This window comes from Durio zibethinus, chromosome 28 (assembly GCF_047325235.1).
Source record: "Durio zibethinus cultivar Kanyao isolate XHJ-2024 chromosome 28, ASM4732523v1, whole genome shotgun sequence".
Lineage (NCBI taxonomy): Eukaryota > Viridiplantae > Streptophyta > Magnoliopsida > Malvales > Malvaceae > Durio > Durio zibethinus.
In genome coordinates, this window is record NC_143189.1 from 15,596,910 (window position 1) to 15,668,998 (window position 72,089).

Below are 72,089 nucleotides of genomic sequence, written 5' to 3' on the forward strand. Positions count from 1 at the left end.
TGGTTAAAGAAAAAGAGGAAAAAAGTAAAGAGTAAAAAAAAAAAAAAAAAAGGAAAATTAGGAAAAAAAAACAAGAAAAAGGAAAAGGAAAGAAAAAACGTAAAATCTGAAAATCATGAGAATCAAATATGTAAATTAATCACAGCATTTCATAATTTGCATGAAAAGGAAAAGTTATAGGAATCAAATCATAAAAGATCAATCACAGAAGAAAAATTGTGATTCGATTGAATTATTCTTTTCAAATTAAAATGATTCAATCCCTATAAACAGATTAACAGAAACCACACATGGGGGGAAAGAAGAATAGACAAGAGCAATAACAAATTCTAGCAATTAATTTTTTGGGTTTAGTTTTTATTTATGGGAATTTTTATTTTGATTCGAAATTTTGGGTTCTTGTGAATGATTTTGGGATTCTGAAAATTGGTTTAATTCTTGGTTGTTTCAAAAATAATTTTAGGTTTTTTTTTTTGTTTTGTTTTATTTTGTTTTGCGGAATCTTAAATCTTTGGATTAGAATCTGTTTTAGTAGATTTGTAGGATTTTTCTAGAATTGTTGAATTTTTTTGGGTTTGATAGTTTTTTTCTAAAAAATTTTTGGGTGTCTTGGGTTTATTGTTTGAATTTTCAAGTGAGGTTTGGTTTTTTTGGCAACTTTCATTGTGGCTGGAGGATTTGATGGCAGTCGAAATCTGAGTCGATAGGTTGCTTTAGGTTTGGCATGAATTTCTCCGCACCATTTGAATTTTCAGGCACTGGCATTTAAGAATTTGGCTTGTTTTTTAAAATGGTTGAAGTTTTTCGGTTGGGGCATTTTAAAGAGAGGTCAGAGCGTTTTGGGTTTAGAGAGAGAAGCAAAAAGGGAGTTTTTAGGAAAATAAGTGAATTTTTAACTTTTATACCCAAGGTGATATGGTGCCATTTTGCAAAGCCTGACTTGCATCCCAGCTTACGTGGATCCACACGTGAACCTGGTAAATACCCAACCCAACCCAACCATAGTTTCTTTTTCTTTTTATTTTATTTTATTTATTTTTATTTTCTAATTTATTTATTTTTTGTTTTATTTTTTTATTTTTTGCTTATTATATATTTATTGTAGTTGAGTTTATTAAAATGAGGAAAAAGAAAAAACTTTGATATTAACTATAATATATATATATATATATTTGCATGATTTTATATTATTTGCATAATATGGTTTTATATTTATTACATGATATGATTATAATTAATTTGACTACATGATCATTAATATATTTAATTACATGATTATTATATTTTTTTTGTGATTATATTTGATTGCAGGGTTATATATTATTTTATTTGTGTGATTTATATTTGCATAATTAATTAATACTTGCATGATATTTTTTATTTTGCTTGATATTTTATTGCATGATGTGCTGCATGATATATTATATTATTGCATGATATTTATATTAATGTGTGATATTATTTGCATTATAATTTTTGTCTATTTTAATTAATTTTTTTTCAAATTTTTAAAAAAAGGTTTTCGAAAAAATAAAAATTGAACAATTGGAGGATTTAAATCTTAAATTAAATCTTATCAAACTATTGGAGGACTTAATGAGTTTTCTCAAGAAAAATATTTTTTAAAAATCCTACAGACATATTAGAAGATAATTCTTGATAGAAAATTTTACCAATATGTTAGAAGATATTTATAAAAATAAATTCTCTTTATAAAAATTAAATTTTGATTGGTTATCACAAATAAAAGTTTTTTTTTTTCATAAAAATTAAATGATTCCAACAACAGAGTTTTTTTAAAATGGGACAATAGTTTTCATGAATACTCTTGAGGTGAAAAAATTATCTTAAATTGATACCAAACTATTGGAGTAATTTTAAGATTAATTTTTAATAATTAAATTTTTTGAAAAATTATAAAGATGTTCTAAAGCTTAGATAACTTGAAATTAAACTAGTATCATTTTTCGAATGGGCATTGTGAGGGTGTTATAACATTCTTCATGCATAATTGTACTATCGAACCTAAAATATGATTTTATGGACTAGAATATACTATTTAAAAATATTTAAGTCAATTTTGGAACTTCCTTTTAAATGAAATAGATTCAGTTATGTTGTCAATCACACCTAGATAAAAATATTGGTGACGACTCCTTAAGTCTATGTCTAACGATAGATCTCCGGAGTTATGATAGTTTGGTGACTCTATTGGAGAATCGAGAGTCAAGCTAGTAAATGATTTTTTGTTATCCAAGCCTAACTTAATAAATTTAAGAATTTCTCTCCTTGTTTATACTTTATTTATTTATTCTTTATACCTGCCATCCATTTGCACATGCATAATATGAGTTCTACACCCAAGTTTCATATTTCATGAGATTTCATGACTCCACATGGGCTAACGAAATATTCCTACTCAAATTGAACTATTTTCGTTCGAAACCTATAATGAGTGAGGATTAAAGTGCCTTACTAAGTTATAATAGACAATGATGTAATGAACAGTTTGGGAATCCTTAGACTGTCAAACTAGCATGTAAATAAACCCTAAGGGTTCGAACCTAAGTCAGAGTCATACCTTCCCTTGTATTAAAAAATCCTAAATAAAATATATGATGAGATATATATTCAACTTTTAAATTTATATATTATTTTTTATATATATTATTTGCATACTAACTTTTTATGTTGTTCTTTGTATTTATATATTGTTCTTTTGTTGTTTTTTGTATTTATATATTATTTTTTATATATATTATATGTATACTAATCTTTTTCTTTTACTATGCATGCATTCACATCATTAAATTTATCATAAAGAGTAATTATCACAAAACAATTCTAACAAGAAGAATCTTAGTTACATCTATGAAAAGCCTAGTAAAGTTCTCTATTGGCTTGAAAAAAGAGTCTGAAAAGTTGAAACTTACAAACAAAAAGGATAAAAAGGAAAATTCAAGCACTCAAACAAGAGAATGATGAATGAAAGAGTCTGTTTACTGACCTAAACATAACACAGTCATCCATCACTAGAAAACTAGCCTAACTTTTGAAAGAAAATGAACAGTTGCAAGCAAAGTTTCAAGAAAATGACGAGGCAAACTTTGAGGCACAAAGGCACGTTCAAATGCTAAATGGAGTTATGATTGAGACTGAAACACAAATAGAGGCTGTGAATGAAGAATGTGAGTAAGTAAAAGAGGTATATGTGAGAAAAAATGACCAGTTGGAGTCCCTGCTTGACTAAATCACTATAGTTGCTTACAAAGCCAATGACATGGTAGAAAATGTTGAATAATAAAAGACAAATGTGTCACCAGTAGGAGCATATGGTCAAGAACTGCTAGATTTTCTTAATGAAGTGTAAAGCCAATATCGACTAATTAGGGATTTCTTTCTTTAATAAACTCTAAACTTTTCATGGATATAATATTAGATTTGATTAGAAATAATTTTTAATTCAATAAAGATTTTCTTTGTTAATAATTGGTATATGGTAAATTCTCCTTATTACATTCATGCATTTCTACATTCATTCTTATGTATAATTGAATGGTTTTATAAATATCATTCTAAATATGCACCATAATTATGGTAAATTAAGGTTCAAAAATAACTTGACTAACTCACCACCAGTATAACACTCTAGCCCAAGCTAAAAAAATGGAGTAAAATATTGCAAGCCACGTTGAAAAGTTGAAGAGAGCCTAAGAAGAGCTCAAAGGGGGGTTGAGCAAAATTTTAAAAACATTGAGCAAGTTAAACAAAGGGAAGACTGTACAAAAAAAGGCTAGACTTAAAAACTACCATTGTAAGATATTGTTGACCATCTGTATCCTTCTAGCTACATGCCATATCAAGCCCATTCTACTCAATGTGCATCATCACAATAGTTCACATTTTCTATAGGGTATACTTATATAAGAATGCCATCTGTATTAACTTAAGGACAATTTTAAAGTTTTGCTAATCTTATATTCACTAAAAAGTAATAAAGACAGTCTTGATCCCTAACTTAGATGACCTCATAAAGAATGATAAGCTAAAATTAAAAACGGTTAAAAGTTTAGAGGATTCAATGTCTAAACATAAGATAAACTTGTTAGAGAAGAGACTATGAGTTGTTAAAGGTATAAATTTTTATGGCTCTATGGATGTAAATAGCCTTTGTTTGGTTTCAGATGTTGTAATCTCGTCAAAGTTTAAGATCTCTGAGTTTGAGAAGTAAAATGATATTAAGTGTCTAATCACACATGTCATTATGTACTATAAAAAAATGACTGCCTATAACGATGATAAAAATCTATTGATGCATGTGTTCCAAAATTACCTTACAGCTTAGCTACAAGGTAATATATTCAAATAGATCAACCTCGCATCCGTTCTTAAAAAGAGCTCACTTGGACATTTATTAATCAGTACCGTTACATCATTAACTTGGCCCCTAATCATTTTTTTTTTACAAAACATGAAGAATAAGGCAATAGAGTCCTTTAAAGAATATGCTTTATGATGAAGAGATGCTTAAGTTTAACCTCATCTGACTGGGAAAGAGATAATAATACTATTTGTTAGCATCTTGAAAGCATTCTATTATGAGAAGATAACAGGGAATATAATAAAAAACTTTGCTGATATGGTGATCTCAGGGAAAATTATTAAAAATGCCATCAAGAGTGACAAGTTTAAAGAATGAAAGACAAGTAATACCAAGAAAGGTGGGATGCCCAAAAAGAAAAAGTTGAAGCCTAAGTTATGAGTTTTAAGGGGTAACAGTTCAAAAGTTATGCTTCATATCCATCACTTATTCATTCAGCTTACTATCATGTAATTAATAATATTGCACAAATCATTTACTAGCCTCATTACCTAATCATGAATAATATTTTTCTAAGTCCTTATTAACCAACCTTTCAAACATCTGCATATGGGTCTAGTCTTATTACTACACCAATTTCAAGGCTTAACAATTAAGCGAATAGTTTAAGAATATCCAGAGGTAACCAATAGAGAGCTTGTATTAATCCTATACCCATAACCTATGCTGAGTTATTCTCAGAATTGATAAAAAATGATAAGGTATTTCCAATTCTTTTGAAATCGTTAAAGCTACCCTATCTCAAATGGTACAATATTAAATGCCACATATGATTACCAAAATGAAAATATGGGTCACTTTGTAAAAACTTGCCTTGCTTTCAAGCATAAGGTGCAAAGTTTGATTTGAGCAGGCTCGACAAACTTTAACGAATCAAGAGAGCTGAATGTTTATAAAAAGCCCTTTATCTGATTACTCAGGGGCATAATTTTGGGAAGGATATGAAAAGGCTGATTAGAACTACTATCATTTTAAGAATAATGATTTTTTTATTGTACTAAGATTTCATTTTATTTTTCATCATTTTAATAGAAGTGACAAATATGATGCATTTTCAAGACATTTTCTCTTTCATGTGAATCATCATTTTATGCTTTTATCCTTTTATATCTTTTCATATATCCATTCTCATATTCCAAATAATGAATGTTCAGACAGTCCTTCAGAATTTGATTTTGAAATATTATTCATGTTGGTATGATTGATAAGCTGAGATTGTTAAATAAAATAAGACAAATATGGTAAAAAATTTTGCTAATTGAAAGAGGAAAGTGATTATGTGATCTTTATAATAGTTTGCTCTTAGTCAATAAATGTTATTCACTAAAAGTATTCATGTTTGGTATAAAAAATGGTCATATTTTGTCTACCTTTCACATAAAGAGTAAAATTATCCTTTGTTACCCCGTTTGAGTTTGTTAAATTTTTTTTTAAGAAACCCTAACCAAAGATCATCCCCACACTTGAGGCAAAGTTTGATAAGCTTGTTTACAAAAAAAAAAAAAAGTGAAGATCCTTAGTGATTTTAGAGGCAAAGTCTTTTTGTGCTAAAATCTTTTTTGAAAAACGATGAAAAGTGCAAAAAAAAAAAAGAAAAAAAAAGAAGAAGAAATTGATAGGGTAAAATGTCAAGGTGCTCTACATTAAAAATAATGATCCTTGGTTTAATTATCCTTCAAATACAGTTTGGATCTATTTTATCTATTTCTTTTATAACCCATCACCCTAGCCTATGTGACATCCTTTAAAAGTTCATTTTTATCGAATGTGAATACTAAAATTAGAGAATCATGAGTTGAACTAAGGTAGGTTTGCAATTGGATTGTTTATAATTTTAATGTCATTGATGGATCAAGTGGAAAGGAAATAAAAAGAAAAAAAATGACGAGGACATGTGCAAAAAAAAAGAAAAAAAATGAAGACTTAAATTAAAAACCTAAGAGGGCAGTTTAAGTAAAAATGGAAACCTGAGAAATAACTTCATTTGAGGATCCTAGAAATTTGAAAGATAATTGGTTCACAAATTGAGAATATCGATGGAATATGTTTTTGAGAAAAAAATTTTGACTTAGTGTTTCTAATTGTAATATCTCATTTAAATAGACATGGTATTTTTGCTTTTTGATTTGTTCTTGACCAAACTTCCTTTTGATATGAATACCCAATTTTCTTGTGCTTTACCAAATGTGCATACCTTGAATGAATTGAGAAAATGTATCATATTTGTCATGAATTAAAATAATGATAAAGTGAATAACAATGTTTGTAAAAGATTTTTTTTCATTCATTTAAAGGAGGTTTAGATGATTGAAGTGAAAGAAGTTTGAGAAAATAATTTGAAAATGACAAATAAGGTGACCTAATTATGAACACAATGATGAATTGGTCGATATAACCTGTGAGTTGGGATCAGATGAGAAAAATAACATAAATCAATTGATAGAGTTTGTTTTAAGATTGTTAGTATTGATAAGTAAGAAGGAATAGTGGAGTCTTGAGAACCTTACTACCATAATTGGAATTTCATGGCATTGATTTAGTGGCATCTACATTACATACATTGTATTTACATTGTATATATATATATATATATATATAATTTGATGAACATTTTAAATCTTTGATAATTGCATTTGCATCATGATTGGTGCATGCATTTGCATTATGTAGAGAACATTTGAATCATAGAATAACATTTGAATTTGAATCATTTAGTAAGAATCTGGATTATTGTTTTTACATCATTTAAAAGGTATTTGCATTATTATCATGACATTTGTTGCATACAAGAATTTGACTTTGATTGAAGAAAAATTTTTGCTTTTGAATCCTTGAATGAAAAAGATCTTTCATGATGAGATTTCTTTTTACAAGGAAAACTTTCTAAATTTTTAAAGTTATAAAGCCTTTGTTTAAAAGAGCCTTTTTTTAAAAAAATATTTATGATTTATTAGACTTCTAGACATTTGTTGCATACAAGAATTTGACTTTAATTGAAGAAAAATTTTTGCTTTTGAATCCTTGAATGTAAAAGATCTTTCATGATGAGATTTCTTTTTACAAGGAAAACTTTCTAAATTTTTAAAATTATAAAGCCTTTGTTTAAAAGAGCCTTTTTTAAAAAAATATTCATGATTTATTAGACTTCTAGGCATAATCACTAAAGTTTTTCAAATGAGAATCTTTAAAATTTAGAATCTTTAAAATTTTGAGTGTGAAACCCTAAAATTTTTCCAATATGAATCATTGAAATCCTTAAATTTTTTGAATGAAAATTTTTAACTTTAGGGTGTAAATCTCTAAATTTTCAAAAGAGAATATTTGAATTTTAGAGGTGACCCTTGAAATCTTTTATATGAATCCATAAATTTTCAAATATGAAATTTCAAATTTTGATGCGAATCACTAATGAAAATCTTTTGAATATAATCTTTGAATCTTATATGTGAATTATAATTTGAAAATTCTTGCAAATCTAAGTCTTTGCGAATTGAAAATTATTGTGAACTAAATTTTTGTGAATTTGAAAATTCTTACGAAACTTTAAAATATTGCAAATTTGAAACTTTTTGCGAATTTGAATTCTTGCAGACCTAAAATTCTTGTGAATCTGAATTATTATGAAATTTTCATTCTTATGAATCTGTAAATTCTTGCAAACCTGAAATTCTTACAAATTTGAAAATCTTGCGAATCTGAAAATTTTTATGAATCTAAAACCTTTGCAAATTTGGAACCTTTGCAAAACTTGAAACCTTTGCAAAATTTGAAATCTTTTACGAATTTAGAATCTTTACGAAACTTGAAATCTTTGTGAATTTAAAACCTCTAAGAATCTTGTAATTTTTACGAATCTTGAAATCTTTCAATTTTTTTATGGAACCTTGAATTTTCAAATTGTGAATATTTGGTTTCAAGCTAAAATTTTGAATTTTTTTGGACCTAAGCAAAACAGATGTGTTTTGACATTTCCCAATTAAAGTTTTTAAAGTTGTTTCACCTCTATATAGAGGAGCACAATTTTTAATTTAAAAGTTATTAAGTCTTTGTTTAGAGAAGTTCTTTAATAGGTTTTGAAAGTTGCATACCTCTATTTAGAGGATTCTTTAAAAAAAAAAAAAAAGATTGATATAAGATAAACGTAATGAGTATCTACATCTTTGCGCAATTATTATTCCATAAAAAATATGCAAAGATAAGCAATTGTAGATAACCTATTTTGTTCGAGAATTTTTTTTAAATAAAAAATGAGCGTTTGATTGTAAATTGGACCTTGAGTGGAAAACTTCAGGCCCAATAAGATAAAAGCTCAAATTTTTAATTTGATTTTAATTTAGATTTAGATTTTTTTAATTTAGTTTTGATTTTAATTTTGTAATTTATTTTGGTTAAAAAAAGAGAAGAAAAAAGTTAAAATTCAAAAGTAAAAAAAAGTCAAAAGTCAAGTAAAAAAAAGTGAAAATCATACAAAAATGAAATAAGAAAAAAGAAAAGGAAAAAAAAAACATGAAATCTGAAAATCGTGGGAATCAATTCTGCAAATTATCATAGGACTTTCTAATTTGCACGAAAAAGAAAAATTATAAGAATCAAATCACAAGAGATCAATCACAGAAGAAAATTAGTGATTCAATTGAATTATTCTTTCCAAATTAAAGGGATTCAATCCTTATAAACAGAGGAACAGAAACCACATAGGAGCAAGGAATAGAGACAAGAGGCATAACAAATTCCAGCAATTAGTTTTTTGGGTTTAGGTTTTAGTTTTAAGAATTTTTATTTTGATTCTGGATTTTGGGTTCTTGTGAATGATTCTAGGATTTTGAAGATTGGTTCAATTCTTGGTTGTTTCAAAAACAATTTAGCCTTTTGTTTTGTTTTGTGGAATCTTAAATCTTTGGATTAGAATCTGTTTAGTTGATTTGTAGGATTTTTTGGGAATTGTTGAACATTTCTAGGTTTGGTGTTTTTTTCTATAATTTTTCTAGGTTTTTTGGGTTTATTGTTTGAATTTTCAAGTGAAGTTTGGTTTTTCTGACGGCTTTCATGGTGACCAAAAGATTTGACGATGGTCAGGATCTGGGTTTATAAGTTGTTTTAGGTTTGGCTTGAATTTTCCCACGTCATTTGAATTTTCTAACATTGACATCTGGAAATGTGATCAATTTTTGAAAAAGGTTGAAGTTTTCGATCAGGGCATTTTAGAGAGAGGTCAGAGCGTTTTGGGCTTAGATAAAGAAGTAGAAAGGGAGTTTTGCAAAAATTAAGTGAATATTTTACTTTTATACCCAAAGTGATACGGTGCTATTTAGCAAAGCCTGACCCGAGTTCTAACTTGTGTGCATGGTGAGTAAACTCGGTGGACCTAACTAGGTCGCAAGGTTTGACTTTTTTTTTATTTTCTAATTTTTTGTTTTTGCTTTTCTGTTTTATTTTTTTATTTTTTGTTTATTATATATTTATCATAATTGAGTTAATTAAGATGAAGGAAAAAGAAAAAACTTTAATATTAACTATGATATATATATATATATATTGCATGTTTTTATATTATTTGCATGATATGATTTTATATTTATTACATGATTCGATTATATTTAATTTGATTACATGATCATTAATATATTTAATTGCATGATTATTATATTTATTTGTGTAATTATATTTGATTGCATGGTTATATATTATTTTGTTTGTGTGATTTATATTTGCATGATTGATTAATATCTGCATGATATTTTATATTTATTTGTGTAATTATATTTGATTGCATGGTTATATATTATTTTGTTTGTGTGATTTATATTTGCATGATTGATTAATATCTGCATGATATTTTATATTTTGCTTGATATTTTATTACATAATTTGCTGCATGATATATTATATTACTACATGATTATTGTAAGATATATTATATTATTGCATGATATTATTTGCATGATAATTTTTAATTATTTTAATTGATTTTTTTCTTTCAAATTTTTAAAAAAGGTTTTGAAAAAAATAAAAAATTCTAATCCTATCAAACTATTGGAAGATTTAATTATTAAATTAAGTCTTACCAAACTATTAGAAACCTAATGGATTTTATTGAAAATATATATTTTTTAAAATCCTACCAACATATTGAAGGATAGTTCTTGACAAAAAAAATTATCAAAATATTAGAATATATTTATGAAAATAAATTATTTTTTTATAAAAATTAAAATTTGATTGGTTAACATAAATAAAAGTTTTTTTTCACAAAAATTAAATGAATTCGACGATAAAGCTTCTTCTTAATGAGATATTAATTTTCATGAATACTAATGAAATAAAAAAATTATCTTAAATTGCTACCAAACTATTAGAGTAATTTTAAGATTAATTTTAAATAATTAAATTATTTTATAAATTATAAAAATATTTTAAGACTTGAATAATTTGAAATCAAATTAGTATTGTCTTTTGGATAGGCGTTATGAGAGTATTATAATCTTTCTCACGTGTAATTGTATTCCTGAACCTAAAATCTAGTTTTGTAGATTAAAATTTACTATTTAAAGATATCTAAGTCAATCTTGATATTTCTCTTTAAATAAAACAGATTAAGTTAGATGACTAATTATATCTAAATAAAAAAAATTAATAACGACTTTTAAGTCTATTTCTAACAATAGGTCTTCGAATCAATTCGTTACCACACTTAAATTTTTTTTAACTTTTTGAATTGAAATGATTAAAATTAAAATTGATATTTTTATTCAAATTAGTATGGATTTAACTTTGATCTAAAAGTAAAATATATATATTATAAAATTTTATATAATTTTAAAAATAATACTCCATTCATTATTCTGCACTGCTTTTGGTTGATCATGTACAGTGATAATAGAGCTCATCTTTATGCTGCTGTTATGCATATTTCAAAATATATAACCAAAAACACAACTAACACTTATTCCAAGATAAAAAGAAATTCACAACACAATTAATTCGGATATGTGGCTGATGTCTTACTCCTGTCCTTTTGGTATTAAACAGTAGTAGTAATGGTTGAACTTCTTCACTATTTGGAACAAACCATTGCACTCGCATTGCTAATGTTAAACATAAATGCAGAGATGCAACACTTTTTTTTTTTTTTGGTATAAAAAGATCTAAAGAAGAGATTGTAGGCATTAGAATTTGAGCTCCAGATGTAATAGATGTTATCTCTTAAAAATAATTATATAAATCAACTAAATTAAACTTTAAGTTCAAAATGCTACACCTTTATTCACAGCTAAATCACATATACAAGTGGCCATGCTACAAGAATGAAGCACCAACATTGTTAATTTTTTTACATAAAAGGCTACGGTCCATGGGTAAAGAAAAGAGTTGTAGGTGTTGGTATTTAAATTCCAATCCGTTGGTTGCTACCTTTTAAGAATTATTGTATAAATTAATTAAATTAAGCTCCGAGATGATCAACATTGTTATTTTACGATAGCCATAGGTTACTAATGAGTTTCGCCGATCAAATACAGCTTTTGTCCATCATTAATCATGTCTACATCAAGAATTTTACCTGCATCTTGTGACAATATACAAGAACCACCTGGAAAGTCTAGCTGCTCAGCAGCAGTTCTAACAAGCTCTTCAATCGTGGGAGGGATCCATAACACAATTCCATGTCTTCTCGGATCTTTAACATCCCATGGGTGGAAAGGAAAAACAGTGCATTTCTTTCGGTGCATTTTATCTGGAATTAGCAACAGAAATTCTTTCATTATCATACAGACATGGGATTACTTGAGCAGCAGCCATTAGACTGCAAATTAACTTCCTGAAAGGTAAAGAAAAGAAAAGGAATAGAAAAGGCAGTCACATTTTAAGTTTTTTATTGTATAATTAGATTTCTTTTCAGCAGGTAAATGGGGGTAATCAAGAGAAATCTTTTATAATCTGGAATAGAAACTGATAACCAGGTTTATTAGTGCAACTTTGATGTTCTAATGTTTAGTAACCACTGGTAGATCCAATTTCTGACTATAAAGTGAAATTCGAAATTTAATTCAGTTGATTTATGTAACTATGTGATATGTAGAGGTCTAAGTTTCAAATCTCAACATCTAGAACCCTTATTCTGTCCCATGTTGCCATTTCCTAGGTAAAATAAAAAAAACTTTCGACTACAAAGTGGAAACAAATCAAACTTTACCAATGAAGAAAAATTAAAGGTAAAATTACATGCACACAATGGAAGTAAAGGTAGAAATCATATATATGTAAAGAAAAGAGAAGGGGGAGGGGGTAGAAGTAGAATAATCACATCCCTGATTTTTTTTCCCTCAGAGGTTGAAAAGTATTTCCATTTTATACATTCAACTAACACTCCCTAATGGACGTAAACCAGGCTACTCTGTTGCAGTAAGAATATTACCTAAACCAGGCACCTACTAAAACTCGGTTGGAACTTCAATAAGAATATTTCCATACCGTCTTTAAATTCAGTTCCACTTCTATTAAAAATGTTAAACCAACTGGGACAATTGTTAATGACTTGTTTCATTTACAACAGCCCAGAAAGGACAACTGAATTAATTTCAAATAGGTTTAAACCTTGAGTTACTTACATCCTAAACTTCGAAAAAATATACAAATTGATATTTGAAAAAATAAAATATATAATTTGCACCATGAACCTTCAAATAATGTATAATTTTAATTCAAATTCTAATATTGTTAATTTAATTCATCTATATGGTATCTAACCAATATAATTTTATTATATGCATATTATTTGTTGAATAAAAATATTAAATATTTTTCAAAACATTCGTTTGGATGTCACGTGATAAAAAATGATTGATAGGTTTTAAACATTTTTATGTTTTAAGTAAATTAAAAAATATATATTTTTAATTTATATTGAAAAAAGATGTTGATAGTAAATGTAGTGAACACATAACTTGATAATATTTGCCAAACGCTATATATATAAGTTGATATGATTAACGGGATTAGAATTTGAGTTAATATGGTACATAATTTGAAAGTTTTTCAAGTGCAAATTATATATTTTATTTCTTTAGGTATGAATTTATATATTTTTTTCAAAGTTCAAGTACTAAAAGTGTAATTTATATGTGACTTTCTTCCAAAAACACAATATTTCATTGGTGTGACAAGCTATGATAAGTAAATGACATTGGTCAAGTGAAAAGCATTCTTCCATTCCAAATCAAAACTATTCTTCTGAATTTTCTTCGTTAATTTATTTTTTCTTTAACAATTGGTTTGAGCATAATAAATTTGTTCAGCAGCATGTTTTCAAATAATTCCAAGTTTCACTTAGCAAATTAGAATCTGGTCACACAAGTTGAGAAATACCTGTAATTTCTTTCGAACAATAATAAGGGAATTCTGATAGCTGAGTAGATTTTGCATCTTCAAGTAGCTTGATCAAATTCTTGTTGCCACACATCCGGGCTTCATCAAGTGGAGTGTTTCCCCATCTACAAAGAAAAAGCATAAATGCTGAAAAAAACTCAAAAGTAATGTGCATGTATATGATGTATGTCTTTACCCTCTAAAGATCTTGAAGGAAAATAAGAATCAGATGTAAAAACGGAATTAGATAGAAAATAACAGTGAAAATACCATTTTCAGTTAACCCTTGAAAGAAAATACAGCAGAAATGCTGGGAAACAGACAATTACACTAAAGTTTTCAGCTGATAAAGTAGTTGCACACTGCATAGTCAAACCATCCGGTGATTAGTATTGTAGAAAATTACACATAACACTTGAATTTCATATCCTAGTTCTAAGGAGGTATGCTATATGCAAACTAGTCCCATACACATCCACTATTTGGTTGAAGTAATAAATAATTTTAAAATTAAAAAAAAGATTAAAAGAAAAACACATAAAAAAATTACAGTTATCTAAAAGCTTGAATGACAAAAAATGGAAAGTTCTTTTCTTTTTTTTTTTTTGGTTTCCAATGTTGCCGTACAGTTATTTATAAAGGAGAAAAAACAGACAGAATTTTGAACTATGTGAATCCAAATCCTATTTAAAAGGAAAAGTAAAAATATTAACATATCCTTATTAATATGTATTTTTTATTTAAACTTTTTTATTTTTTTGGAATTATTCCTAATTGAGCATGTGTTACTACACTAAATTCAATAAGGGATTTTATAGAAAATATAGATATAATAATCAGCAAAAAATGTTTGGAAAAACTAAAAAGAAAAAAAAGATAATGATTAAATTATAACCAAATATAAACAATCAAACAAAAAGTGCAATAAAAACCCTGAAAACGGGAAAAGATTGCCAGTATGTCATTTGGAGCATCAAGAAAATAGATAGTTTACAATTATCTATGAAGCTATGACCAGGTGTTCTTCTTTCAAACAGCATGTACACACTGCAAAGAGGCTGATATGGTGATATATTTACCTGTTAATCCAAATCCAGTTTCGCAACAAACAGCATAACTAGAAGTAAATAACCTTAAATGGATAAGCTAAACATGATCACATTCATAAAAAGTAAGTGAAATGAATGTTTTAAATGTACCTGTCTTTGGTAAAAACACTAGCTCCAGCTTCTATCAAAAGCTTTGCCATCAAATATAAGCCCTCAGAGGAAGCTACGTGAAGTGGGGTTCGAAGGTCATAATCTTTGGAGTTAGGATCAATTCCATTAGACAAAACTCTTTTCAAAAAGTCTGAGTCCCCCTTTGCAACAGCCATGCATAGAAAACTACCAGCATCATCTATGTTTAGCGAAGCTCCTTCCTTAACTAGCAAAGCTGCAAGATGGTCATGTCCATTTTTTAACGCTTCTAGTAAAGGTGTATTCCCGAACTTATCTGTAGAAAAAATTTAATTTATTAGCACAAGGGAAGATCAAATGGTACAAGACTAGAGTTTAATTAACCAAAACAACATTTAAAAATATTTATAACAGATAATTACCTTTAAGATTGATGTCTACCCCATGTTGAAGAAGGAAACTTGTAATATCATCATGTCCTTTTGATGCAGCAAGATGCTATTCAAGACAAAGATTTGGTTTTAGATGCTCTTCCATTGTATGGTGTTGCTAAAGAGATATATAAATTACTAAAGGCTAAAAAGCTTTTACCATACTCATTATTTATAGAATGCTTTTGTGTAAACAATTGAAACAGGCAGCAAATGTATGCAAGATGAAACAGAAAGCTAGAATGGTCCATTGGCATATGGGACAATTGTTCAAAGTATACAAAAGGAAAACCACATAATTCACCATAATATTGGATGGATTGGTAGGATTTTTCCGGTTAGTCACATAAAGATGCCTAGATTTTAGGTTTGGTTATACTACTATGTAGATTCACTAGAGAGTTTCTGGCTTGCCTGTATTAAAATTCATAGGCTCCCTAATCCGGATGAGGTTCTTCATGATCACTTTGTATTCCATGGCTAAAGAGCTATACATATGAGTTTTACAAGTGTCAAACAACTTGATTTAAAGTTAAATTTTTACAGCATGCTTTGGTCTAAAAGGAAGACAGAGAAAAAACATATATAGATGTGTGGAAAAAGAGAAAAGCTATAAGACTCCATTTGCTTATATGACAAATAGTAGGCAAACTATATAGTTTTCCATGATATTTCAAGTAAGTTGTATTAATGTTCCTCTGGTTTATACTACTAACTATATTCACTTTCCCTTAGTTACTTGGATGTTGATCTCATGGATCACAGTTTCCCACACCCTTATAAGGTCCCTCAGAATTCCTAAATAAATTATGGCTAAAAAGCTATTTCAATCAACAAGTGTGAAACAACTTAATCTAAAACTTATGTTATACAGCATGCTTTTGTCACTGTGGATACTGATACAGTAATGGAAATGAGCTAAAAGAGAATATCTGTGAGACATGACATCTGCACGAGCAACTTCTAAAAGTATGTAATAAGCAATCCATTCAATTAAACTTAACATTGAGATTAATTGCCATGATATTTCTATGAAAGTTCATGCTCTTTAGCTAATTCAGTATCTGATCATGCATGTCCTAGAAATGAGGTTCTTATATCTCTTTCTTACCATATGTTTACCATATTTATGCAGATTTCAAAGATTTCATATGTCTGATAATGAATAGGAACACAGCCTTAACTGGGGACCAACAGCCATTGAATTTAAAACCAACGTGGCAAGTCTTTATGCATAATAGAACAGCTAGTGTTTGATTGATGACTTTGACCAACCAAAATTTAAGGAGTTAAACCCCAAATAAGCAGACATGTAATCCAAAGTTCTCAGGTTTTTGGTGGCAAGTACAAAAGACAAACCATATTATATAGGGTGTGGATAAAATTCAGTGGTGTGAATGTTTCAAACCAAGGGAACTTATTTTAGCTATTTTAAAAGAAGTAACATGTAATGTACTGAAATTTAAGCAATAAATTGGGAATTTAAATTGCAAAGCAAATACTTCTCTGATTCTTTTACAGTTTTGCATTGTTTTCCATTTGTTTTAATCTTCATTACAAGAATAACTGCAGGATTTTCTTTAGAAAATGGAGAATGGGATGAAAGAAAACTGAGTATTAAATAAAGTGCAAAAACTTATAGGTATAGAAACGGCACAAGTAATAGACTGTTGAATGTATTTAATACAATCATTATTTAGGCCATAGAAGAAAACAATCATAGCAAAACTGTCTAATCTCATAGCTTAATGCCAAAAAAGTGAGTGCAATTATAACTATTTGATTTAAAAATCTATTTTAGCATGAAATAACAGCAACAAACATGTCAGCCATAGACAGGTGTGTCTATACATGAACTGGACATCCCATCAAGAATAGAACCTACTTGAAGAACAACCTAAAAGATTCCATTGACATAATACTTACCAAGGGCGATCTTCCATCATAATCCGTTTTGTTAGGATCAGCTCCAGCCCGGATCAAACTTTTGAGCTGATATAAATCTCCATGATATGCAGCACAATTCACTCTCAAAGCTAGTTCAGCTTCTTGCTTTCCAATGTGAAATGAGATGTCTGATTCTAGTTGCTTAACTCGAAGATTGGATTCTTTTCCCTGCGAATTTAGGTAAAATGCCAGTCCAAAAATGTGTTAGTCAACTTTGGCCTAATTTATTTTGAAATGACTTTCTCATCAAACAATGATACCCAGCCTGCATACACTTTTCTCCAATAAGAGGAGCAAAAACATTTTAGAAGCAACAGAGATATGACACAACAAGATTACCTCCAAAAGATTGTTCAAAATTTTCCTTCCATCATAGAAATATATCTCAAGGATATCTGAAAATGATTGCTTATCCAGTCGCAGAAGCCTACATAATTCACAAACCCGAACAGTATAAGGCTGAGGGATGTTGCAGAGAATAGAAATTTCCCCAAACGAGCTGTTGGGTTGCAGAAGCGAAACAGTCTCTTCTGTTCCATCTTCCCCTATAGCAACCTCCTCCTATACAAAGTTAAGCACCAATTAATCAATTATGAGAACATTGAGATCAGAATGCAATAAAATTCTACGGCTGCTATATAATAACAAGGTATTGAGGAATGACAGTTACGACAACAGGGATACGATGGAGCACATTTATAACATTCTGTGGCATGGAAAATATTTGGAAGCCAATTCCAGCAAGTAAACACCAAGTGGACAAAGAGTAGCATCTTCAGGTTAACAAATACATGATCCGCAACATGCAAATATGTTTTCATGCATAGGAGAAAATGGCCTAGGAGATGTCTAGGAAAAGGTACAAGTAGGGAAAGAAGAAACAAAAGCATGTAATTAACGAAATGGATTTGATTAACCACATAATAAAGGCGTAAGGAATCATACCAGCACACCATGACAGACAAAATAAAGTTGATCTACCACATTTCCCTGTTCCATTATTACTTCACCTGGGAGAAAAAATTCTTCATGGAGTCTAATAACCTGCAAATCAAAAGACCCAAGTATTAACTTTATAACTGACAGTTATTTCCTTCTTTTTTATGTAATTGTGAAAGCAGAATGTGGATACAGCCACAGAGGGAACAACCTAATTATATTTCTCTCATATTATAAGATTATTGACTGCAAGAGACCAATTTACCTAGAAAAAAAAAATTATAGTAGTGCTGTTTCAAATAAGCTTTTGGAACAGCGCTCCTAATGTTGGACATTAATACTATATTCTTGAAGCAGTGAAAACTGAAATGTGATTATCTGAGGACAGATATGCATGCATACAGGCTTAGCCCATATGAGAACGCATTTTTCAGGGCCCGGCGTTTCATGTCATATTATTGTACAGATATGTTGAATCATGTCAACTAGGCATCTTATTTTGATGAAACATAATGCAGACTAAGTTGAACACAACCAAGCAAAAATGACCTTTGTGCTGCATAAACAAACATGTACTACCAAATCTCGAAGCAACAATATGAATTTCTCATTTTAAGCAGCTTGACACCCATTATTTGAGAACAGAAACTGACTTACAATCTGATTGATGAATTCTGTTGAGCATCCCTTGAAAAGAGAAACATTCTCAATGTATGGCATATATAAAGATTGAGAAATCTGCAAAACCAGAAACAGAACAGAAAGCATTGAAGGAAAAGAATCAACAAGAAACATATTGATCACAAGGGAAAAAACCAATGAAGAAAACATCCAGAATGATAGATATGATTGTAACAATATATTTTCATAAGTAGAAAAGACATTATTCAAGTCATTATGATTGAAATAGTACAACTACATAACAATACATTTCACTCACAAGTAAAAACAAAGGTTTTGTTAGTTTAATTTGTAATAAAAACATCAGATCTATGGATTCATCTAATACTTCAAAGACCGATATCAATATAGAAGAGTAAGCTAATTAATTTAGCATTGAAACAAGTTAATAGCCTAATTTATTATTAGCAAAAAAAGTCGTTTACCAAGAACAAATTGAGGTAGGTGCTTCCTTTGAGATCTAACATATGAAGGACACCACTTTCTAAATATCTTAATCTGATAAAGAAGAGATGGTTTTCTGCCAGTTTATATATTCTTACAAATTATTTAGGTGAGATGTTAGAGAGAAATGCTAGAATATTTTTTATGATTCCTTAATTGATGTAAGGGGCTTATATCTCTGACTCAGGAATATGACCATGGTTCAGTGCCTGTAGCTCCTTTCAGCCTTTAGGAGCTCAACACCCCACATCAAAGTAGTGACGGTAAATTTTTGAGCAGCTTAAGCTCTTTCAAACATGCTCACCATATTAGGACATGGGTCACTTCCTCCCTAATCTCAGTTCACAAGTAGGCAGGAATGGAAAGCAATGGATAATGGATTTTCTTCTAAAAGTGTCGTGGGAATTTCGCTGCAAATGAGAGGACATTTTATCTTTTCCAATAGAAGGCTGGTCAAGATTGGAACATTGGAATTTTCTTCATTTAGATTGATTTTGTTGTTCCTTATTTTGTTTCCAATTTAACAGAATTAATAAAAAAACAGTTGACTGGATACTATCCGTACATTACCTTAGCTCGGATAGAGATGGGAATATCCTGAAGAACAGCTGTTTCAGTGTAGCGACTTTCATACTGTAAGCGAAAGTGGCCCTTGATCTGATTACGGATATCCCTCTCAAGTCTATTTCCGTTCATATACTTAATAACCTCTGCCATTTTATCCCTGAACTTCTCAGTCTTGGATCCTTTTACGATTAAGGCTGTCATGTTACCAATCAAATAAGCGCCAAGAATCATGTCAAAGGAGACATATATCATTATGAATATCATTTCCCTCATATTGACAGCATGTATATCTCCATAACCTGTCACAAAGAGAAGTAAGGATGGACTTAAAACCAAAAAGAAAAAATATATGCTGCAGCCATCGAAGTGTGGAACATTAGCAATTTTCGGTGAAGATAAATAAACAGAGCATATGGAAAATTATGAATGATTAGAAATCACACATATAATTTCTGTATAAGAATATCTGGAGAACAATGCATATTACCTTAAATATGATGAAGCAAAGGATGATAAGCATAATACATAAGTAGTTATATCATTCCTCCATCAATCTCAATTAAATCAATATAAAAGTAATCTCATGTATGTGCAAGATAATCTAAGCTAATACTAATCAAGCGTAAAAAAAAAATCCTAAAATTCGACAAATTCCTTTTGTAGTTTTTTCTTTTACTTTGAACCCTCTTCCCATGGAATTAAAGTGCCAACAGAAAATGAAAGAAAGAAAACTGCTCCTTATAGACCTAGAGCAAATCTGTAGTCTATACCATTCATCAACCACCAGATAATTCCAATAATATGATTCCAAAAAGGGAAACATTTGTCTTTCATACCTTGAATAACACTATAACAACACCTGACTTTAACCTTTTTTGTCTAGATACCATGCAGAAGAATTTACCTTTTTCTTCATATGAAATTAAAGAATTTGAAACACAAAACTTGGCAACCATATAAGTCAAACACAGAAGTGTATACTACCTTTCAAGTGCCTCTATAACAAAGGTCTTTATTCAGTTTTTGGCTCTACTTGAACAATGTTCTCAGATGTTAAGCTGTTATAGAAATTTTACCAGCTTTCAGAAAAAAAAAAAGGAACACATTAAAAATAGTAGTAGTCGAAAACTGTGAAGCCTGCAGTTTATGAAGCTGAAATGTCACATTACTCGGTACTAGTTGTGCAGTTTATGAAGAGACTGAAATGTCACATTACTCAGCCACCACAGAATAATTAATTCTGAATTAATTTCAACTAGGGGGATCCTTGTCTAAGATCTTGCATAACAGATAGCCAAATTTTAAATTTTTAATTAAGATCTATAAATAAGAGAAACCTTCACATCACACCATTTTCCTAAAAGGCTAAAAACTGTTACACACTCTTTTTCACCATAGCTTTATAAGTAAATGCATGAAAGAAATTAGCCATGTGCTATGTGTAAATGGAAAAAACAAGGATGATATTGAGGTGAGACTCATTTGGAGATTATAATCATTTATTGTGTCAAATGCTCAACTATTGATGAATTTCATGATATTCACTAGCAACAATCAGCATGACCATTTACTTTATGTTTCCTGCAAAGATCCATGTCCCACCATCCCATAATATAGATACTTGAAGCAAAACATGATAATACTATTTATAATCAGATCAGTGCAATAAGATGCATGCCTTCCACTAGAGTATAAAGGGAATACTAGTTCCTTATTGAAAAGCTAGCTACTAGAGCATACCAAGTTCTGTTAAACTGTCATGGTTAGATTCATTCAATTTCTACCAACAAAAAAATTAAAAAAAGGAGACTATATATTGTTAGAACTAATTAGATGATATACATTACATACAGACTCCTCATAATTAATTCTCTCCAGTACCATCAAAGACCCAAATGCTATAATTAAGTCACTACTCTATTGGACCTTCAGCCACTTATGGCAAGTCACTACCTTCAACATTTAGAACATAAATTTAAATCTTATTTACGAGACTCCTATCTTCCTTTCCTTGTGATCATCACATAATTAAATTGAACATGCATGCACATTTCATACTATTTGATAAAGGATTTTGCCAACAAGTGCCCTAAGTGCACTATTTAAAGTTACTATATAAAGTAATATCTTCACCCTATGCATTGAAAATCATTAATAAAGTTGTCAACTATTGCATTTAATACAAAATTACTACTATAAATAGTATATTAACTAACCTTAAAAGGTTCTCCAAAGGCACTCACTAGCAAACCCTTTGATTAATTGAGTAGAGGCAGGAGAAGATATAGCATGATATCACTTCTACCATAAGAGCTTGCACTAACATTAATTCTTTATGTAATTTATAACTGTAGCAAATCAACACCCTGTTCAAGATATATAAAATTTATAAAATCCCTCATGAACACCAAACAAGACATATGCTTTACCCATAGATTAAACAAAGCTATTTTCATTTCGACCAACATACCCACATTTTTCTTGAAGTTATAATTGTATACTTGGTTGATCCCAGCCAGAGAAACATAAAATTACTAAGGCTAGGAAATTTAAAAAAAAAAAACCTTCAGTAATATACAGGATAAAGAAATTTAAATGGGTTACTTACCAACAGTAGCCATTGTGACAATAGCAAAATACATGGAAGTTGTGTACCGCTTCCACAGATCAATTTCTCTGAAGTGTGCATAACTGTAATCTCCCAACTTTAAGCTTCCAATCCATGTGTACCCCTCTTTTTCAGGAGGCAGTGTGGTAGCCAAATAGTAAAAGATACAAGCTGCTGTATGTGTGCAATAGAGTTCAACAAAAATAAGTTTTATAATCCTCGTGAAAAGGTAATTAATTCGTATATCCTTCTCCATCTTCTGGAAGAAATCAGTGACTTTGTGAACCCGATATAACCTAATCCATAAGAGATACCTCACTACTTCTTTTCTTCCACAAGCCTGCGTGAAAGAAATTTCTCAAAATGGTTATTACAAAGCTTCAACCATAAATTTACAGCTCAGAGTAATCATTTAATACATGCAGATTTAGTCATATCCGTGTTTTCCTTTTCTGAAAAGATTTCATGCATGGTATATTTTAAGCTGTCTAAGAGGGACTGTCTTTAGGAAACAATGCATTATCTAGTTCAAAACTTTTGATGTACATATATTTTAACAAACATTATCACCAATGTAAGGTTAAGTTATGTGTCTAACTAACATGCACAAGGATAAAACAATCTAATTTTAGAAAATACACAAGGGAAAACCATAAGGGTGAGAAAGAGTAGGGGGTTGTGGGTGTTTGAGGGGCCAAATATCAGGATCAGAACCTCTTTATATGGGTCAAATATAATTTCAGAGTTATTACAACAGCTTTCCTAATTTGATCATTGTAATAATAGAAAATATTCACAATGAAAATGTAATCATAATAAAAATTTAATTGATCCATGCAAAAAAAAAAAAAAAAGATTATATTTTGTAAAATATAGGTTGGGATACACATAGTGACAAAAATGACAAAATTGTTGATAGCATTATAAACAGTCAAAATTTTGGAAAGAACATGCATAGGCAAAGAAAGGTAAGATCCTTACAAGTTCTTCTTTACTCAACGAGATGTTATTATCAAATTAAAAATAAATAAATAAAAACTAAAGAGGAGGGGGCGTGGGCGGAGGAAGAAAATAATACCTTGTAGATAATATCCCAAGGCATACAACCAAGTAAATCAATGATAAAACTAGATTTCAAGTACCTGTAATGATACATTAGGGAAGAAAACCAGCATAAGGCTCAGTAGCAGCTGCAGTGATATGTGGTAATGCAAGGGTGAAAAAAAAAAAGAAAAAACATACTTAAAATAAATATAGAGCAAAATGTCCACCGCATTAGTACTAGAATATTGATACACTTTTGTGAAACAAGAAACGGGATCCATTAGCTTGAATGTACCTTTACGATATAAACTAACAACATAATAAAGCAGCTTAAATTAATTGTTTCCAGCTAAGAGGAAACCTTTTACTTTCTATCAAATGTTATTAGTTCCTACAAGTAGAAACAACTTGTTGAAATCGAAAGAATGACCCTTCGTTTACTAGTAATCATACTTAATTGATTAAGATCATGAGCAAATAATTAAAATGTAACAGAAATAGGAATTATAGACGTTCAATGTAAAAGTAAAAACATGAGAAAAGAGAAACTGACCGAATAGCGATAGAGGTTTGCTTACAGACCATTCGATAGGTCTGGCTGTCCCTATATGCAAGGAAGAAGTGCAAAATAATATCAAGAAGAAAAGCTATTTGTCCTGCGATGTCTAGTATAAAAAGATTTTGTGGCAATCCCCTGAAGAACCCAAACTCCATGGGAGTAAAGAAGGAAGAGTACAGTGCCCATATTAGTATGAACTTGGTCCATGCTCGATACCACCTGCATTTTATTTTATATTTTACCATTAATCTTCTCTCGCTCAACAGGCAACACACAACCATAAATGCAAAAGATAAAAAAAAAGCACCCTTTTGGTGCTGAGTCCTATGCGTTTTTTTTTTACCGGTTTAGAAACAATTCAATAGTCCCACTTCCGTTAAAAGAGAGCATTTGTTAGGAGGTAATTCTTTAGTGATTTGCATTCAATCATTATATTATTTTATTTGATAATAATTTAAAATTTTTATGCAATAGTAATTTTAAATTATTAAGATGATAAAATTTTTGTTTTAAGGACTGATTTAATTTTTTATCTAAAAATAAAAAAATTTTATTATCATAAAAAAGTAATTTTTAATATTATTTTTTATTAATTTATTTTCACAAAAAATATAATTAACGTTATCTTAAAAAATTGATCACTAAAAATTAAAAAATAACTAGTTTTTTAATTACTTATTTTAAACAAGTTTTATGTCATAAAGTTAAATGGATTAAAAAAATAATAAATTTACTTAATAATTTTTTAGAAATTATTTTTATTAAAATTGATTTATATTTTATAGTTTTCTTTATAAAATAACGATTAATTATTTTATAAATTGTTAATTAAATAAGTATTAAATATTTTTTTTATTTTTTTAAAGTCATTTTAAATATTTTTTACTTTATGATTTATTTTTTATATATAATATCAAATATAATGATTTAAAAGTATTAGTGATTTATAATAAAGTATATATTTAATGCATTATCTATATATTTTTAATGATAACATTTTATTAATGAGTAAATATCAACTGTTAAAATAAAATGTACATAAATGAATTTTTTTATATTATAAATTCTTTATAATATTATACTAAACATGATAATCTAATATCACTAATGATCAAACCACATTGATAATCTTATTACTATAGTAACTAAATCATGGTGATCATCTTAAAAATGATATCAAATATTACCAAAATGTACATGACTATTTTTATATTTGCGTAATTGTTTTGATTTAAATATATATATAATATAAAAATTATATATTAAATTTATTTTTAACATATTAAATATAAAAAATATTTTTTAATTTTTGTCCAATTTTCATATTATAATTATTATTAAAATTTGAAATCATATCAATTTTTTATTTTTTATATAATTTTCATATTATATTATATTGTGATGTTTAAAATTATTAGATTTATAAAATAGAAAATATTTATAAAATTATCAATTATTATCAACTTGCATTGATGTTAAACTAATTTATTTTACATCATTTTTATAATTTTATGCATTGTTAATATTTTTATGAATCAATATTTGGATTTAACTTTTTCATACTCATATACACAAAATTTCAAATTAATATGTTATCTTCTTATTTTTAATTTGCAAATATATATTTTGGAATATATAATAATAATTAAAATTTTATTATTATCAAATAAATAATTAAGATTTTAATTAACTTAAAATTTAACAAGCATGATTTTCATGAATAAAATATAAAAATATAAACTTAAATTAATTTTACTTTAGATAAATGGATCCTCTTTTATAACATTTATTTATACCAATTATGATTAGTACGACAAAATAACATATATTTTCAATTAATCATTCATTATCACTTATTAACTTTGATTTTTGTCCAAACACATCTTTTTTAAGTATCTACGTATTGGTTGGTGTCATCTCTATGTCACTGGCCCAAAAAATAAAAACTTGCCATGTGATCACACTGTCACGCAAGCAACAGCATCATTAGCAAATTCTACACGTCAACTTAGCTTGTTTTTCTATATGCAATTTCTTTTTGTTTTAGCGTTGCAGTCAAACTGTTGGCCGTGGTTACCTTCACTACACTTAGACAGAAACTAAAACATGAATTTCAGCCGTGAGATCATTTGACTTTTAAAAGTCAAAATCAGGTACCACGAAAGCTTGAACACCTGTGACGAAACGACTGAACCCAATTACGTTCCGCCACGCGTAAGGCAGAGGCGGGAACCAACGACGGCTCCTCTCCTCTCTCTCTCTCCTCAAAACTTAAAAATTAAAACTGTCGCCGATTCAAATCCTTTTTGTTTATCGTTTAAATGGAATGATAAAAATGGCAGTGAATTTGGAGATGGATTACCTGTTGTCGGGATGAATGGAGAGGCCGTTGGAGAGGTCTTTGAATCCGTAGATTAAAGATTGACGACTGAACTTTCTCCGAGCACCAGCAGCGGCCAAACCAAACTCATTGGCTATGAGATCAAATCTGCTGCCTCTTGATGACTTGATTCCTTCTCTCAACTCTTCTATCTCGTACTCTGTTTCCTCGTTTGCAATTGCATCCCTCTTATCTCTTTCTCTTCTACTTCTCCTAATATCTCCCATTCCTCCCCACAGCTGGCAGAATCAATGCATTTTCCTCAAATCATTAATTCCATAAAAAATCAGATAAAACAGAAAAGTATCCAAAGCATTAAAGAATCAACAAAGTTAGGGCTAACCGTAAACGTAGGCTTTTGTTTTTAGAGATTGATGAGATGAAGAAAAACAGCCTGATTCGGAGTTTCAAGATTGAGATAAATTATTTGTTATTATTATTCCAGCAACTCCTCAACTTACCAACAGATTTAAAAAGAAAAAAATGTGTAAAAATAGAGAGATAATTGCAAAAAAAAAAAAAAAAAAAAATGGTTTTGTTCGTACGGGTTTAGGGTAAAGAGGCCAAGATACAAGGAATCAGAATTTATACACAAAATCTTTCCTTCTTTACTAAAAAAAAAAAAAAGGTTATCGCTCTAGGATTGCTAATACAATGCAACGTGTTTGAGCGATTTGAGGTGCCGCAATTTTTTTTTATTTTTTTTATTTTATTAGATAATTTGATTGAGATTGTAAGGTGGCGGCTGTTCAGCAGCTAATATACGGTTGTCTTTTTTAGTCTTGTTTGTTTGTTTATTTGTTTTTTTAATAAAACAATTAAAATAAATATTTTTTTATATTATTTTAATACATTTAAGAATTTAAATTTTAGATACCTTCACAAAAATTAAACCTCAATGATTAATTAGAAGAGAAACTATTCATTTACGGATTGGAGTAATCTCTATGAATTAATTAGTGTTAGTAATAGATATATAATAATTAATTAATCCTAAGAAGACTTTTAATTTTAAAAAATCCAAAAATTAAAGAACAACTTGTAGTCGTGTACCATGCATGTAATTATATAATGATAAGAAACCAAACATTGTGTAAATATAATAATCACTATTAATTAATGTTGTATTCCATGACAAATTAAAGTATTTATTTGCCAGCATAATATGTTGAATGTCTTTTTTTTTTTTAATACCTAACAAGTAAATCAATTTGGTCCGTCACCAATATATATAAAAATTAATTTGTTTGCTATAGGTACAGTATATAATAAGTTATCTGGTAACTTATATAAATAATCTTGCTTTTTACGTTATACATATATGTGATTAATTGTTGTTGATAAGCACGATTTCCTTTGACTATGAATTGTTATGGTCGGATTATTAAGAGATAAAGTTATTAAGAGAAACTATATCAAGCCTGGGAACGGATAATATCTCATTACAAATGTAATTCAATAATCTTTACATCAACAAATAACATCGTCCGTAAGATAACACTGATACAATAATAGTATTTTGTTAGGTATAGGACAGTTAATGCAGCAAGCAGTTCAAATGCTCTAGTTTCCATCAAAACTTGCTTTTCCACAAGGTTCAGCTGCTTGTCCTTTAAGCTTTAGCAAGCAAATTAAAATGCAGCCACACACACACACACACACACACACACACAAAGCAATTGAAGGAAGAAAACAGAAACCTCAACATGTGATTGTCATTGACATCTTCAAGGGGGAATGACATTGACATAAAATAAAAGTGAAACGAAAAGGAGCAAACTAAATGGTCAGCCAGCACCTTTTTTATTTGTACAACTACAAGTAATTAATGTAATTTTCACTTTTCAAATATCTGCCATATTTGAAAATTCAAATGATGAAATTTCCTTTAGTTTTCCAATGCTAGGAAATGATTTTCTGACATAAGGTAAAACATGCAGATTGGAGCTGAAATTATCTTTGTAGTCTGTTGAAGAGAAGTAAAATTAGAAATTGAAGAGAGAGCAGCAACTAATTTCTGACAGTTGGTTCTGGATATGTTCTATAATAACGCATAGGATACTATTTCCCTGGATCCTACGAGCATTTGCAATTTCTTTATTAGAGAAATCACTGCCCCCCATGACCCATATTTCATCTGCAGATGATATCTTACCTGGCCCATAACAGTATTACATTTCCTGAGGACCTCTTTTAAGAGCTGTGATCTTTCTAAGTGACAGCTTCTACACTTGTTGGATTTTGGGGAATTTATCTTCAATACCCTATGAATCAATACCTATATTGTAATAAAATCTAATAAGGTGCTAGCTGTGGTGCTTGGTTGTGGGAATGATTCTTTGATCCATATTGCTAACCGTTTCAAATACAGCATTGAGGTTTCCCTTACGAGTTAACTGTGCAGGTAATACTGGTAAGCTGGTTGACTCCTTCCTATATATCTGAGAAGATAATGAAATTGAAAGAACAAATTGCAAAACTTGAAACACATGAAGAGAGGTGAGTGGTGGAAACATTTTTGTAGTTATATTTATTGTTCATGACTTGGATTTGTTATTGCTGATGTCACATCTTCTGTCTTAGGTTTAGGGCAATTGACAGATCAGACACCTTACACTTAGATACATAAGCATACACAACACCGGTGCTTGAGTTTGAGCAACATGGATTTTGCATCAATTCTTACCACTGCTACGGTTTGAGGCACTGTTTTTGAAAGATTGTGTTTCTCTGAAGGCTTTAGGTTAGTCCTTAGAGAGGTGAGATGAGATAATTGAGTGAAATTTATGTTGTGTACCAAACTTTTCTGACCAAGGCCAAGAACTAAGCTCTATGATGAATAAGTGATCCACTATGCAGACTAGCAGACTTATTTCCATTAGTCCCATTCCATTTCCCTACAGGAATGTCTTTTACTTTGGGCCTTATTTTTTTTTTTAATATGAATGATAATCTTTTCTGAACAAAATTGCTTATGATCATAGCATGGACTCATAGGTGATTATTTTTGGGATGTGGAACAAACTAATCAAACCCTAAATGTGCAATGGACAAATCATTTTTTTGTGTTTTATAGCAGTTTTCTTTTCTAACCGGCTTCGTTGGGAGATATTCTTAGAAATGAACCAATCATTTATTGATCCATATTACCAGCTTTCAGTTTGGCTAGTTCTTTTTTTATTTTTTATTTTTAAAAAAGGAAGACAACAGATATTAAAGGTGGAGAAACTGCAATTGCATTTCCATAGGCCCTGCAAATGCATCTCATTATTCTTTTTAAATTGATTTATGATCCAACAGCCAAATTTAAACTAATGTTGCTTTATGATCCAACAGGAAAATGATTATACTGCTCAGCCTGAGATATCCCATCAGATAACAAGTGTAAACTTTTCCTTCAATGCTTTGATATGTGCTAGGCATAGGAAAACTGGAATCAGAAATGAAAGGAACTTGTGAAAATGTGGCTTTATTGCTTTGTCTTGTTAAGTAAATGTTTATGAGTGCAATGTTAGGAAGATCAGCACTTCTCGAGTTCAAGGTGAGAAAAGTGACATTGCCAGAGGCTCTAGTATTTACCACATATATGCATAGCTAGGGGTATAATCAAACTGATCTGAGCCAATACAATGCCAAGCTTGAGCTTGGCTCGTAAACAATTGAGCTACTTCTGCTTGACTTTGATTAGGTTGGATTATCATCAACTTAAGTAAGAAGCTCAAAAGTAGACTTGATCTTGAGCTTGGATTTAAGAATAAAAAAAAAACTTAAAATATTTTATTTTATCATATATACATAAAATATTAAAAATTTATTAAACATTCAAGGGTTTGATTAAGGGTGCGAGTCAATCAAAATCAAATATATAAACCCTAAACTCGACACAGCTCATTATTTGAGAGGCTCTAGCTCAAGTTTGACGAGACAATTAAGAAGTATAGCTTAAGTATATATATAAATCGAGCTTGAATAGATCATAGGTAGCTTGACTCTACATGTGAACGCAATACAAGGTCTAATACAATACTTGATCTAGCTGGAATATATATATATATATTATTATTTTTATAATTAATATTATCAAGATTTAAATTTTGATTACTAAAATTAAGAGCTTAACACTTTATCAATAGATTATATGACTATTCATCAAATGGAGTAGATAGTTATTGCATTGGCTTAAATTACAATAGTTCTAAGTAAATTTTCTTGTGATACCCTATTTCAAAATCTTGTTAAGTAAAAGATGTATATGAAATTGATATGCGTAATTGGTGCCAAGAAGAGTTATGACTTATATTAAGGAACGTTGATAAGTTGAATTCGATTCCAGCTTTCACTGCTAATCTAACAGCGGAATCTTTTAATAGACAAACTCTTTCTTAAGATAAATCTACTAATATTAACTCATTACTGAAACTCATTTTCATTGATTCCTGTTTGTGAAGGGTGAATTTTCAAGATTGACGAAGGGGATTTAGTTTTGAAAGTGAAATGTCCAGTTCATGACTGGATTAAAGGAATATGTAAATGGGATGAGATTGGTGTTGCATTGAGTCAATTTTGGAATTTAGATGGATTGTTTCATCTAACACTAACATTGTTGGATAATGATAAACAATCACTCAATTCGATTTTAAAAATTCAAAACTTTTTTAAAAATTAATCAAATTAATTGATTAAATCGATTTATTAACTACAATGATTAAAACTGGTTACCAAGAGGCTTGAGGTGATAGGTAGAGCAGAAGTCACATATCAATGATAAAAGGTTGTGTTCACAAAAACACAATGGGCCATTGGATAAAAGCTGCCAATTGTAACGGTGTGCTCTACTGGTAAGTGGCGGTGGTTAAAAATAAATGCCATTACATTTCATTCACAGCTTTTTTGACTTTCACCAGCATTCAGTTTCTTCGGGTCTATCATTAATAATTGCCATCTTTGCTTGGAACATGGACGGATCAGAATTAGCTAAAGGGTAGTGGAAACTGAGTCTAAATGCTTAAGCGCTTTCTACAATCTGGAAAATTTTCCTCTGAATTCAATGCATTCGCTTATCTATATATTGTGTGACATACTTGATTCATACATTTGGTCAAATTTGATCACTTATAATATTAGAGGTGGCAACTGTATTGGTTAAGTTGAATTTGTGTCACTTCAGATTGAGTTTTTTTTTTTTTTTTTTATAAAAAAAAATTCGAGTTATTAAAGATTATCTCATATTTGACATTCAATTATTCGGAATCGGATAATTTTATATTTAAATTATTAAATATTAAAATTAAATTAATATAATTTAAAATTCTTTCGAGTATTAAAATATTAAAATTTTTATTCAATTCAATTATTTTCAGATAAAAAATAAATTATTTTACATTATTAATTTTTTGTATTCAAATTAAATTAATTCGAATTCCGATAAATTAGATGAATTATTAGATTCAATCAACTTTGCCAACCCTATTAATTATCCTTATGCCTACTCTTAAAAAGGGGATTATTTTGATTTTGCTTTTCAACTTTACTGTCACATTGCCTATGGTCTAGTACCTTGTAGCTTTTCCAACTTTCACGATTGATTTAATTTGATGGAAAAATTAACATTATTCAAAAAGTTCATATCTTTGAAGAATTTTATGAACAATCTCACTTTCTTTGTACTACCCACCAACTTTCATTATGAGCGAAATATGTTTTACAGAAAAATAATAATAATAATAAGGAAACCAAGAAGTCCAAGTCTAATTTTGACGATCGCCATTTAATCATTCCACTGAAAATAGTATTTACGGCGGACGCTTTTTGAAATATAGGACAAATAAAAAGAACATGAAAAGAATATATATCGTCATAAATAATATAAAGAAAAGATTTGAATATCTTCTTGGCGGCAAAATAAATTTGATACAATTATAAATATAGATATTAAAAAATTATTTTAATAAATAATTGGTTTAATCGATTAAATTTATCATTTTCGACAAAAAAATTTTGAATTCAAATCTTATCGGTGATCATTTATTAAAGTCATATAAAATACACAATATGCAACTATCTGTCTTAGGTTATCGAATACAACACATCTTATCTTTACCTGAGAGGCTAAATAGCTTATTTACTCCTAAATTTTTTTTACCAAAAAAATATTAAAAAGTTATAATTATGTAATTTAATTATATATTAAATGTATTAAAATATATTTTTAAAAATATTTAATTAAATTCGTAGATCCAATAAGTAATTCGTTACTAAAGTATTTAAATTTGACTTAATTCATTAATAAACTTGAGTTCATACTTAACTCAATTACGAATGAGTTAATTTTAAATATTTATTGAATCAAATTTAAATAATTCACACATAATTATAAATTAATAGATATGAATTGATTTTATATGGTAGAATTTTTAAATTTTTATAGATAAATTTAAATGTATATTATATTATATTACGTATTATTATAATTTTCTATTATATCATTATTCTTAAGAAAAAAAATGTACTCCACTAGAGCGTAGACATTTCCTTTTTCAAGGAATGCGGATAGCCAGATTTAGTGAGGAAGCAACGGGAATGATTTTGACAGTTAGTTGGAAAAAAAAATGCAAAGACAAAGGAGGCTGGCATTGGCTGTTGGAGAATCATATTTAGATTGTGCCCAATATGATACAAATAGACAAACACAATCCAACCTTTTTTTTTTTTTTTCTTTTATGCTTTTGAGTTGTGTTGAAGTTGAAAGAATCCTCTTGGATTCGCCTTAATTGCATTTACACCATGAATATCCCATCTCATTCCATCTATCATTCTAAAAAAATTGTTAAAATGAATTATTTCACATCTAATGAATATCAAATATTTTTTAATTTTATATTTAAGTTAGGCTATTTTATTTATTGTCAATTAATTTTAAATTAAATATTTAATATAATATTTGAGCCAAAATTTTTTTTCGTAATCTTTTCTTAGTTTGTCACGTGAAATGTTTTTTTCCTCTTCGTTTAACCCACATCTAATGAATATTAAATATCTTGTAATTTTATACTCAAGTTGAGTCTTTTTATTTGTTATTAATTAATTTTAAATTGGATGCTTAACAAGAATTATAAAAAAAAATTCATATAAAAAACAAAACTTTAAATATTTAATTATTTATTTACATTTTGGCATTATGTGAAAATTAAGTTGTCATTATCCTTTGTTTGTCACAAACTTATGGCTATTGAAGGTTGAATTTTCCCACTTGTTTGCATTTCTGAAGGAGCTATGAGGTCAAAGAGTGTGTTACCTTTCATTCAAAAAGTCAAACCAAATATTTCATTTGATCTTATTCATTTCATGACTTCCTTAAGCGACTGCTAGAGAATATTTAAGCCCTATTTTGGGACCTTTTATATCATACTGTATTCTGATACGAGGGTAAAATCCACTCATGACATGGCCTCCACTTCATTGCGTATCTAATTTGTTTTGGATCTATTCAAAGTGGGAGGATGGAAGCTTATCTATGAAAGAGCAAAAAGAAAATGATTTTCATTAGTGTTTGATAAGAGAAAATTTTGAAAAAAAAAATTATATTTTTATCTTTATTTATAAAAATAAATTATTCTAGCTTGAAAAATTAAGATGAAAGATAATGAGCTGCTGGGAGTCACTCATTTTTACATTCATAAAAACAAATTATTCTAAAGGGTTTGTTGTTAATTGCCATATATCCTATTATTTTAATTATTTTTTTATTTTTTATTTTTAATATATCCTAAGAGATATATATCATCCTACTCGTTAAACTTGTTAAAGTGGTATAATTCTACATCTAATTATTATTTAATTTTTTGTAATCTTATATTCAAGTTAGACATCTTCATTTGTTATCGATTAACTTTAAATTAGATGTTTAGTGTTATTAATTTTATTTGTAAAGTCTAAAAATTTCATTGATAATTTAAATAATTTCACTTATTCTAAATTAAAAAACAAAGATGAAAGAAAATGAAGTTTAGAGTCAAGTGTTTTATATTTACAAGAAGTACATCATTGTTTACATTTAACTTTTTTTTTTTTTTAACTTACAAAAGTTTATAATAATAAAATAATATAATTTCCATTTTTCAACTCTACATAGCAATGGATGAAAAAAAATGTTATTTTTTCTCTTCATTTTTTCATTTTCCCTACCAAGTTCACAAACAAAAAAAAAATATATGTTTTCCAATTTTTTTTCTTTTCTTATTTTTCAATTTTCAATTTCCTACTCACCAAGCATAGCCTAAAAGTCTATACATTTTGTTACTGTTGGATGAAGTTTTAGAAAAATCTATGGTGATTTGATTTGATTTAACTAAATTTCTTAGAGCAAACTCTATTAATTATTTTTTGTCCCATAATGAGATTTTTTTTTTAGAACTTAAACTATATTTATGGACATCAATAGGATAGGTTTGGGTAAGGAGCGCATTTTAATCTCAATACCCTACTCTTTATTTAATGGAGATAAATAATTTTCGTTCGTCACTTTGTTTTAAATTAATTTAAAGAAAATTTTAAACTTTAATCATATCATATCTAAGTAACACAATGAACTAAGAATTACTTCAATTAAACTCAACAACATACATGCTTTCCAAAAAACTTAATAATTCAACTAAAAATTTCAAATAACAACAAATTAAAATTACCAAAAGTGTTAATCTACAGCATATAATTCTAACAAAAACATATACAAATACAACACCAAAATTACAAAAAAGTCACCTAACAAAATTTATTTTTTAAAAAAAAGTCAAACGCTTAATCACATAGCAAAACATCTCATTTATAAATTATAATTATTAAAAAAAAAACATGTTTAATATTTTATTTACATCCATTATCTCCATTTAACTTGCTTTGTACTTAAAAAAAAAAAAAAAGAAAAAACTTGCTTGTACATGTCGTCAAGTTCATAGCGGAGGCCCACATATCGTACCTTAATTAAAGAATAAAAAAACATGTTGTAGTTGTTAAATCGATATATTTATATATTAATACGGTGAATTGAAATTTTATTTTTAGAATTAAGTATTGAATATTGTAGGTACTCAATTTGGTTCAGGTCCAATCAATTGGATTTTATCTAAATGGATACTATGGGTTTATTTTTTTTAATTTAATTTAATTTAATTTTTTAATTTTATTATTTTTCATTATTATTATGATTATTATTATGATTATTATTATTTATCTATTAATATTTTTTATTTATCTAATTATTTTTTTTAGTTATCTATTAATATATTTATCTATTATTTTTATTTTTATTTTTATTTTTTTCAGCTGAGATTAAGATTATGATAAAAAATTGAAATGAATTTGATCGTGATTTGGGAGCTAGCAAAGTCGGGTTTGGATTCAAAGATTGAATCCAAATCCCAAAAGGAGTTAGGATTGATCAGAAACTCTTCTGATTAATTTCTATAAATAGGTTCATAGAAAACAAACGAAAAACATACACATAAAGAGGAAACAGAAGCTAAAAAGGTTCTGATGCATTAGAAACAACTTTAGGAATTTGTGAGAAATTTTTTAGAATTTTTGAAGTCTTTTTTTTTGAAAATTTTTTAGAATTTGGCAAAATTTTTCAACGAGATTCAAGTTTTTTGACAAGTTTTTCGATCAACTTTGAAGTTTCTAGCATTTTTTTCCTGATTTCGGTAAAACATTCAACCAAAATCTGGGATTGTTTAGAGAGAAGGAGAAAAGATAGGAAGAGAGAGGAGAGGAAAAGGAAAATCTGAAGAACAATCGAGTTTCAGCCTTATATACCATCTCCAAAATGACGTTGTTTTTGCATTAATAAACTCACAAGATCTGCGCATTTTGTCAAGATCCGACTCGACCTATCGCACACCTGATCGAGCGGCCTGCTTTTTCGCCTAGGTTTGAGCCGAGCCGTTTTCCTACCGAGTCGCACATTCGAGCCATCGTTCTTCCTGGAGTCGAGCCGCATTAAGCTGAGCCGAGCCATTCAAAAGATTTTTTTTTCTTATTTATTATTATTATTATTTCTTTTATTATTATTATTATTATTATTATTATTATTATTACTTATTGATTGATTAGAATAATTTGGTATTCCTTATTTTATTTTTCTTTTATTTTTTAAATGATTTTCTTAAAATAAAATTCTAAAAAATATTTTTGAAAAAAATTTGAAAGTATCAATTTTTCTCGAAATTAAAGTTTCAGAAAAATATTTTGGGAAAAAGTTGGAAATACCAATTTTTCTAAAAAAATATTTAAAGGAAAAGTTAAAAGTATCAATTTTTTTTTACACAAAAGCAATGAGTTTTTGAAGAGAAAATGATTTATATCTAAAACTGAATCATTATTCTTTTTTTTCCATTTTATTTTTTTAAAATTTTTTTTAACGTTAAATAATCCAACGATAAAGCTTTTGCAAGTGAAACAGTAGTTTCCTTGCATACTCTTGAGGTGAGAAAATTTTCTCAATTTTTTGCTAAAAGTATTAGAGTCAATTAAGAATAATTTTCAATAATTAATTATTTGGTAAATTTTTAAGGCTTATTGGATAACACATAATTAAGCTGGTACCATCTTTCGATGGGCGTTGTGAGGGTGCTATGACCTTCCTCACACGTAATCGCACTCTCGAACCCTGTTTTGGTTAACAAACTTGAACCTATTCTTTTAGAGACCCTTAAATTTAGGTGTTCCTTGAAAAGATAGATTTTTTATGTGACTAATCGCACCTAAACAAAAAATATTGGTGGCAACTCATCAAATCAATGTCTAGCGATGAATCTCCGGCTCTAAACGTTATGACAAATATGGTATTATTTTGTAAAATATGTTAGATACATAATTTTAAATTTAATTATAAAAAATATAAATTTAAAATAATAAAAATAAAAAATATTAATTAGATTGAATGATTATATGTAGTAAATAAAAACTGTGATTATTTTTCAAACTTTTATCACACTCATTAACGATAAATATTTAAAAAAAAAACATTTTTTTATATTTTTCTTGTTGATTTATTAACTAAAAGTTTGAAATTTTCATATTATTTAAGTTAAAAACCTTAAGAAAATGAATTCGAACTTTAATTTAGTTGGTATATGCAGTTATAGTAAAAATGGTGACATTCAATAAGTTTAGAGTTTAACTGTCAATAACTACAATTCATTCTTTTATCTCTCGACAATAGCTAGACATGTCCAATGATAGAGCTATCCATCTAAGTTTGAAAGTCTGTCCAAAATTTACGAGGAATTGGATATGAATATTAGCTTCATTAAATAGGCCTAGGTTTAAATTAAAGGTCCATTTAGAAAATAACTCATGCTTTAGATATAACATTTAAGGCCAAGGCTAATCTTGTAGTTAAATATATTACATAAAATAAATAGATAATTAAATAATATACAATATTAATATCATATGCTCACAGGTACCTAATCCCATCCAAACATCAAACCAAATTAAGGGTATCTTTTAAAAGCTTTATTTAGTTAATTATTTATTTTTTATAATTAATATTTATTTATTTTGTTTTTATTTTAAAAAATCAAAACTTGGAATGACCTGGATAGCTTCTTTTAAAAACGAGCGAATTAAGCCTGTTCAACTCTGAAGCCTAGCTAAGTCTAGGCCAAGCACAATCCATAAACAAGTCAAATTACACCTTTTTTATAAAAATAAATAAATAAATAAATAGCATGTTTATATGTTTTTTGAGTCAAAAAAATTATTAAAATTGCATTTTTAGGTAAATAGGCTTGATCATATTTTATTTTGGCATGATCCAAATTTACCATAAGCATGTTGAAATGTATTATACAATAATCATTGATTCGTTTGTATATCGATAAATATGCTAACGATTTATGATAAAAATTGATTCATCATATAAATACATATCGATTTTGTAATGAATGTAATCATATCATTCAATATATATATATATATATATAATCTAATTACCATATAAACTTATCTTTAGCTTTTCTCTTATGCGACACCTGTCTGTTAAGAGACATAAAAGAAATTTTATTGCTTTTTGAAGTTATTATGTTTAGAAAGATATGAGAACATTCTAAAAAGACAAATGGATAAGTAAATGGGTCTTAAAAGTAAAAGGATAAGGTTGAAAAAAAAAAAACAGATTAAGAAAGAGATAAGGAAGACTAAAAAAAAAGAGAAGAAGGGATTTTTTTCTTAAACTCTTTTTGCTGGCATCCTGTCTCTTTTTATTTTTTTCTTTCTTTTCATTTTACTCTCTTTTTTTGCCTTTTAATACTGTAGACACTCATTTTTATTTGGGGTATGATTAGTTTGTCAATTCGGATCTCTTTCAGATTGTCAAACCTTAGAGGGATTTATGTTTGGGTTTCTTACATTTTGTATTATTTTGTTTGGGTTTTGAGCTCTATATTTGTTGATTAGATATAGTCTTTGATTCAACCAATATCATTACTATTATTATTAGTTTGTTTATTTTTACTTTAATCTTTATTTTCCTTTTTTTTTATCTTAACAAAGGAATAAAATAGGAAGAATTTTTTTTGGAATCAAGATCTATCTGTGTAAAGTTAGGGACTAAATTGACTAGGATTTAAGTCTAAGATAAATCACCCAAATTAAGCAGATAAATCCCAGTATTCAAGCCTAGCTTAAATTGATTTAACCTCTAAATCACTATTAAAACAGGCTACACAAAAATCACACAGAAGGTAAAGGAAAAAATGGGGGAAGATTTTGGATTTGGTTGTTGTTTGGACGATTTTGTTTTAGGGCTAGTTAACAGTTAGGTTTATAAGTTTGGTGAAAAGCAAAATTGTTTGGAATCTTTGAAAAATTTTGAAAGAGGGGATTTTTTTGGAAAAATCTAGGAAATCTAGAAAAAAAATATGGAAAAATCTAGGTTTTATTTGAAGGTTTGAATTTTTCGGTTGAATTTTTCAACAAACTTTGAAGTTTTCGATCAAGTTTCAGCCAGTTTTCTAGAAATTGGTGATCAAACGTAATTTTTAGTAATCGAATCTAGGAATCTAGAGAAAGGTGAGAGAGAAACTTATCCTAGAGAAAGAAGGCTAAAGGTTTCTGGAAAAAAAAAAAAAAGACTTAGGCTTTTATACTGCACCAAACAAATGCTATTTTGAAGGCCTAGGATTCATGCGTCGACCTGCTGACCTACGCACAACCCGCATGTTGGACCTTACTCGATCATAGAATTTTCTCTTTTTTTTTTTCATTTTATTTTCCATTTACATTTTTATTTATTTTATTTCTCTAGATTTTCTTATTTATTTTCTATTTCATTTTATTTGTTTTATTTTTATTTTTTATTTTTATTTTTTTAGATTCTTTTTAATTTCATTTATTATCATTATTATCAATTTCTTTCAAATAATAATAATAATAATAAAAAAGATATAATAAAAATGGTTCTAAAGAGAATTTATGAATTTTACCAAACTATTAGAGATTTTTTCATGAATTTAATTTTTTATGAATTCTGTCAAACTATTGAAGAATCTCATAAATTAATTTTGAAAAAAAAATAATTGTTAATAAAATATTTTTATTTTATCCAACCAAACTATTGGAGAATTTGCATTTTAAATATTAACAAACTATTAAAAGATTTAATATATTTTTGAAAAAATAATTTTATAATAAAATATCACTAAACTATTGAGAGATTTGCATCAAAATAAATCTTACCAAACTATTGAAAGATTTTACTGATTATTTCTTTAACTAAAATTTAAATGAATCCAACAACAAAGTCTCTTTAGGATGGGATACTAGTCTCCATGAATACTCATGAAATGTGAGAATTATCTTAAATTGCTACCAAACATTTGAGTAATTTTAAGATTAATTTTCAATATTAAATATTTTGGTAAATTATAAATATGATTAAGGCTTGGATAATTTATAATCAAATCGGTACCATCATTTGGATGGGCACTGTGAGTGTACTATAATCTTTCTGAATTGTAACCACACTTCTGAATCTAAAATCTGATTTCATAGACTAAAATTTACTATTTAAAGATACCTAAGTCAATATTAAGACTCCTCTTTAAATAGGACATATTTGATCAAGTGATCAATAACATCTTAACAAAAAAAAATTGGTGGTGACTTCTTTAATTCATGTCTAGCGGTAGGTCCATAGATCCATATGTTATGATAGTTTGATGACTCCACTAAGGACATCGAGAGTCAGGCCAGTAAATGATTTCTTGTTATCCTAGCCTAACCTAATAAATTTGAGATTTTTTTTCTTTTCTTTCTTTTTTCTTGCTTATTTTATTTAGCTTTTCATTTATTCATTTTCATATACCTGTCATTTACTTACATATGTATAGTATGAGCTTTAAACCCAAGTTTTATCTCTTAGGAAGAAGTAAAGTACCTATGCCTTTGTGAGATTTTATATCTCCGTATGGGTTAATGAAATACTTTCACTTAAATTGAATCTTTTTCACTTGTAGCCTATAATAGGCAATGATTAAGGTATCTTATTAGTCTGTAATGGACAAAGATGTAAGAAACAATTTAAGAACCTTTTAAAAATGACCCAAGATACATATAGTTAACCTTATAAGCTTAACCCATAGGTAGAGCCATGTCTTTTTACCCTTTGTAGTTATCCAAAATTTAGGGTTATGTTGTTATTACATTCTACTAGTGTTTATCCTTTATTTTGTATTAAAGTGACTAATCGATTTCTTGTTTGCTTTTCTTTTTATGTATATTCATAAACATATATATATTACATATTATTCTTACTCTAAAGATATCTTCAACAAAAGCTTTCATGAAACCCATGGAACGTCAAATTTGCATCTCGTCTACATTTTTTAAATGTGATTCATCCATATATATGAAGATAAAGTCTGAAAGGAAACAACAAAAAGAAGGGAGTTGTTTACCACCTAGTTATGCCTCTAATTTGCCTAATAAAGTTCGATTGCTCCTTAAACAAAATGATCTAAAAGACTTATCAGACATATGGAATAACATGGTTTCTTTCAGGCAGTAAGCTTTTTGTCAGAAGTTTGGACATGTTGCACATCTCTTGTCAATGAAAGTTGAAAACTCACTCATTAAATTGATGGTACAATTTTAGGATCCCTATTATTATTGTTTCATTTTTATTGAAGTTGATTTGGTGTCAATTATAGAAGAGTATTCGATTCTAATGGGGATATATCTCTAGTATCTAGATAGAATATATGTGAAGAAACAAAAATTGGGGTATCATAAAAAGTTGGCTCATATTTTAGGCATAGAAAAAGAGCTCATAGATTCTCATGTCCAAGAAAATGAAGGACATAAAGGTATGTTATAAGACTTTCTTTAAGATTTCATTATTAAATCCTTGATGAGTACCAATGAATAAATGTGTTTGCTTTAGCGCTATATAGGATGGTAGTATTTCCCAAAGTTTTAGACCTTATTGAGATAAAGGTGATGGATTTATTTGAGTAGATTTAGAAAAGATGTAATCTTTCACTGGCGATATTGGTAAAAACTATCAGATCATTGAGTTTTTACAAACAGAGTGATAAAATGTGTTTCTTGAATTGTACACCATTATTGTATTTATAAATGAAGAGCCATTTTAAATGCAAGAAGAGTACTTGTTCCAAACTCTATTTTCGCAATCGAAACCCTATTAAAGAGTTTTCTAAAAGTGAATGGCTAGAAACAAAGACCAAAAAGGAATGGAAATATTTATTGCTTAAACTCATGACTTGTCAAGTGAAATGGCTAGTCCCATGGATGAGTCGAAAACCCATGCTATATCAATGTAGAGATGAGGTAAGGGTTTCATTTTTAAGCTTATAGAGGTTAACAAGTTATGCATCATTGATGGTAAGGAAACAGTATGGAGCTGAACAATTTGTTCCTATGATATACAAGCTCAAACAATTTGATTGTTTATATGAAGAACCTAAAACTTTTCAAAAAATTAATAGTACAATTAAGGTCTAGAAAGGCCAGTAGAATAAGCCCTAGATCATTCACTGATAAAGTTACTCAGGGGTATTTGATGTGGAAAGCCAAGAGGGGCAATGAGGTTGCATCCACGGATTATGTCCAGTTAGTGAATTAGATGTTGGACAAGGTGCCTTTAAAGTTGGAAATTGCAATGAAGGAATTGGAAATTGAGAAAAATAAATTAAAGCAAGAAATTCTAAGGCTTCAAGAAAATAAAGGGCAGCGGAAAGATAAAGCAAAAAAGTTAGAAGTCAAAGTTCATGAGGTTTCCAAAGATGGTGATACAATAGTTAAGGATTAGGCTGAACTTCATCAATAACACAAAAGGTTAGAGGTCGAGAGCAAGACTCAAATGGTTGTTAGAGAATGTGATGTTGCCCTTACAGAATTGATGGAGCTGAGGCAAGAGCATAAAAGATTGCACTTGCAAGTGAAGGTTAAAAAAATAAATATAATTGATTTGACTCATGAAAATAAAAAATTAAAAAGAGAATGTTCCCAAATGAAGGATGATTATATGAAAGCTTAACAAAAAAAAATGAGATGCTTAGAAGGTATATCTAGATATTAAAATAAAAATTGAGTGAGCAGGGAAATCATATCATGGCACTCATAAAAAAGCATAAAGAGTTATCTTATCAAGTATGATTTGGTAAAAGAGAAGGGTTGGGAAGATAAAGATACATAAAGCATCTTATAACCCAGATAAGCAAAATGGTAATTAAGGTAGGAGAAATAGCAGAAGAGGTAAAAACATTAAGAACTCTGGTCACACTGACAGAAGAGTAAGGACAGCAGTTATTGAATTTTTTCATCATTTTCTAATTCATTCAACAATTAAAATAATAAAAATAAAATGAAATAAAAAATAAAGAAAAAATAAACAAATAAAGATAAACAAATCAAAAGAAAAAGAACACATGCAATTCAAGTCAAGTGAATTGCAAGTTAGCACGTAGGTCACACGTAAATCTTGACTTTTCAAAACAACATCATATTAAATGGGTGGAAAAGCCAAAAAATTAGATTTTCGTTAAACTTTCCCTTTTGTTTCTCTTTCTAACCTTCATTTTCTCTTTTTTCTCTCTCTAGAATTTTCATTGGAGTATTCAACCAGAAACCAAATATAGGCCAAAATCTAAGATCTCGGTGCTTGAAAATTCAAACGACACTAAAAAATTCAAATGAAACTCAAAGAATTCCCATAAACTCAAACCATCGTAGATCTCTTTGGAAAACCAAAAACCCAATGAAAATTTCAAATAAAAAATTGAAAATTCAACTACAATTCTAAAAAATTCTTAGGAAATATAGAATTCTCAGAAAATCTAATCCAAAATCCAAAATCCCAAAAAAGAAATTTAAAATCAAAAACCAAACAACTTAAAAATCAAAACCCAATTCCAAAAAATTGAATTATAAGACCAAAAACCTAGAAATCAAAATCCTAAACAGCTTTCAAAAACACCATAAATTTTGAACCAATCCCCAAAAGCCAAACAAATTCATAAACCAAAATAATGCTTAGAAAAACATCTAGAAATTAAACCAAATCCCAAAATCCAAAAAAATCTTGGAAGATAAAAACCCAGAAAAAAATCTTAAGCCTTTAACTACTACAATTGTTTGATTGCTTATGTTTACTTAATTACTTCTGTCTTTTTGTTTGTTGTATCTTTCGATCACATATTAGGATCTTTTTATAGGGATTAAGTTCTAATTCAACTTGGAAAATAATAATTTTACCAAATCTAGAATTACCCCTAGTATTTTATTCCTTCTATAATCTTTCTTTTTTCCTTGGATTAAGGTTCAAGAATTTACTTAGGCAATTGATCACTAAATTCCATAATCTAAAACTGAATCCAACACCAATCTAAAAATTTTCTTTTACAAATTAAAATCCCACTTTTTTTATTCCTTTTTTTCTTACTTTTGACTTTAACTAAATCAATAAAAAAGTAAGCTAAAAAGTAAATAAAAATAAAATTTATTTTAGGCTCTCAAATTTTGGACCTAAATTTAATTTACCAATTGAGGCCCAATTTACAATTCAAAGCCTACTTTGATAACAAAAATTTTTTCAAAAAACATGAGGTGCCTGTAGCTGTATCTATTTGCATATTTTTTTAAATAGGAATTATACAAAAATATAAACAACCATTACATCAAAATCTTACTGAAAATGAAAATTGAAAAATTCTTATATGAAATAAAGATTTGCAATTTGTGCTCTTTTCAAAAGTTTCCAACTTAAAATTCAAAGGTTCACAATTTGAATTCAAGAATTCACAATTAAATTCAAAAGTTTGCAAAATTTTAAAGATTCGCAAGGTCTCACAAAAAGAATTGAAAGATTTGTAAGAATCTAAAAATTCACATGATTTCAAAGATTTGCAAAGATTTAAAAGAGATTCAAAGGTTTGTAAAAGATTTCAAATTCACAAAAATTCAAACATTCGTAAAAAATTCAAAGGCTTACAAAAGATTCAAAGATTCCTAAAAGATTCAAGATTCACAAAAGATTCAAAATTTACCAAGATTTAAAGATTTGCAAAAGATACAAAGTTTGGCAAAAGATTCAAAAATTCGTAAAAGATTCATAATTCACAAAAGATTCAAGATTTACAAATATTCAAAGATTCACAAAAGATTTAAGATTCGCAATGTCATAACCTTTTTGGGACCACCAAAAATAATGGATTTTAAAATTGAAAAAAAAATGGGAGAGTCGCCACCAATCTTTTTTTAGGGTGTGATTAGCCACCCAAAAGTTTATCTTTTTAACAAAACTATAAAAACAACTTTAAAGTTTATCAAAAAAAATAAATTTTAATCTACAAAAACCAGATTAGGTCTGAGAGTCGGTTACACGTGGGGAAGGATTAGTGCCCCCATAACGTTCATAAATTGGTACCAATTAATTATGCGCTATTTTCAGTTTTGGATGAAATAGTTTAATTTAAAATTTAATAATAGTCCCTTTCGTTAAAAAATAAATAAATAAAGTTTTGCTAAAATTCTTTATTTAGAAATATTAAGGAAACATTTAAGTTAAAGAATTATCTTAAAATTCTCCAACATCTAAGTAGAATTTAAAATAACTATTTTCTCTTAAGATTTAATGCAATATTCCTTAAAATGAAAATAACATTCTTAGTGAAAGATAATTATTGGTAACTCTCCAATATCTAGGCAGAATACCGAGAATCATTTCATTTGGAATGTTATTTTTGTTTTATTTTATAATATCAAAATTTTAAAAATAAGTAAATTAAAAAAAATTTGTGCAAAAAAGTAAATGATGGTATTATCAGATTATAAGTAAAAATTAAAGACAAAGAAATGCAAATGAGTGTAGACAATAATAAATAAATGCATGTAAGCCAATAAGTGTTGTGTATGAAAACGAAATGCAAATTTGAAATTGGATTCTTAAATACAATGAAACCACCTTAACTCCCCAATATCTAGGCAGAGCTTAGGTGCGACTATTCATATTTAAGATCCCATTTTATTAACATACTTTTATTATTAATTAGTTATTAATCTCATTATTAAAACGAATTAAAGACCTATTTGAAAATTTTAATGGAATAAAATTTCCTAAATACCACATCATTTAGGTGGTATTCGAGAAAAAATTACTCCACTTGAGATTTTCGCACGTATCCTTAGGATTTTGGAATGGTTTTGGCTAAAGCTTAGGCCAAGGTTTTAAAGATTTGGTGACTTTTGAATTTTAAGGTTTTGGTTTAAGTTGTAAGGGTTGTAGGGCTTGAATTTTAAGGTTTGGAAAGTTTAGGGTTTTGATTTAAGCTTTGGGGATTAGATTTTTTATTTTAGGATTTAAAGGGTTTAAGGTTTCAGTTTTAAGATTCGGAGGTTTGGGGTTTTAATTTTAGGGTTTGGAGGGTTTAGTGTTTAATTTTAAGGTTTGGAGGTTTGGGGTTTTGATTTTAAGGTTTGAAAGGTTTAGGGTTTAATTTTAGGGTTTGGAGTTTTGATTTTAGGGTTTAAAGGTTTGGAGTTTTGATTTTAGGGTTTGAAGGTTTGGAGTTTAATTTTAAGGTTTAGAGGTTTTATGGATTTGATTTTTTAATTTTAAAAAAATATGAACATCTTTAAAAATCTCTAACATCTAGGCAGATTTTTCAGAGCAAGTTTGATTTTTTCATGATTTTAGAAAATTAAATTTTCATATATTTTCTTTTTTTAAATGAAAATTTATTATTATTATTATTTTTTAATTTTTTATAATTTCTCAACATCAAGGCGAAATTATATTTTAGAGTTTGAGGTTTTTATTCCCTCCAACATCTAAGTAGGAAAAATAAAAAATTATTATTCTATTATTATTATTATTATTTTAGATTATTATTACTATTTTTCAAGCATTTTTAATATATATTTTTTTGTTATTATCCTAATTTGTTTTCATTTATATTATTATTAAAAACAATCAAATATTTATTCTAAGAAATTTAAAAAAATTTATCATGCATAAATATTAAAAATAAAACTCAAAATAACAAAAATAATAATATGAAAAAAAAATCAAAAAATTAAAAAAAATACTTGAATCGGATCAATCAACAATCCGATCAATGGTCGATCTAGAAGGCTCAACGGTTTAGCGGTTTAGACTGGTCCCAACCGGTTCCGTGGCGGTTCTTTTGGATCGGTTAAGGGCTAGTTGAAGAATAGGTCATCGGGTCAGGTCGCGCGATACTGGGTTGGATCCGAGTCCACGCATGGATCCTCATTGACTAAAACGACACCATTTTAGGCTTTTAGTCTTCTATATAAAGCCAATTTTTCTTTCAGGTCATTTTTCTTTTGTTCTAGAAAAAAAACATTTCAAAGCTCTAGGGAGAGCTTAGAGCTCTACCATAGTCAGGCCATTAGCCACCTACATCGTTGCCGTGACTGTCATTGGTGGTTGCTTTCGGTGGTCGAAAAATACCAAAAATCCCTCAAATGCTCTCCTCAACGTGATCTTTTCGGAACTGGTATTCTTTTCTCTAAAAAACAGGCCCAATCGACATAGATCGAGGCTTAAAGTTTCGATCTCCCTTTATTTTTTTTTATAAACTAAAATTGATTTTTTTTAAACGAAACTAATGATGATTTCTTGTGTTTGCAAGTAGCTTGGCATTGGGTTCTTCCATGCGGGAAGGATTGTTTTTTTTTTTTTGTGGATTTGGTTTTGGTCTTTTTTAACTTTCTTATGGGTGAGGGGATTTTGGGTTGGTCGATGTTTGGGTTAAAGGGTAAAGGCTTGTGGGGCGTGGACGTGGCTGAGCAAGGTGAGGGTACAGCTTCGAGTTCGTAGGCATATGCTAGGGATTTTTGGGTATAAGGAACTCGAGGTTTTTAGGTATTGAAAAGCTGGGGTATTTGTGTTGGGGTCTCTAGGTTTCTGGTAGGCGAAAGCCAGGATGTCTGAGCTTAGGGTTTCTAGTAAGAGTGAAATGAATATGGATCTTAGGCATATGAGAGAGATCAGATGGGAAAATGTTAGGGTTTTAAGGAGCTGAGGATCTGGGTGGCTGTAAGTATGGCTAAGGGTTGCTATAGGGTGGCTGGTGAACGGACTAGAGAGGCTGTAGGGTGGCTGGTGAGGAGACTGGATAGGCTATAGGGGGTGGCTGGCCTAGTGGCTGCAGATGTGGCTCATGCCGAGCATCAACCCCCTGCTTGCTTTCTATTTTTTTGTTTTTTTTCTATTTATATTTTTTTAATGTTTAATTAATGAATCAATAGTGGGCTCAGGCTCAAAGAAGAAATTAGGCCATGGCCCATGAGTTTGATAAAGCTAAAAAATTTAAATCGAGACCCGAACAAAATTGGTGTCTACATGCAAAATTTTAAAATTTTACAAATTTTAAAAATTCGTAAAAAATACACAATAATTTTTAAGATCCGTAAATGAAGCTTTTAAATTCAAATACTCACATTCAAAAAACAATTGTTGAGATTCATGTCTAAAATTTCAAATATTCATATTAACAAATCTTAGAAATTTACATCCAAGATTTAAAGTTTCACATTTGAAAATCTTAGAGATTCATATACAAGATTCAAATATTCATATTTGAAAATTTTAGAGATTCACATCAAAAAATTCAAAGATTCTTTAAAAAAATTTTAGGGATTCATATCCAAAATTTCAAAGATTCACATTTGAAAAATTTTAGAAATTCACATTTGAAATTTCAAAAGTTCACATTTGAAAATTTTAGATAGATATATCTAACATTTAAAGATTCGGATTTGAAATTTAAAGATTCTTATTTAAAAATTTTAGAGATTCACATCCAAAATGTTAAAGATTCGCATTTGAAAATTTCAAATATGCTTATTTGAAAATTTTTAGAAATTTTCATCCAAAATTCAAACATTTGCATTTGAAAAGTTTAAGGATTCTTATTTGAAAATTTTAGAGATTCTCATCCCAAATTCAAGATTTGCATTTGAAAGTTCAAAGATTCTCATTTCAAAATTTTAGATCCAAAATTCAAATATTCGCATTCAAAAAGTTCATATCTAAAATTCAATGTCTTAAGGATTCATATTAGAGATTCTCATCTTGTGATGAAAAAAGCTCATATAAACAAAGGTTCAACAACTTTAAAATCTTTTCAAAATATCTCCCTTACCATTTAATTAAAAAAAGCTTTGCAATCGATAGTCAAAATCTTAACAATTTTTCCATCCAAAGGACAAAATCTTATCCCGAAAATTTTTTTCTTATCCTAGGAACAACATTTTCTCAGAAAACTCCTCATCCTTTCATTGAATTTAATTTCAAAACCCAAAATTAAAATTTCTTATCCATTAAACAACTATCATGAATGCATGCATGTAATGCAAATATCAATCAAAGTCATGCAATTCTAATTGTAGTAATAAGGTTCTCAAGCTACCATCTCGTACTTTCCTTTTCAATTTCTCAATACTTATAATTTCAAATTTAACTCACAAATTCCATCTACGGATCCATTATTATTTTCATCATTTGGTCACAACTCACAAGTTCTATTGACTAATCCATTGCAATTTTTATCACTTGGTCACCATGTTTACAAAACATCTTTTTACGTTTCTTTCATCTTTTTTATTTCATTTTCTTCTTGCCCCTGTCATTCTGGATTTCTTTTAAAGGAATGGGAAAATCTTTTATAAATATTATAATTCACTTATTTATCATCATTCTAATTCATGAGAAATGTAATTCAGTTATACATTTTCTCGATTCATTCTAAGGATACAAAAGTGGTAAAGAATAAAAAAAATTAAAAAAATGAGTATTTATTACTAAAAAGAATAAATCTGGTCAAGAACAAATCAAATATGAATAAAAGCAAATAACCATAACTATTTGAATGAGATATCAACATCCAAATAATGAATATTCAGATAATTTTAAATTTTAATTCATAATTCTTTCTCAAAAACTCATTCTATTGATTTTTTTTATCTTTGAGCTATTAACCTAAACATTATACATATCATACGGGATCCTCAAATGATATGAAGTTGTTTTCAAGTCTTTATCTCAAATATTTTTTTCACTTAAATTACTCTTTTAGGTTTTTAATTTAAGTCATCATTTTTTCCATTTTATCTCTTTTTTTTTTGCACATCTTTTTCTCATCTTTTCTTCTCATTTCCCTTTTCCCTTGATCCATCATTGATCAAAATCTCAAACAATCTCATTACAACTTTGCATTAGTCCAATTCAAAATTTTTCAATTCAAGCATTTACATTCGATTAAAATGAACTTTTAAGGCATGTAACGTAGGCTAAGGTGACGGATTATGAAAAAAATGGATAAAATAGCCCCGAAATGTATTTGAAGAGTTATAAACCAAAAAATCATTTCTCCTCATGTGAAACACCTTAGCATTTTGCCTTATCCTTCAACAATTTTCTCTTTTCTTTTCTTCATTTCTTTTTTTTTTCCTTCATATTTTCTCTTTTATTTTTTATTTTGCATTTTTTCATCATTTTTTAAAAAAGATTCAAACATAAAAAAAAAATTTTCAAACTTTACTCCTCAATGTACAATGTGATTTTTTGTTAGGATTTCTTCAAAAAAAATTTAATAGGCTCAAAAGGAATAGCAAATAGATATTTTCTTTTCATGAAATGAGAACAAATATAATCATTTCTCATTTCAAACATGAATAGTCTTAATGAAGAACTTTTATTGACTAAAAACAAATTTATGAATAAACCATCATAAAAACCACATATTAAATTCATCTTTAATGGATGAAAGTCCTTGCCAAATTTGACTCGTTTAATAAAATTTATCTTCTTTTTTATTTCAGTAATCCCAATAGATTAATAGTTTCAAATTACAAATATGAGTGAAGCCTTCAAAACTGAATCTTGAATTATTATCATGATTGTCTGAACATTCATTATTTAGAATCTAAAAATGGGTATAGGAAAAGATATGAGAAAATGAAAGCATATACTGGTGATTCGCATGAAAGAAAAAATGTTATGAAAATGCATCATATTTTCACTTTATTAAAATGATAAAAAAAATGAAATCCTAATACATAAAAGAAATCTTAGTATTATTTTAAAAGAAACCCTAAAATGAGAAACAATTCTAAACAATTCTAGCTTTCTTTATCATTCCTACGATTATGCCCACTTGTGATTAGGTAAAGGGTTTTTACCAATGTTCGGCCCATTTGGCTTGTCAAAACTCACCAAACCAGCTTTAATCAAACTTTGTACCTTATACTTAAAAACAAGATAACTTTTTATAGAATGGCCCACATTTCTATTATGATAATCATATGTGGCATTGGCATCATACCATTTAAAATAGAGCGACTTTGAGGTTCCAGTTGAACAGGTGCTACCAGATGATTTTTATCAAGCTTTGAGAATAACTCATTATATGACATAGGGATAAAATCAATAAAGGCTTTTTCTTATTTATTTCAAGATCTTCTTGAACCATTTACTTGGTTGTCTAATCTCGCAACTGATGTAGTGATAGGGTTAGGCACATATGTATATAGCTAAAAAGCTAGTTGATAAACATACAGACTTGGTGAGATATTACTTATAGTTAGGTAATAAGGTTGGTACATTGGATAAGAATAATACAGAGTAAAGCTTTCAACATGCTACCCACATGGATTATAGCTTGAGCATCTCTTTTTTTCTTTTTCGGTGTAACCCATTTCTTTGCATTAGAAACAAAAAAAACTATCGAGTTACCACCAATCTTTTTTATTTATATGTAATTGTTCACCTATGTGAATCTATCATTTTTAAGGTTGACCTAAGCTTAAACTAAGAGTCCTTAAAAAGAATAAATTCTAGTCTACATCAACAGAACTAAGTTTGAAAGTCAATTATATGCAGGGAAGGGTATAGCACACCATTACGCTCAAAACTGGTATCAAATTAGTCATATGTTACTCGTTTAAGCCTTAATCAAAACTGATTTTTTTAATTCTAATATTTAAATATAGGAAAAGTCTTTAGGCTTTCACTAAAAAAAGTTTTCTTTACCTAAAAAATATTCAAGTTAAACATATTATTTACTTGAAGAGATTCTGTTATCAGATTTATTAAATATCTTATCAATTCCAATTTCAGTTCCTTTTATTTATTTACAAAATGTTATCATACAAAAATTCTATCAAAAAAATGTAATAATATTAAATAATCATGCAAATATATAATAAATCATACAAAAAAATCATGCAAATACATATTATTCATGCAAAAATATCACAAAAATTTATGCAAATTACAAATATCTTACCAATTTTTTTCCTCATCACTTTTTAATTCAACCAACAACTAAAATAAAAAAAATAAAACAAAAAAACAAAAAAAAGAAAAAGAAAAAAAAAGAAAAAAAAAAGAAATCTATAATTTGGGTTAGGTCGATTGCAGGTTAGCACACGGGTCACACGTAGATCTTGGTTATTCAAAATGGCATCATATTAATTGGGTAGAAAAGCAAAAAAAAATCATATTTTCCTCAGACTTGCCATTCTGCTTCTCTTTCTAGCCTCAATTCAAATGAAACCTAAAAAATTCTTAGAACCCAAAATTTGACCACCAACTTTTCCTCTAGCCATTATAGATCTTATGGGAAAAACCAAAAACCCATCAAAAAATTCAAAAAAAAAACCCATAAATTCAACTAAAATCCAAAAAAAAATTTCAAGAAACCCAAAATTATCATAAAATCTAATCCAAAATCCCAAAAAAATAAGAATTCAGAATAAAAAACCAAACAACTTGAAAATCAAAACCCAATTCCAAAAAATTGAATTACAAGACCAAACACCCATAAATCAAAATTCTAACAGCTTTCAAGCACACCACAAATTTTGAACCACTTCCCAAAACCTAAACGAATTTAAAAATCAAAATAATTCTCAAAAAAACACCTAAAAATTAAACCAAATCCCAGAATCCAAAAAAATACCAGAAGATAAAAACTAAAAATAAAAATAAAAAGCTCTTAAGCTTTTAACTATTGCAATTACTTAATTGCCTAATTGCTTCTGCCTGCTTGCTTATTATGTCTTCTAATCATAGATTAAGGGTCTTTTATAAGGATTAAATCCTAATTCAACTTGGAAAATCATAATTCTACCAAATCTAAAATTGACTTTAGGATTTTATTCTTTTTGTAATCCTTTATTTTTCTTTGGATTAGGGTTCAAAAATTTCCTTAGACAATTGATTACTAAATTTTAGAATCTAAAACCGGATCCAACACCAAATCTAACAATTTCCTTTTGCAAATTAAAATCCCACATTTTTTTATTCTCTTTTTTTTTTTTTTTACTTTTGACTTTGACTAAATAAACAAAAAAATTAAGTTAAAAAATAAAAATAAAATTTAATTTGGGCTTTCAAATTCTAGACCTAAATTCAATTTCTCAATCAAAGCCCAATTTACAATTTGAAGCCCACATTGATACTTCAAATTTTTTCGAATAAAATGGGGTGTCTCTAACAGATTATCATGAAAAATTTTCATACACCATATTAGTTTGCATGCCTCTAATTATGCCATCAACCTAAGTTTGAAAAATATTAATTGCTATTTGGGGTTTTGCATCCTTCAACTAAATCAAAAATTTTATGTTGGATAAAAATGTGAGGAAGGATGAAAAAATTGACTTGAAATACACTTTTTGATCTTAAAAATAGAAAATTCTTTTGATATGGTTTTTTGTACTATGTGGATTACATTTCTGTAACGTCCATGCTAGGTTGTCCAAAAAATCGTGGCACATTAGTTTGTTAATCATTTTGAATTTCATGCTTTGCTTAAGTGTAATTCTTTCGACAAAATGGTGCGGAAAGTCAAACTTTGTTAGGTAACTTTTTACGAAATCATGTCAAAAACTACACCATCTTTATTAGCTTTTTGTAGAGTCTTTAAAAACATTATCTATGTCCAAGATTGCTACTCTATCTATCCCTTTCAAGTCTAACTTCACTAGCATCATTTGTAGTCTTTATTATTAATGCTTTTTTGCTACTATCTTACTTATGACTACTATCTTGCTAATGATCAATTTAATTTTTCCTATTTCAATTATATCTGTCTTGAAACATTCTAATTTAGAAAAGCTAATAGTACTTTTAATTGTTACTCACCTCTTTAAATTTGTATTACCTATTTAAAATGCCCTATTTTGAATTTTTTTGTTTTCATCTATTGGTATAGACTCTACTTCTCTTTTTAATTTTTATCTAATGCAAAGTTGAACTATTTTATGTATTATTTCTTGCTAGATATTCTATCAACTAAATCTTAATATTCCTTTTTTCATGCTTTTGTTACTGTTCACCACTACATTGTTATTAAATCTATCTAGTTAGAAAATATTACTCTCATTTGAACATTCCCGTAGCGAAGCATGGATAGTTAACTAGTATTTTACTATTTAATAACAACTATGGTTGGAAACAATCTGATTAAGGTGGATTTGAACCTTACACATTAAGGTTGTAGGGCCTGTATACCATTATATAAGTGCTTTATTACTAGGAAAATCAACTTTATACTTTAACCAACATGCTTTTAATCTTGTTTACAACATTTTTCATTTTTTCTACTTATGATTTGAATTACAGAATCCATAAATCTTATTCTTCTTATCTCATAATTAAGCAGGATTATTATTAAAGTTTTAACTGCGGCATGGATATAATATATATTATAATATATATATATATAATAAGATGTGCAAGTCAATGAATTAACGTATAGATGTGTATAACCTCAAAGGAAAAACGTCATAGATTAATTGACCAAAAAAGCAAAGAATGTTGGAGGGATTCTTACTGTTTGATTTTTATAATGCATATCAAAGACTAATTGCTACAAATGTTTGATTTTGTCGGTAGACCAATGATAATAAACATCAACATCGTCAATGTCAAATCATGTGACCATCCATCGTCATGATGGACTCCATTACAAACAACTGGTCGTGAAGATTGCCACGTGTCTAATACCACTCTTTTATTATATTTCTGGATTCTTTACAATTATTTTGACCTTTTATATATTCTAAAAGGATTAAGCTTGAGGGAAGTTTGCTTACGTTTTGTATAATAACAATAAATAATAATATTTTGAAATTTAATTTAATTTATTTATTTAATATTTTTAAAAATAATATTAATAAGTCTGAATTTTTAAATTTTAGCATTAATACTTTTTTATTTTTAGATTATGATTTTTATAAACAATAAATAAATAAAGAAAATGAAAAGCAAAATGGGATAAAAAGGAAAAGAAGTAAGTGGAAACAATAAACCCCCATAAGAAAAGGGGAGAGCGTGGAGCCCTAAGGAGTGCCCAACCACCTACCTTCAGCTCTCTTTTTGACTTTGAGAATGGAAAATTTAAGTGCAAATTATTTTTTTGATATGGTTTGCTTTTCTTTTCTTTTTTGGTCTGAGTATGGTTTGGTGCTTTGAATCATATACATATAAATATAGCTCAAATGTCGGCTTTTTCTCTGTGGGTTGTGTTCATTGTCCAAGTACATTTTAGTATGCACATCAATTAGTGTCACTAACGAAAACCAATGTTGAAAATGCTACATTGGGATTATATACATATGATAGGTTAAAGGCAGATTCACATCGGATAATGGAGTGTTCATGAACATTTTAAATATTAAAAAACAAAAATTTTTAAGAAAATTTTTTTAATATTTTTTTTTTATAAAATTACTAATTTCATCGAAATTTTATAATACTATAAATAGACAACTTCGAAAACAAGTTATGCATCCGCCACTATAATTAAAAATAATAATATGGATTTTTTTCATACATAGTTAAACTCTCGATAATCTAAATTAATTTACTTCATGTTCATTGTAATTATGTTTTATGACTTGTTCATTATGTTGCATACTTTTATTTTATGAGATATGTCAATGAAAATGTTGGCATAAAGGTTGCAAGTGATAATACAAGTAAGAAACTGAGGCAGAGGAAAACTAGGATTAAGACCACTGCTTTGAAATATGGCAATGCTTTGTTAATTACATGTTGCTTTCATATTCCTTTTTCCAATTTTAATGTATATATGCAAGGAAACAAAGCATTTCTATATCATATATACATGTGTTTGTGCATGTGCGCATCTATAATGTATGCATTATTTTAATTTATATTTGGAGGGTTTTAAATAAAATAATTAACAGTAATGTTATATTTTAGAAATTACAACTACACAAAAACTTGACTTCGGAATCTTATAAGAGGGAATGTGATGGGAATCTTGGGCATTTAAGCAAAACAATTCATAAAAATGTTATATTCATGGTGAACCAATCATAGAAACGTTATGTTTTGGAGATGACAACGAAATAGGAATCAAATATATGACTGTTAGCTCGACTTTGGTATCTTATAAAAAGTCGAAAGGCATCTAAAATTTCATGAACCAAATGGTATTGAATTTTTAGTATTGCTTGGAGGATGGATAACGTGTTTGCCATGTTGGTAGTGTCTTAGTCGCTGACAAGCGTATCAGCTATGGTTTAGGTTTTTACCTCTTGGATCTCCTAATTGGTAGCTTCGGTAGATAGAGATGATAAAGTTTTGAATTGATTGAAATGAATTCGATTCAGTTTCTTCTTTTTTTTTTTTTTTTTGTATAATGTAAAATACTATAAATTTTTAAAATTTAATCAAAATTAAAATTAACAAGTTCAATTCAATTCTTTAGTTTTAAATTTTAAAATTTTATATTATTTTAATATAATTTTTAATATATTTCAATAAATTTAAATATAAAATAATTATTTTATTTTATCAAAATTTAAAATATATAAAAATTAATAAAATTATATAATTCAATTTGAATATTTTTAGTCTTTTACTTCCTAATCTTTGTATTTGTTTTATTAGCAAGAAGTTCTTGAGTTTTATTCAGCATTTATATATATATATATATATAGATATAGATATAATTAGTCTAAACAAGTTTATTTATATCAAATTTTACGAATCTATAAAAAATTATTTTTTATGATTTTTCAATTAACTCAAATTCAAACAATAAAAAAAATAAATAAATTTATTTTATCATTTGAACCATCCATCCGTTGATTTTAATATTTGTATTTGAACTTATGATTTTTGCCAATTCAATTCACCTTCTTAAATTGCTTTAATATTTGCCCTATCAAACAGGTTGCTTCTGCAGCGTGCTAATATGGTATGTAGTGGGCTGCAGTGCGCCACCAACAAATGCAATGGCAAAGTGTAAATTTATTAAAAAAAAAAAAAAAAAGGTAAATGAATAAAGCTTTGATAAATTTATTTTTATGAATATTAATTTATATGAATCTTTGGCTTATTATATTTAAAAGTTGACTTTTAAATCAGTTAGTATTTTTGTTAGGTTGTAATTCAAATAATTAAATTATTTTTTCTTTCTATTTTGTTAATAAGTAATAATGTGAAATAGAAGTGCTCATGGTCCGATCGAACCTAATTGACATCTCAAAACCCTTATTCAAATACAAGTTGGTCAGTTCATGAAAATTCATTTAGATTCGTTTAATTTAAAATTATTATTAAAATATTTAAAATAATTTTATTTTTTTAAAATATCTTTTAGAGTTAAACTTAAATGAAAAATTAATTAATGATAAAAAAGTTTTCATTAGTTGAACCCAATGACAAAACTAAGAATTTTTTAGGAGTGTTTATTTATAATATATAAAAAAATTATAAACAAAATTTTGAAATGCTATATTGTTATATTATTACATGATGGGTTATCGTATATTTAAAAAATAATTTTATCATTACTAATATTATCAAATATATTATTTTTAATATATGTAATTAAACAATCATTCAATTAAAAATAAAAAATTTATTTCACAAATCATTCTTTGCAGGAATCCCAAAAAAAAATTTTGAGGTTGTCTAAAGGAAAATTTTCCTTCAAATTTTCTTTTTTTTTTTTAATATCAAAGACACCTTACCATTTGTCATGGATCCACCATTGGCCAAACTCGAACCTAAAAACTCTTATCTCAAGCCTTCGATTAATAATTTAGTGTGAAAGTTTTACTAATATTTTATTAAAAGATTTATACAAATATTTTATGACTAAAAATACTTATGCTTTGGGGAAAAAAAAACATAAAATTGTAAAGTGAAAAACAAATAGAAAATGAGCTATTTTATAATGATGTATAATGTGATTGTAAAAAATGAATTTAATTATAATAATAAAAAGAATTGATTTTTTACTTTTTTTTTAATCACAACAAAAATTTTAAAACAAATCAAAATTATATAAAAGTTAGAAATACAAAGATAAAGAAAAAAATTACATATTTTATTTTCTTAAGTTACTCAAAGAATAATATTTTATGAATATTATTTTTAATTAAATAAATATAGAACAGATTTTATGTTTGTATAATCTCTTAAAATTATTAATATAATTTTTTTGTATTATATTTATTAATTTTAATCAAATTAAGTTTTAAAAGATAAAAAAATAATTTAGCCTAAATCTAAAATAAAAAAATCTACTAATAAATTTGAGGGTAAAAAATTAATTTTTATTCCTTTTTTAATAAATAATTTATTCTCAGGATGGTAGAGTTATGTCAGCTTCCACAAAACCTGAATTTAAGAAGGATGTTGTCATCGGTGTTACAAATTCTTCCAATTGAAGAGGCATGCCTCAAGTCAAACTTCAATTCAGCTTCATTGTTGTAGGATATACGTGGCAGTTTCTCGTTGCATCACCTAAACTTCATGGCCTTTGATTGGATGATAATAATGGGCCCATTTGTAATGGGTTCCACGTGGAATTCAAATGGTATGTCTCCACTTTGTCTCCCGCTTTCAAAAGCCTAAAGGGGAGGAGCGGGATTCTTCCTTTTGTACTTCATTCAACCCCCCACAATAGAAATTATCTATGCCTTTGATTTTTTTGGCCGACTAATCAATAAGGTTTTGCCAAGTGTCATACATAAATCTATAACCTTTAAGTCAAATGTTTTCTTTTTAGACAATAACTAGAAATATTTAAGAAAACAAAAAGTTTCCTTTTAAGATTGTGTTGTGATTTGTGAAACAAAGTTTCAATATTTTAATTACAGATTTTTTTTTTCATAAAATAGGTCATTAAAAAATAAAAAAAGATTGCAAAAATTTGATATTTTAATTTTAAATTCGTTGAATATTACTTTCTTTTATACTTCATTTAATCCTAACAAAAATCATCTATGCTTATGAATTTTTTTTGCCGACCAACCAATATGGTTTTGCCAAGTGTCATAGTGAAATTCTTAAACAATAACTCAGAAAATATTAAAGAATACTAAAAAGTTTGCTTTTAAGATTGTGTCGTGATTTGTGAGACAAAGTTTTAGTATTTTAATTATAGTTTTTTTTTTTAAACGTAAAATAGATTACTAAAAGAAATAGAACGAGGTTGCAAGAGTTTGATATTTTAATTTTAAATTTATTAAATATCTTTTTTTTTTTTACACTTCAATCAACCCAGGGACAGATCCAGGATTTTTTTCAGTGGGGCAAATTTATTATATAATATATTTACTTAAATTTTCTTATTTAATGTAAAGGTAATATTTTCTAAATGCAAAACAAAAGGGATACTATAACACCACCTACTAAAGGAAATATTGGATTAAGCCGATGGAAGCAAAAAATTGAACGTCAATCCCATTTCTTTTTTTTTGGTATTAAATTTTTTGATATCTAATAATTATTTTAAATTTCGATTAATTTAAAATTAAATCGGATTGAATCTCAAAAAAAAAATTTTTTAATTTATTTTTTTCATTCACAAAATTTAAAATTAAAATTTTATTTAATAAAAAACTTAAATTTTTTCTCAACAAATGTTGATAAACCCATTGCTCTTTAGTTGTTTAATTAATAACACCGACAACCTTTTGACTTTGTTTTTCTTGTCTTTGTTGTTAACCAGATTAATCCTCCAATATAATAATAACCCAATACTTTCACATTTTTATTTCAGCATTTTCAAATCACACAGCACAACACACCAACCCTCAGGGTCGGCATATCCTCTTTCTTCTCAACTTTTAACTTTATTGTTGGACAAAGGGTCATGTCCGCCTTTTAGGTAGTGAAAATTTTCATCTTTTTTATTTATAATAATATAATTACTTTTATGTTTAATTATCAATTCAATATTTAAATAATAAAATTTTATTTTGTTAAACAATTTGTACACATTGTGTTAATGAATACCTTATGATCGATTGACGATAAAATAATTTATTATATTATGCATTACGTTTATATATTATTTTTATTTTTATTTTTAAGTTCATTTTCATTTATTATCACTTGCTTTTAAGGATAAAGTTGTTGAAATAAATAAGTTTTGCAAAAAGAAAGTATAAAAAATTGTAATTATAAGATCTTTATTGCATAAAAATATTATTTCTAATCAATATTTCATCATGAAATGAACGTTGATCCAAATTGTTGAAATTGGTACATGTTTATCAATCAGATGAGAATCATTAGTATTCTTAGTCATTTTATAAATTGAAGTATGGATATGCTTATGCTAAATATGTAAATGCTTGCTATAAGAATAATTATATTGAACAAGATTTGATACATGTAATTACTTTGATACTACTCGATCCTAACCAAATAAACTCGATAGGATGGATATTGGATATAGCATAAAACATATGGAGAATAGGATTCCTCACCTTCGTTACCGGGCAAATATCTCATTAGTCTTGAGAATGATTAATTTAAAAAAAATTTTTGCCAAAGTGAAATAAAGTTTTGAATATGTTCAAAGTTCATTCGAAAAAGTTATAACTTTAGAAATAAAAAATTACAATAGTTAGATGCATACATTAAAGCATGCTCTAGTTCCACCATGATGTGGTGATGAACTGAATGTATTATGCCCAACTATGGACAGATATATTAGTCAAACCTTATTGACCTTTTTTAATATTTGCATAGTGATGGCATAATAGTAAATGTGATTACGAAATTTTTTTTTAATTTTTAATTTTTTATTTGAAAATAAAAAGTAAAAAAGGTTTTCTTTATTTTTCAGTTTTTATTTGTGAAGTTTTCTTACATTTCATTTCAAAAATAAAAATTTTAAGTAAAAAATTTATTTTTCAATTTTCTTTTCAAAGTAAAAATTTTAAGATTTTTTAATTAAAAAATGCTTTTTATTTTATAATTTTTTTAAGTTTAAAGTAATTTTTTTAAAAAAATAAAAAATAACATGACTCATGACACATTTTTAATGATCAATATCTGTTTTCTTAGGATTTTGACTAATATGATTTGTCAACATTGCAATTTTCTTGACGAAAATAAATTTTATTTCCTTGATTGTAAATTTTTTTCTCTAAATATAAAATTAACATAAATGATATACGTAGATCATTTTAGAAGATTGGCTTTATCTGCATGCATGAGTGAAAAATATTTATTTTTATATGACAAAAACTGCAAATAATCTATACGCTAATTTATAACTCTGATGAGATAATATAAATGAAATAAATCCATTGGTGCGTACCAGAATTTGAAAGTGGATGGAAAAAGGCTAGACACTAGCGTACACAAGTCTTGTAGGTCTCCATTTCATGTTAGATGAAACACGATACGATCACGTGAAATGGAAATAATTTAATTTAATTTAAAATTTTTTAAAAAATTATAAATAAATTTAATAAAATTAAAAAATTATATATGATATTTTTATATCAATATAAATTATAATATATGAATTTTTTATTAAATATAATATAAAATAATATTTTATATGATATAACGATACAAATCATCAGATCTACCAAAAAAATTTGACAATGACAATGGTTTGAACATTAAATATCTTCTTTGTATTTTTCTTATGAGCATGAGCATGAATTTAGTAATTAGCTTTCTTTCCTCCATAAATTTAATCAATTGTCAAGAAAAAAGAATAGGGGTTGAATGTGGACCACCGTCATATGACGAAAATAAAAAAAATAAAAACAAAGGGAAAAATCATATGGTTGCGCATACAATTCACACGCTACATTCAAGGAGTGTGAAAAACATGCTTTTATTTTTTAAGATTTTTAATCTTAAAATTTTTTTTTTATGCAGCGAGAATCAACATTTAATCAACATATTTAATGAAGAAATTTTTATTATAAATAGAATATTCATTTTTTAATTATTTTTATACTTTTTACTGCACAATAATATATGTAAAATATTAAAAAATTATTTGATAGTACTTTTGTATATTTTAATAAATAAAAAAATCAATTTATTAAATTAAATCACAAATTTTAATTGAAAAATAAATAAAATAGGGAAATATTTTTGTTACTTATAAGAAAAAATAAATTAATTAAATAGAAAAATAAATAAAATAAAAAATAGTGTGACATAATATAATTTTCCTTATAATTTTATAAATTATTAAAGAGTAAAGTGGTAATGTAAAATTATTTTCATTAAAGATTTTGAAAAAAATTTGATTTATAATTTAATATAAAAACTCAAATTTACTTCATACATAAACTAAAATTTTTAAAATTCAAACACTTGACTTTTATTTTTTAATAAATAAGCTATAATAGGACTAAACACTAGATATATAAACAAACATAATTATTCGTGATCTATCGTTTAATTAATAAATTATAAAATATTATTTATAATTATTTATTAAATTTAATAAATAAATAAAAATAAAACATAGTTATAAACTATTGGTCCAACGTTATATTTCTTTATACCACTCTTAATTTCACATTTTGAGACGCAAGTGCTCTCAACACGCTCATCGTGGGTGTGGGGCTGAGGGAGTTCCATTAATTTCCGTAGAATTTATAGGACCCCCCCCCCCCTAGGGCTCTGGGCTTTGGGGGTTATAAATTCAGGACAACCCACTTGCCTGCCTCAAATTCAGCACAGACTAAGACAAAAGCAGCTGCTTTGTTCTCTCTCTAAAGAGACTGGTTTTGGCAGAGAGAAATGGGAGAAAGAAGTGGGAATAACAAAGGGGAGATGAACATGTGGGTGACGGAAGAAGACAGCACAGTTGATTGGAGAGGCAGGCCTTCCAACCCAAATAAACATGGCGGCATGAAAGCTGCTGCATTTGTTCTTGGTTTGTTCTCTTTCTTCTATTTCTCTACTCATTCCAAGCCTTTTCTTTTTCCATTTTTTTTTTTTACAATTAAGGCAAGAGTTGAGAATCTTGTCTTTATGCTTATAAACTTGAGTTTGATTTCTTGCAGCCACTTTAAAAAATTCGAATTTTTAACACATATAATCTTTTTTTTCTTATCTCATTCCTCTTATGTACAAACAAAAGTATAGTTATCATCATTTACGTGACCGTGTATATATCTAGTTTCTTACTTATCCACAAACTATTTCAATTGTTTTTTTTTTTTTTATTTAAAAGTTGAAACTATATTATATATATTTATCTCCCCTTTTTATGGTATGATATGTTGAGTAAATTAATTTTAGAATGATAATATTGTCGTCGTGATGTTAGATTTTTAATTTTAATAATCAAATTCAAATAAAACAAATAGAATGGTAGTTACATTTCATTGAGAAAAAAAGAAAAACTTGCTACAGTTGTCATTCTCTCTCATCATAATGGAACACTTTAGTGCTAATGGAGTATATATACATATATATATATATTTATAATGATGTGAGTGTGTGTTGTATGAATGATGAATGCAGGGCTTCAAGCATTTGAGATAATGGCAATAGCAGCAGTAGGGAACAACCTTATAACATATGTGATAAATGAGATGCACTTCCCATTGTCAAAGTCAGCAAACATAGTGACAAACTTTGTGGGAACTATCTTTCTTTTGGCCCTCCTTGGTGGTTACCTCTCAGACTCTTATCTTGGGAGTTTCTGGACCATGCTTATCTTTGGCTTTGTGGAGCTTTCTGTAAGCTTTTTTTATTTATTTATTTTTTTTCAACTACCCTTTTTGTCTCTCTCTCCCTTAAACAATAGTGGCTTCACTTTTCTTATGCAGTAGAAGTTTGGCCAGCACTGTTGTCTTTTTACAAAATCAAAGGGAAATTGATTGATCTCTTTTGCATGATGATCAAAGTGTTTTCAAGTACTACTGTCTATACGACCATACGTCTATGCCTAATTTTCCTATATGATTTTGAAAATTAAAGTATGAAAAGGTTTTTTTTTTTATTTAGAATTATCAAAATTTAAACTTTGATCACTAAACTTACAAGTCCATGCATATTTGTATTTCGGTATTAATTTGTATCTTACATTAATTAAACATTATTTGCGGACTGAAAAAAAAAATTGTAGGGCTTCATATTACTGTCAGTCCAAGCTCATCTTCCGCAGCTAAAGCCGCCAAAGTGCAACGTGGTAATTGATGGAGATAATTGCGTGGAAGCAAAGGGCTTAAAAGCCTTGATTTTTTTTGTGGCACTCTACTTGGTGGCATTAGGAAGTGGATGTGTTAAACCCAACATGATTGCTCATGGGGCTGATCAGTTCAATATTCAAACCAACCCCTCCCACTCCAAGAAGCTCTCAACCTACTTCAATGCTGCCTATTTTGCCTTCTCCATGGGCGAACTCATTGCCCTTACTGTTCTCGTGTGGATCCAAACTCATGCCGGTATGGATGTTGGATTTGGACTCTCCGCAGCCGCCATGGCCATGGGACTAATCAGCTTGGTTTCTGGGACACTTTATTACAGAAACAAACCTCCTCAAAGAAACATCTTCACCCCCATTGCTCAAGTAATCAATTTACACACATACATATTCAGCTCAGATCATCTCTGTTATAATTAATGAATACTAATCCACTGGACAAGTCTGATTCTTCTTTGGACATATGATCTTCAGGTTTTTGTAGCGGCCATATTAAAGAGGAAGCAGATTTGTCCATCTAATTCTAATCCACAGATGGTTAATGGAAATCAAAACAGAGAGCCAAACAGTTCAGCATCAGCTTCTCATCTGCATTCTGAATCTGGCAATGTGATTCACACCCAAAGGCTCAGGTAATTTGGGATTTCTTGCAAGAAACCTCATCTCAGAATAGTTCATAGTATTTCTATGAGTTTCATCTTTTGACGTCGTGGTAAATAGAAATATCATGATCATGAGGATCCATAACTGATGAAAATGGCCAAATACATGTCAGGTTCTTGGACAAGGCGTGCATCAAAGTTCAGGATGGGAGTAATACAAAGGAAAGTCCATGGAGATTGTGCACTGTTACCCAAGTGGAGCAAGTGAAGATACTGATTTCAGTTATTCCAATATTTGCTTGTACCATTGTTTTCAATACCATTTTGGCTCAGCTCCAAACATTCTCAGTCCAACAAGGAAGTGCCATGGACACCCAACTGACCAAATCTATCCATATCCCTCCAGCTTCCCTTCAGTCCATCCCTTACATCATACTTATCTTCATAGTCCCTCTATACGACAAATTCTTTGTCCCCTTTGCAAGAAAACTGACTGGTCATGAATCCGGAATTTCTCCTCTACAAAGGATAGGTGCGGGTCTTTTTCTTGCAACGTTTTCCATGATTGCCGCAGCCCTTATGGAGAAGAAGAGAAGGGACTCATTCACAGATTCTGGCAAAATAATATCCATCTTTTGGATCACCCCGCAGTTCTTAATCTTCGGATTATCCGAAATGCTTACTGCGGTTGGCCTCATTGAGTTCTTCTACAAACAGTCATTGAAAGGGATGCAAGCATTTTTGACTGCCATAACCTATTGCTCTTATTCATTTGGCTTCTATTTAAGCTCGGTGCTTGTTTCCCTGGTAAACAAGATCACATCAGCTTCTTCCAAAGGCGGTTGGCTTAGTGACAACGATCTCAACAAAGACAGGCTCGACTATTTCTACTGGCTGCTAGCAGTCCTTAGCTTTCTAAACTTCCTAAACTATCTCTTCTGGGCTAGATGGCATTCTCACAATTCTTCGCCACCAGACACTGCACAGAATGAGGCAGTTGAGGGGAGGTTGAGTGATTATAGCTTGATGAAACTTTCAAAAGATGTTGGAGATGAGAATATACCATAAAATGGAACATTAATGATAAATATATATAATATAATTTCAAGGCAATTATCTATTGCTATCTTGTATTATAGATAAAAAAAACTATCATACCATAAAAAAGACTCTTTAAGAGGTATATAGGTTGTGTAAAGAAGTGTCGAAGATATATAATATGCATGCAGGACCACCATAGTTTGTTAGGCTGTTACTTAGAGGCTACTGGAAATTAAATGTATCTCGTTTGTTTCTACCCAGACTTTTTCGCTAAAGCCAATGTGTCTTCAACAAGTAATACATTTGATATCTCTCATAGATAGTAATTTTCAGGTAAAATATATACTCTGCAAAAACAGGAAGAAAAAGAAGATTCGCATATTTCTTGTCAAGGGTCCCAATGGGTCTATCAATTTTGGTCTTAACCGAACCCAATACTTAATTCAATTAGTTGATACAGTTACTATTAAAAAAATACTATTTAACAAGTTCAAAATTCAAGCACCCGCAACCTTTTTTCATTCCCATCATCCTCTTTTGAAAAACAAAATGGTCTTGACCCATTTACCAGGATTCAATGCATTCTCCTAATGTTTGGTTTTTATCCACACATCAATGTCAGTCATTGATCTGAAAGAGCACCTTATTGCTTTCTTCGAATGACAGGAAAGGAATATGAAAGTAGCTAGTGGAGAGCTAGCTAATGCTTTCTTGCTAAAGAGGGGAGGGGGGGGGGGGGGGGCTAGCAGAACTAACTACTATGATGTGATACATGAAGATGAAACATAATCAAGCTCCCAAAGATTAAGTCAAAATGGAAAAAAAAGTGACCTATGAAAAGGGAAGGCATCCATTAGGAAATTAGTAGAGAAGTGGTTTGCATGTTCTTGTTACCATCTGCTAAGAAACATGTCTCAAACATGTCCTGAAGTTGGAGTTTTGGCCCCCTCCTGCATCATACTTCACTATAAGTCTCCCTCTAACACCACTGCATATATATAAAATATCAATTAATATGTTTGCTAAAAGACTGGCATGGAACCCACAATAGGATGCAACATACTTGCCCAAGAGGAATGGAGCTGCATTTTTTGGTCGTTGACAATTGCATAATGGCCTGCACCACAATAAAATACTTTGTTATGTGTGTTTTTCTTTTATTTACTGTAGTAAAATAGTGACTTTTTAAATCAATTTAAAATTTCTTTTTTACATTGAAAATCGTAATTAAGAGAAAATGTTGCAAATGTTGGGTGCGTTTCAAGAAAATCAATGTGGGAAATGTTTGAGAACTATGGTATGAGTAATGGATGTGTTCATTTCAAGATCACAATGCAAATGTAGGAAGGATACATTTGGCTTTATAAGACACAGAGAAGATAGTGAAATCCACTGAATTCTTTATGGCTTGAGCATTGTGGTCATGAAAGCTTACTTTGGATAGTGACGCTGAATAACATCAGTGACAAGGATTTAAACAGCCGTATAGCTGTCACTAGATTTCATCAACTCTAGATTTTATTAACTCTTTTCACTCAATTCAACTTCAATCAAATTCAAATGCTTAATCAAGATCAAGCACAACCAAGTAATTGAAAATATGCATTGGTATTTAATTTAAAATTACCTTTTTTTTTTTTAAATTGTTGCAAAAACTATGCTGCACCTGCTGCAGAAACTGGTGAGAGTGAAATCTTGACTTCTTGAGAGCCATCTTGCATAAACTGCTGCTGGCTGCACTGCTGCTAAGTGTTGGTCCTGGCACTACACTAAATGTCACAATTTTTTCGTACCTGTTCGTCAAGTTTGTATCGTCGTTAAAGGTTGCGACGATTTAACAATTTCGTCACCAACTCTTAATTAAGAGTGATAACGCCAGTGTCGCCTTTCGGCTTTTTTTTTTTTTTTTTTGAGTAAAATTCGGACGGATAATTCTTTACAAAATTGTTACAAAATGATATATGAGGTCGCGAATTAAATTTTTAAATATAGTTGACAATTCGTCCAGGTCGGGCCGGGTTCAGATGAGCTTGGTATAATATTTTAGTATTTTAAATAAATCAAAGTCTAATTCGACCTAATTTTTTAAGTTTTATTTTTTTTTTAAACTTATTTTTATATGTAAAAATAAAGTATAAATCTACTCAAAGTACTTATATTTAAAATTTTAAAAAAAGTTTTTTTTTCATTTTTTTATAAATTATTAATTTAACTAATTTAATTAATTTTAATTAAATTTATGAGTCATTTGGACTCTAATTTAATTTTATTGAATATAATTTAAAATTAAATTATTATTTTATATAAAAAAAATAAATTTTATCATATTATAAGTAATAAAATAAATGAATTTTATCCGTTATAAAAAATAAAGCAAATGAATTTTATCTTATTATGATAAAAAATTTTTTTTTAAATTTTCAAGTTAAATCAAGTTCAAACCTTAAATGATGAAACTTAAATTTGATCTTATTTTTTTATTAGATCTCTTTTATTTGTTTAAACCCATTTAACAACTTTAATAATTATATTTATATCTTTCAAAATTTTGAATTGATTTTAAAATTCGAACCAACCGTCTAACACATCATGAACAAATCTATTAATGAAAATAACATTGTCACACTATTGATAACCTGCTTATTATCACTTATGTCCTAAACTTGCCCAAATAAATTTTATTAAAAATTTTATTTCATTAAAAATTATTAATAAGTTTCATTTCTCAAACTTACCATGACTCCATTTTTAAGCAAGTATAAATTTATTAAAAATAATAATTTTTAAAAACAATAGATGATTTTAATAGATGTTATATTACTTGTTAATCATATATATTTTAAATTAGTACTTTTTTTTAACAGAAAAGGTTCTTACCGAATCTGATAAATTAATAAGAAATTATCTTCTCATAATTTAAATTAAAGTCATTTCATGAGTTGTCAAATGAAATTAACTTAATTCATTTGCAAACCCTAACCGTTCAAAATTTTCTTTAGATCTAAAAAAAATTATTTTTATATTTTTTAATATTTATTTGATAGAAAAATTTCTAGTCAACAAAATTCGATTTGCTGGTGGGCGAGGAATGAGGCCAAAAACTTGAAAGTTGTCTTCCATCCTTCAAAAGAGAAAAATAATTTCTAAAAGTAAATATGCATTGACTGAATTAGTCGGAGCTTAATTCAACTCGAGACAATTTCTCAAAAATGTAAATTTTTAAAAAAAAAATCGAAAAATGAAAAATATTTTTATTAAATCGTTGAAACCATAAAAATCTTTTTTATATCAATATTTTCCAAAAAAAAAAAAAAGAATAGAGAAAATTATTTTAATGGTCCTTAAATTTTGAGTTGATTTCATTTCGATCCTTAAACTTTACAAAACAACATGTCGATCCTATATTTCTGTGATCATAACAAAACAGCACTTTCGTCGACAAAAACATTAATGTAACCGTTAAATGTCAGCTATCAACTCATTATTAAATCAAAGATATAATTACAAAAAAAAAAATGATAAAATTTTTGTACTTAGTACTAGAAATTTGATAATCATAAAAAAATAAAATTACCTTTTTACCTTTAATTTTGTTAGTAAATATTTTTTGGGTTCAGATTTACAATAGAATCAATTAGTTTGTATTTTGAAAATGAAAATTGCCTAGTTTTCTTCAAATTTATTTATTTTCTATTTGAAAGATTCAACTAGACTATACATCATCATAAAATATTTCATTATGTATTTATCATTTATTTTTATAATATTTCATCATCATAAAATATTTTTTCAAAAATCAAGTTTTTTTAATTATAAAATATTAATATATAATTTTTTATAAAATATTATAAATTTCACAATATCATATATTAATATAAAATAATAAATTTAATTATTTGGATCGCAACTAAATATTTTCATGAACCGATCCAAACATAAACAATATTTTCAAAATCTCACTCAAAGTCCAATTTGACTAGTAATTAAGAACCGAATAAACCCATTTTACTATTAAAAATTAAAACATTAAAAAATATATTTTTATATTAATATTTTAATATTTTTAAATATATTTTAAATGTAAATTAAATAATAATACTTTTTTATAAAATAATAATTTGATCGGATTGGACCTTAAAAATCATGTTTAAAACTCAATTCTGAATGAAACCTAGTTTGTAGATCTAATTATCAACTTAATTTATAAGTTTAATTGCATCTCAACAAATATTTTTTTGAAAATATAAAAAATATTTATTGATTTAAAAACTATCATCACAAAAATAACAATAAATATACATAAGAATTAATATACATAAAAATAAATTAAAAAATAAATTTTATTAAATTTTTTTTTCTTTTATATATATATTTTGAAGTTACACTCATAATCAAATATTATAACTATATAATCAATTATTACATCACTAAACAATCAATTAATAAATTATAATTTAACTATACAACCAAACCCACTCAGAATGAAACTTGAACTAGGATTTTTAAATTCTAAAACCTTACCACTAAGCCAAAAACTCTTATAATTACAACATTATCAATCTATTATCCGATTTCATAATTTTCCTTTTTAAACCATTTTATCACTATCATCAAAATATAAAGATATAAAGATCAATCTATTAATTTTTAAAATTTAAAAATTCAAGGACTAATTTATCAAAAACAAACATTTACCCGAAACTGACTTTTACATAACAAACAAAAGTCAGATGATTTTTTTTCTAAATCTACTAAGGCTAATTATGGATGCACGTTAAGTAGTTGGTAAAACTTGCTAATCGGTGCATTTATCTCTTTCATTTCACTTAATAAGAAAATAAAAAAGGTGAGAAGAAATGTTATAATATATGAAGATACACTGACTGCACTTGAACCAAACCCATACAACGTCCAATAATAATAATATCTTTAAAAATTTTCTTGAGCCCACTTTCTTTTTCATTGCCATTTATCTCTCGTCTACCCTTGCAGCTATCACAACAACAAATATTATTCCCCTCCTTTCAGATAATCCAAACGCATCATCTCTCACTCATTCCGAATGGAGTAATACTTGTCCCATAATGTTGGGGATTTTGATATTTCACTCATGAGGTTCTTCAACTTGATGCTGCAATCTCCCCCGCTGCACAGAAACACGCCCATTCGGCTCAACAACATTATTAATGTCTTGGAATAATCATCATTATGCCTTTGAATAGAGGGGATTTATGTGATAGAAAAGCCAAACCTTATTCGATTCAAGGATGCAATTGCACGCAGAGCACTGCGGATCATATCTTCATTACGATCTACTTCCTGCTTAACAGCATCTTGCTTTGGCTTAAAATTAATCGTCTTTTGAAGAGGATCCACCAGTGAGTCCAACACTGAATATAGCACATTGAGACAATAAACAAAAGCAAATTAAAAATTTATTTGAATCTCAGTAAACTAAGCATGTTCAATTTCATCACTCACCTGCTAATACAGCAGATAGACATTTATCTGCAAGTTTCGAAAGGATAAGATGGCAAGGCATCTTAACATCATAATGATCTGGAAAAAGCCAAAATCTAAATCAGGGTACATCATGATAGAATCATAGCCATATACATGCCATAAGCCTTAAGCATGTTGTTCCTGGTGCTACATATGTAATTTCATCACTCACCCTCGCATTTGAATATACTCATATCTGTCTGTCTAGGTTGTCCCAAATTATTTGCAACTTTCTAAATTGACAAGCATTTACTTAATACAGTATTTATTCTTAAATTAGCAACCAAAACAATTGCAATGCCAATAATTAAGACGAAAAGACAAACAACCTTATTAGTGTTGCCCTAAGCTTTGTGCATAATGAAAAAGACAGAACAATTTTTGGCTAAGAGAATACTTAA

At 28.0% G+C, this 72,089-nt stretch overlaps 3 protein-coding genes across 8 annotated transcripts in view; 1 reads left to right on the forward strand and 2 right to left on the reverse strand.

Moving 5' to 3' along the window:
- Nucleotides 1-11,618: 11,618 nt before the first annotated feature.
- On the reverse strand, nucleotides 11,619-27,250 carry LOC111280341 (potassium channel SKOR-like). Of its 3 annotated transcripts, XR_002689022.2 has the most exons (15): nucleotides 26,866-27,250; nucleotides 26,505-26,761; nucleotides 24,137-24,361; nucleotides 23,618-23,681; nucleotides 22,540-22,879; nucleotides 19,935-20,230; nucleotides 18,897-18,977; nucleotides 18,246-18,344; nucleotides 17,640-17,861; nucleotides 17,280-17,468; nucleotides 15,345-15,420; nucleotides 14,944-15,238; nucleotides 14,015-14,106; nucleotides 13,745-13,869; nucleotides 12,100-12,113 (listed from the first exon to the last, which is right to left on the reverse strand). XR_002689022.2 is itself a non-coding variant. In XM_022867624.2 (14 exons), the coding sequence occupies exons 2-14, from the start codon at nucleotides 26,747-26,749 to the stop codon at nucleotides 11,872-11,874; spliced, it is 2,499 nt and encodes an 832-aa protein (XP_022723359.2). In that variant the 5' UTR covers nucleotides 26,750-26,761; nucleotides 26,866-27,250; the 3' UTR covers nucleotides 11,619-11,871. The 3 variants fall into 3 exon arrangements, 2 of the variants coding, with proteins under 2 accessions (XP_022723359.2, XP_089612902.1); XM_022867624.2 differs by lacking the exon at nucleotides 14,015-14,106 and having other exon boundaries at nucleotides 11,619-12,113; XM_089756776.1 differs by lacking the exon at nucleotides 14,015-14,106 and having other exon boundaries at nucleotides 12,062-12,197.
- A 35,765-nt stretch (nucleotides 27,251-63,015) lies between these two features.
- LOC111281326 (Major facilitator superfamily protein) lies at nucleotides 63,016-66,484 on the forward strand. Its single transcript, XM_022869054.2, has 5 exons — nucleotides 63,016-63,265; nucleotides 63,859-64,076; nucleotides 64,466-64,909; nucleotides 65,018-65,175; nucleotides 65,319-66,484. Exons 1-5 carry the CDS (start codon nucleotides 63,130-63,132, stop codon nucleotides 66,211-66,213), a joined length of 1,851 nt encoding a protein of 616 aa, XP_022724789.2. The 5' UTR covers nucleotides 63,016-63,129; the 3' UTR covers nucleotides 66,214-66,484.
- Nucleotides 66,485-70,965: 4,481 nt separating this feature from the next.
- Nucleotides 70,966-72,089, reverse strand: part of LOC111280299 (cullin-associated NEDD8-dissociated protein 1-like) — a 15,108-nt gene continuing 13,984 nt past the window's right edge. For all 4 annotated transcript variants that reach the window (XM_022867530.2, XM_022867528.2, XM_089757001.1 and 1 more), the window contains exons 27-29: nucleotides 71,668-71,745; nucleotides 71,438-71,576; nucleotides 70,966-71,332 (exon numbers count right to left, since the gene is read on the reverse strand). In XM_022867530.2, coding sequence (XP_022723265.2) covers nucleotides 71,236-71,332; nucleotides 71,438-71,576; nucleotides 71,668-71,745 — 314 coding nt within the window. In that variant the 3' untranslated portion in view covers nucleotides 70,966-71,235. The remainder of the gene's footprint in view (nucleotides 71,333-71,437; nucleotides 71,577-71,667; nucleotides 71,746-72,089) is intronic.

Excerpts from the sequence above, each read along its gene's own strand:
- LOC111280341 (XM_022867624.2), bottom strand. The coding sequence starts at position 26,749 with ATGGGAGATATTAGGAGAAGTAGAAGAGAAAGAGATAAGAGGGATGCA. Across the intron at positions 20,231-22,539 it reads TGTCACAATGGCTACTGTTG|GTTATGGAGATATACATGCT; the intron begins GTAAGTAACCCA and ends TCTTTGTGACAG. Across the intron at positions 15,239-15,344 it reads GGTAGACATCAATCTTAAAG|ATAAGTTCGGGAATACACCT; the intron begins GTAATTATCTGT and ends TTTTTTCTACAG.
- LOC111281326 (XM_022869054.2), top strand. The coding sequence starts at position 63,130 with ATGGGAGAAAGAAGTGGGAATAACAAAGGGGAGATGAACATGTGGGTG. Across the intron at positions 64,077-64,465 it reads TTGGCTTTGTGGAGCTTTCT|GGCTTCATATTACTGTCAGT; the intron begins GTAAGCTTTTTT and ends AAAAAATTGTAG. Across the intron at positions 65,176-65,318 it reads ATTCACACCCAAAGGCTCAG|GTTCTTGGACAAGGCGTGCA; the intron begins GTAATTTGGGAT and ends AATACATGTCAG.